General features: G+C 46.8%; 2 protein-coding genes and 1 long non-coding RNA gene across 11 annotated transcripts in view; all 3 read left to right on the top strand.

The window, feature by feature from the left end:
• LOC140418613 (uncharacterized) overlaps window positions 1-781 on the top strand; it is a 1,308-nt gene extending 527 nt beyond the window's left edge. Inside the window, exons 1-2 of the long non-coding RNA XR_011945167.1 lie at window positions 1-381; window positions 555-781. The exon at window positions 1-381 is cut by the window's left edge and continues 527 nt beyond it. This is a non-coding gene — a long non-coding RNA (uncharacterized lncRNA). The remainder of the gene's footprint in view (window positions 382-554) is intronic.
• Window positions 782-5,591: 4,810 nt separating this feature from the next.
• LOC140418606 (uncharacterized) lies at window positions 5,592-18,382 on the top strand. Of its 4 annotated transcripts, none has more exons than XM_072502138.1 (4): window positions 5,592-5,676; window positions 12,966-13,081; window positions 14,821-15,802; window positions 17,754-18,382. In XM_072502138.1, the coding sequence occupies exons 3-4, from the start codon at window positions 14,937-14,939 to the stop codon at window positions 17,791-17,793; spliced, it is 906 nt and encodes a 301-aa protein (XP_072358239.1). In that variant the 5' UTR covers window positions 5,592-5,676; window positions 12,966-13,081; window positions 14,821-14,936; the 3' UTR covers window positions 17,794-18,382. The 4 variants fall into 4 exon arrangements, 2 of the variants coding, with proteins under 2 accessions (XP_072358239.1, XP_072358238.1); XM_072502137.1 differs by lacking the exon at window positions 5,592-5,676 and adding an exon at window positions 9,531-9,592; XR_011945163.1 differs by lacking the exons at window positions 5,592-5,676; window positions 14,821-15,802 and adding an exon at window positions 9,531-9,592.
• A 23,578-nt stretch (window positions 18,383-41,960) lies between these two features.
• LOC140418600 (uncharacterized) lies at window positions 41,961-63,356 on the top strand. Of its 6 annotated transcripts, XM_072502124.1 has the most exons (5): window positions 41,974-42,004; window positions 43,800-43,907; window positions 54,113-54,217; window positions 57,413-57,518; window positions 60,140-63,356. In XM_072502124.1, the coding sequence occupies exon 5, from the start codon at window positions 60,567-60,569 to the stop codon at window positions 61,677-61,679; it is 1,113 nt and encodes a 370-aa protein (XP_072358225.1). In that variant the 5' UTR covers window positions 41,974-42,004; window positions 43,800-43,907; window positions 54,113-54,217; window positions 57,413-57,518; window positions 60,140-60,566; the 3' UTR covers window positions 61,680-63,356. The 6 variants fall into 6 exon arrangements, 4 of the variants coding, with proteins under 4 accessions (XP_072358225.1, XP_072358226.1, XP_072358227.1 ...); XR_011945161.1 differs by lacking the exons at window positions 54,113-54,217; window positions 57,413-57,518; window positions 60,140-63,356 and adding exons at window positions 44,397-45,451; window positions 51,847-54,067 and having other exon boundaries at window positions 41,961-42,004; XM_072502125.1 differs by lacking the exon at window positions 54,113-54,217 and having other exon boundaries at window positions 41,976-42,004.
• The last annotated feature ends 8,259 nt before the right edge of the window (window positions 63,357-71,615 follow it).

Raw genomic sequence — 71,615 nt, 5'->3', positions numbered from 1 at the left:
TAAAGATTCCATGAGATCCATTAGAATTCAGCAAAGGAGGACCAAGAAACTGATGAGAGCAAACTGGCGAGAAACATAAAAACCAACTGGAAAAGCTTCTGCAGGAATGTGAAAAGGAAAAGATTAGCAAAGACCAATGTGGGTCCATTCCAGGCAGAGACAGGAGAGTTTAGAATGGGGAATGAGGAAATGGCAGAGAAACTAAACAATGTGTGTCTGTCTTCACAGAGGAAGACACAGAAATTGTCCCCAAAACACCAGAGAACCAAGGGACTGGCAGAGATTAGTATTGGTGAAGAAGTCGTACTGGAGAAATTAATGGGATTGAAAGTGAATAAATCCCCAAAAGCTGATGATCTACATCCCAGCGTGTTCAACGAGGTGGCTGGAGAGATCTCTATTTCTCATTCTAAATTCTCCTGACTCTATCTGGAACAGACAAACCTTTGTCTGAGCCAAACGTTTCCTTTTTATGTACCCACAGAAGCTTTAACAGTCAATCTCTATGTATTTTGCCAATTCACATTCTATTCTATTCTCCCTTTGTTTCTTAGTGTCTTGGTTGAAGAACTGAAGTAAATCCTCGGGAATGGATTATCACTTTGGACAGGTTCTGAGACAATTAAATTTTGACTTCCAGGACAGAGTAACTATAATCGTGGAGTGTGATTGTCGGTTATGTAAAAGGGGAAAGTTCTATTTTATAGTTTATGTGTAGGTTTCCAAGTTAAAGTAGCTTCTAGTTTGTTTGTTTGTTGTATTAAAACTCATAAAACTTGAAGTCCCGTCGTGTGATCCTTTAATTTGTTGACTGGGGATTTGAATTTTTTATAAGAAGTTGCTGAACTTTATGGGGGTCCAAATCCACAAGTTTTGTCTTCCTATTTGAGCCTTGGGCACCTTTCAGTCTCTATTGCTCGTGTCAATGACAGCCAGTTGATGGAGCTGAGGGCTGAATTTAGCTGAGAATTACGGGACCTGTGCCACATTGGGAAACTGCCATGGGCGTCGCTAATAGAGACAGGAAGGTGCTGGAGGACTGGCTGGGAACTGCACCACCAACCAATCGGGGTTCAGGGGCGAGAGTGACCGGTGCTGATGGTGATGTTACCCCCAGGGTTCAGTGCCCCCTTGTCCAAAGCGGGGAGTCATGGGAACAGGGTACAGAGGAGCCGAAGGGAAACCATTTGGGACCAGAACATTGTGAACATTCTGTTACTCTGGTTATCTTTGATCCTCAAGTAATTTTCTGTTAGTTTTTTTTAACCATGTTCTGTTTCGTCAATAATCTTTTAACAGGAAAATATTTGAATTTGTTGGACGTTTCCTGATTAAATCTGTTCACTTTCAGGAAAGTGGGTGAGAGGTTGACAGGCTCTTTAACAGAAAATGAGTCCCTCTAAGGTAATTGGCAAAGGAGCCAGAGGGGTAGAGGGGATTTGAATTTTCTTTTGACACAGTGTTTGAAAATGGGTTCAGGGAATCAATCGTGACTGACTAATTTATCAAGGTTCTCTGAGGAAGTAACAAGGGATGTCAATAAAGGGGAACCTGTAGATGTGCTTTGTCTGGATTTGCAGAAGGTATTTCCCAAGGTGCCACATCAAAGATTATTACACAAAATAAGAGCTCGTGGTTTGGGGGCAACATATCAGCATGGATAGAGGATTGGTTAGCGAACAGGAAGCAGCCAGTAGGTATAAATGGGTCATTTCTGGTTTGGTAAGATGTGACAAGCGGAATGTCACCAGGATCAGTGCTGGGCTCTCACCCATTTACAATCTGTATGAATGTGTTGGATGACGGGATTGAATGTCTGGTGGCTAAATTTTCTGATCCTTATAGACGGGTAGGAAAGTAATTTGTGAAGTGGATTTAATGAGTCTGCAAAGGACTACAAATAGGCTAAGTGAGTGGGCAAATGACAAATGGAGCATAACTTTGGAAAATGTGAATTGTCATCTTGTCAGGAAGTGTTAAGTAAAACTATTATTTAAATGGAGGGAGATTGCAGAACTCTGAGGTACAGAGGGATCCCGGTGCCCGATCCCAAGTTAGTCTGCAGGTGCAGCAAGTGATTCGGAAGGTCAGTGGAATATTTATTGCAAAGGAAATCTAATATAAATGTAGGGATGTTTTGCTGCAGTTGTATAGAGTCAGAGAGGTTTACAGCATGAAAACTGGCCCTTCGGGCCAACTTGTCCATGCCGCCCAGTTTTTACAACTGAGCTAGTCCAAATTGCCCGCATTTGGCCCATAACCCTCTATACCCAGCTTTCCCATAGAACTGTCTGATACTCGCAAGCCTCTGTGTGAAAAAAATTCCCCTCTGTACCCTTTTATATCTCTCCCCTCTCACCTTAAACCTATGCCCTCTAGTTCTAGACTCCTCTACCTTTGGGAAAAGATGTTGACTATCTACCTTATCTATGCCCCTCATTATTTTACAGACCTCTGTAAGATCACCCTTAAGCCTTCTATTCTCCAGGGAAAAAGGTCCTAGTCTATCCAGCCTCTCATAACTCAGACCATCAAGTCCTGGTCGCATCCGAGTAAATCTTTTCTGCGCTCTTTCCAGTTTAATAATATCCTTTCTATAATAGGACCAGAACTGTACACAGTACTCCAAATGTGGCCGTACCAATGTCTTGTACAAGTTCAGCCAGATGTCCCAACTCCTGTATTCAATGTTCTCACCAATGAAACCAAGTATGCCGAATGCCTTCTTCATCACCCTGTCCACCTCTGACTCCACTTTCAAGGAGTTATGAACCTGTACTCCTCGATCTCTTAGTTAATGGGAGGGAGTTGGGGAGAGTGAAAGAACAGAGTAGTTCCTGCCCCGATTCGATCAACCAAAATGTATCACCTCACATTTATCTAAATTTAATTCCCATCTGCCATTCATCGGCCCAATTGATCAAGTTCTGATGCAATCCTAAATAACATTCTTCACTGAATCTTGGTGTCATTTGCAAACTTACTAACCATGCCTCCTACATTCTCCTCCAAATCATTAATATAAATAACAAATAACAGTGGACCCAGCACTGATCCCTGAGGCACATCGCTGGTCACAGGCCTCCAGTTGGAAAAACAACCTTCTACAACTACCCTTTGGCTTCTGTCGCCAAGCCAATTTTGTATCCAATTGGCTACCTCATCCTGGATCCCGTGAGATTTAACCTTGTGCAACAACCTACCATGCAGTACCTTGTCAAAGGCCTTGATAAGGTCCGTGTGGACAAGGTCGACTGCACTGCTCTCATCTACCTTGTTGGATACCCCTTTAAAAAACTCAACCAAATTTGTGAGGCATGATTTTCCACTCACAAAGCCATGCTGGCTGTCCCTAATCAGTCCTTGCCTCTCTAAATGCCGGTTGATCCTGTCTCTCTGAATACCTTCCAACAACTTACCCACCACAGACGTGAGGCTCACCAGTCTGTAGTTCCCAGGCTTTTCCCTCTGGCCTTTCTTAAACAAAGGCACAACATTTGCTCCCCTCCAATCTTCAGGCGCCTCACCTGTGGCTGTCGACAATTCAAATATCTCTGCTAGGGAACCCGCAATTCCCCCCCTAGCCTCCCACAACGTCCTGGGATACATTTAATCAGTTTCCAGGGATTTACCTACCTGGATGTGCTTTAAGCTTGATCTAACCCCATTCCCCCACTCCACTTTGTGGGTAATCTGCGATCCCAAAACCAAATTTTAACAGTCCCAGCTCGCCATACCTTCCATACTGTCACTCCTAGCCTTGGCATCCAGGAATGGTTTTGAAAATGAAATGAAAATCGCTTATTGTCATGAGTAGGCTTCAATGAAGTTACTGTGAAAAGCCCCTAGTCGCCACATTCCGGCACCTGTTCGGGGAGGCTGGTACGGTAATTGAGCCTTGCTGCTGGCCCGCCTTGGTCTGCTTTAAAAGCCAGCGATTTAGCCCAGCGTGCTAAACCAGCCCCTTGGTTTTGCTAACCTGCCTGTGTATCTACACCTGAGGGGAACTGGATCTTTACTCCGTATCTAACCTCGTGTTGTACCTGTCCTGGGAGTGGTTGATGGGGTCAGTGGAGAGGCAGCTTTACTCTGTATCTAACTCTGTGTTGTACCTGTGCTGGGAGTTTTTGATGGGGTCAGTCTATAAGGAGATTTTTTTCTGAATCTAACCTCGTGCTGCACCTGGCCTGGGAGTGTTTGATGATAGAGTGTAACTGGAGCATTACTCTGTATCTAACTCTGTGTTGTACCTGTCCTGGGAGTGTTTGGTGGGGACAGTGCAGAGGAGGATATACATTGTATCTAACCTTGTGTTATACCTATTGCGGGAGTGTTTGATGGGGACAGCATTGAGGGAGATTTACTCTGTATCTAACACCATTTTGTGTCTGCCTTGGGAGTGTTTCATGGGGCAATGTAGAGGGAGCTGTGCTGTAACTGATTGGAGAATGGTTCAAGCTGGCACTTGGTACTCAGGTTTTCCAGTACAGACACCCTTCACTTTAAAAATAACATTTCATTCAGAGATAAGAGAAACCATCACCGGTACGTCCACTGTCGTCGTCCCCGTCCCCCCCCCCCCGTCCCGTCCCACCCGTCCCACAAACACACACACCCCGCAGGCCCAGAGGGACAGTGAGGGTCTTGAACATTGTTGTACAGTCTGATTGATATTTCATATGAGCCTTTTTCAGTTCCATAGAATCACTATGGTGCAGAAGGAGGCCATTTGGCCCATCAAGTCTGCACCAACCCTCCAATGCGGCACCCCACTCGGGACCACTCCTCCACCCTATCCCCGTAACCCCACCTAACCTTTGGCCACTCAGGGGAAATCTTTTAGAATGGCCAATCCACCTAACCTGTGCATCGTTGGACTGTGGAAGGAAACCGGAGCACCCGGAAGGAACCCACGCAGACACGGGGAGGAAATGCAAACTCTACACAGTCACCCAAGGCCGGAATCGAACCCCCCTCCCTCTGATCTCCAGTCAGCCTCTGTTCAAATGAAAAGAGCCCCAGTTTCTCTAATCTCTCCTGGTAACTAAAGCCTCTCTTCCCTGGGATCATCTCAGTGAATCTCTTCTACACCCTCTCCATGGCCTTGACATCCTTCCTGGTGTAAGATCCCCAAAACCTGATCTAATATTCCAACTGCAGCCTCACCAATGATTTGTCCAGGTTTATATGACCTCTGTCCTTTTGAACCCCACACCCAGAATTATAAAACCTTGGATCCCATGTGTTTTTTACACACTTTATCAACTTGTCCTCCCACATTTAAAAGTTTGTGTATCTGAAACTCCTTTTAGGGTTTTGGAGACATTAACATAACATGGCTGAAATACATTGACATCCAATGTCTGATATAATGTGTGTTATGGGAGAGAGAAGTTTAGTCTGAATTATAAACTCAAGCAGGCGCTTCACTGCAGACAGGTCACCGTGGAAACGCTGATAAGACATTCCTTCACTGCAGACAGGTCACCGTGGAAACGCTGATAAGACATTCCTTCACTGCAGAAAGGTCACCGTGGAAACGCTGATGAGACATTCCTTCACTGCAGACAGGTCACCGTGGAAACGCTGATGAGACATTCCATTCCACAGAATCGACTCATTGGAAACTAATCGGATCGGGGAGAGGACAGAGTTTGTCTGTTATCAAGTCTAAAGGTAACAGGGGCGTGGATGAGGTTTCAGCAGCAGTTGGGGTGGGAGTGGACACAGGTGACATTATGGAGATTGAAATATCTGGTATTAGTGATGGTGTGGATATGGGGTCAGAATCTCAACTTGGGGTCAGATCTGACACGGAGATTGTGCAGAGTGTGGTTCAGCCTCAGACAGTTCCCAGGGAGAGGGATGGACTCGGGAGTTAGGAAACGGAATTTGTAATGGTGACTGAAGACAATGGCTTTGATCTTCCCAATTTTTAATTGGAGGAAATTTCTGCTCATCCAGTACTGGATGTGGGATAAGCAGTTTGATAATTGAGTGACAGTGGAGGAATGGAGAGGGATGGGGGTGAGGTAGAGCTGGGTGTTGTCAGTGTACATGTGAAAACTAACACGGTGCTTTTGGATGATGTCACCTACTGGAAGCGTGTTGATGAGAAAATGGAGGGGCCGAGGATAGATCCTTGGGGGACACCGAGTACATGGAGTTGGAGAGGAAAGGGAGGTTTTGATGTGGTAGTTGCAATGATGGTGGGGTTAAATATTGTTTTAGGATGGGTGATGATGGTGCATTTAAAGATGAGCGACAGGACGAAGAGGGAGAACTATGAATAATATCACACAACATGCAGAAGGTGAATGGTCAGCAGTTTTGTGAGAATGTGGTTAAATAGTAATAATCAAACAATCTTTATTAGTGTCACAAGTAGGCTCACATTAACACTGCAATGAAGTTACTGTGAAAAGCCCCTAGTCACCACACTCCGGCGCCTGTTCGGGTACACAGAGGGAGAATTCAGAATGTCCAATTCACCTAACAAACACGTCTTTCGGGACTTGTGGGAGGAAACAGGAACAGCCTGGGAGCAGACACGGGGAGAACGTGCAGACTCTGCACAGACAGTGACCCAAGCCGGGAATTGAACCCAGGACCCTGGCGCAGGAGGCAGGTCTAACGGAGAAGATGAGCTCTGATGAAGATAGATGGTAGGAGAGAAACTGGAGAAAGAGGAGTTCAGAGCTCAGACCAGGTGGAACTTTCGAGACAGTTTGGCCCATTGGTAGAGAGGAAAGCAGCAGAGGCAGCTCATCAGATTGTCTCAATCTCAGTGAGAAAGAAGCTTCATGAACTCCACACACTTGAGGTGAGGATGGAGGAGACAGGGGAGAGGGAGAGACCTTCAAACAGAACTAACTTGTGATGGGATGTTAAAAGATTCAACACACTTGTGTTAAATAATTGACTTTTATCCAGAATATTATCCCTTATAACTGGGTTAGCGTTTATAAATATGAGTCCAACCCGAGTCCAATGAACATGCTTCAGTCCTGGATGTGATTAACAGCAAAATCCAATCACATCAGTTACTTGTGAACCCACTGGTGTCTCAGCAGGTTGCCTGAGTGAATGAATCCCTTTCCACACTGGGAGCAGGTGAATGGCCTCTCCCCAGTGTGAATCCGCTGGTGTAGAGTGAGTTGAGATAATCGTCTGAACCAAGTCCCACAGTCGGAGCACCTGAATAGTTTCTCGTCAGTGTGGACATGTTGACGGGACACCAGTTCCCGAAAACGTTTAAAGCACTTCCCGCATTTTCTGCATTTAAAAGGTCTCTCATCATTGTGAATCGGCTGTTGTGTCAGCAGTTGGGATGACTGAGTGAATCCATGCCCACACTCTGGACAAGTGAAAGGCTTCTCCCCAGTGTGAACTCACTGGTGCATCAACAGGCTGTATGACTGAATGAATCCACACCCACACTCGGGGCAGGTGACAGGCTTCTCCCCAGTGTGAATGTGTCGATGGATTGCCAGGTCAGATGGGTAATTGAACGCCTTGCCCCAGTCCCCATATTACCATGGTTTCTCCCTGCTGTGACTGCACTTGTGTTTTGACAGACCAGATGATCGGCTGAAGCTTCGTCCACACACAAAACACGTGTACGGTTTCTCCCGACTGTGAACTGTGCTTTTTCCTTCCATTTTCAAAATCTGATGATATTTAGGTTACGATCAGTTACACGACTGTCAGATTTTGATGTGGTGTTTGGTTGGAGTTTCCCAATTGCACATCCTTCCCTGCTGATACCCTGTGAAATTGAGTTAAAACAAACAAAAGGGAGAGAGAGATCCCACAAAAACACAAAGGCAGGTTGTGAAATGGAGCTGAATGAATCTGGTAACTTGTGGGGCCGGCACTGGGAAAGTGACTACGAAAACTGTTGAACCTTTTGTGAAAAGTGAACTAGTTTGTTAATGTCCTTCAGGGAAGGGAACCTGCCACCCGGTCTGAGCCCACACAAGATTCGGGCCTCTGCAAGAACACAAGAAATAGGAGCAGAAGTAGACCATTCGGCCCTTCGAACCTGCTCTGCCATTGAACACATTTGTGGCTGATCTCAGTCTTCAATTCCACTTTCCCGTTAGCTCTCCATGTCCTTTGACTTCCTGAGAGACCAAAAATCTCACCATCTCAGCCTTCAATATGTTCAGTGATGGTCACAGTAACTTCATTGCAATGTTAATGTAAGCTTACTTGTGACAATAATGATTATTATTAACATCCACAACCCTCTGGGCTAGAGAATTTAATATGAGAAACAGAGTGAGAGAAAGAGAGCGAGTAGTGGGGGAGAGAGAAAATCAAAAAGATTGATGGAAAGGGAGAGAGTGAGAAAGGAGTGAGGGTAACAGCAAGCAATGGCCCAACAACTGAATCACAATTTGACAGAATCTCCTGAACCCTTAACCTCCACCACCTGGATTGAGCAGGACAGCAGATGTATGTGAACATCACCACCTGCAAGTTCCTTTCCAAGACACACACTGTTGAACTTGTCTGACATCCAGTGCTGGATGAGCAGAACTTTCCTCCATTTAAATATTGACAAGACTGAACCCATTCCCTTTCATCCCTGCTACAAACTCCACTCCCTTGCCACCAATTCCATCCCTGTCCAATGTCTGAGGCTGAAGCGGACTGTTCACAACCATGGTGAAATATTTCACCACTAGATGAGCTCTTGACCACATATCCACACTGTCACCAAGATTGCCAATTTTCACCTCAGGAACACAGCTCGACTCCACCTTTGTCTCTGTTCATCTGCTGCAGAAACCATCATCCATTCTTCTGTTACCACTTAACCAAATTATTCCAACGCACTCGCAGCCGGACTGCAACATTAAACAACCCCCTCCATCCCATCCCAAACTCTGCTACCCATGTGCTTGCTCACACCAGCCCCTGTGCCCACTGATCTGCAAATGCTTCCTTTTAAAAGGCACACAGAAGTTTAAATTTCTCATTCTTTTACTCCATGGTAATGATCACCCTGATCACTGTAATCTCCTCCACACACACCCCTTTGAGATCGCTGCACTCATTTAATTCCAGCCACTTGAGAATTCCTGATTTTAATCTCTTCACCATTACTGAGTTGCCAAGGCCTCAATTTCAGGAATTTCCTCCTTAAAACTCTCCGACTCTCTGACTCAATTTCCTCCATTAAGATTCTCCTTAAAATCTAATATCTCCTCATGCGGCTCAGTGTCAATTGTTATTTTGTAACGTTTCTCTGAAAGTCTTAAGTTATATTCTGTTCAAGTCACAATATAAATTCGAATTATTGTCACTGCCCTCGGCATATATTCTGCCCCATAAATAAGAATTTGTAACTCAGAGGGAAAGTCTGTCATGAAGACACATTTCAAAAATGTTGCCCCCAACAATGATGGCGACTGAGCCTGCGCTCTGCTGCTCGTGCCCCAATAAATATGGTGGGTGCGCGTGCGCACTACTGCCAGTGAACCAAATAACGAGGGCGCATGCGCACCGCTGCCAGTCCCAAATAAAGATGGCGGGTGCACAGGCTCGTCTGTAACAAACCTGCAGCCTCCGCTTAGATCCCCAGGTACCGGTGGTTTATTTTGTCAGATGTTCAGTTTATATAACATGTTTACGAAGCGTGCCTAACAACCCGCATGATCCAGCTCTCCCTCCGTCCCGCCATTCCCACCTTCACGGATTGTGGATCCGAGAAAGAACTTTTTCTACGTCGCCATTAATCACAGTGCGCATGCTTCACTCGGCCCAGTCCCGCCCCTGATTCACTCCGATTGGCTGGAGGACTGGTCACTTCCGCCCCCCCCTCCAGGACCCGTCCACTCTTCTATTGATCGCGCGATGCTGTCAACCATTGTCCGGGCATTATGAGGGGTCAGGTGAGAGGTCAGTGTTGGGGGCGGGGTTTACAAATCCCGAGTGCGGCCCCAGAGCTGAACAATGAACATTCTCCACTCTCACTGTCCGCCACTTCCGGCTTCTCCACAAACAACCTCACAGAGACCAGGGGGGAGATACTGACCCAGTGACAATGTCACTTCATTAGTCACCCAGAGAGACAGGAAAATGTTCTGGGGACATTACATTAATAAAATCTGGAATTTAAAGTTAGTCTCAGTGATGGTGACTGAGGGTCCCTGAGAAAATCTCCAATGTCATTGGATTAGGTCAAAAAGGCAGAAAGTAGGAAACTAGTTAGTTTAAAGCCTGTTGTTGGGAAACTGTTGGAATCCATTATTGAGGAAGTAATAACTGGACATTTGGAGAGTCAAACTGCAATCCATCAGAGTCAGCGTGGTTTTGTGAAGGGTATATCGTGTTTGACTCATTTCTTGCAGTTCTTGGAAGATGTAACAAGCCAAGTGGATAATGGGGTCCTGTCGATGTATTTTGACTCCCAGAATACATTTGATAAAGTGTCACATAGAAGGTAATAATAAAGGTAAAATCCCACGGGGTTGAGAGATATTAGCTTGGATAGAGGATTGGCTAACCAACAGACAACAGAGAGTGGGGTTAGATTTATTGACACATGTACTGAAGAAAAATGTTTTTACCCAGAGGGTGGTGAGGGTCTGGAATGCACTACCTAGGAGGGTGGTAGAGACGGTTGTCTCACATCCTCTAAAAAAGCACCTGGATGAAGACTGGCACATCATAACATTAAAGGCTATGAGCCAAGTGCTGGCAAATGGGATTAGGTAGGTGGGTCAAGTTTATCATGTGTTAGTGCAAACTTGATGGACCGAAGGGCCTCTCCTGCACTGTGAAATAAATGAAATGAAAATTGCTTATTGTCACAAGTAGGCTTCAAATGAAGTTACTGTGAAAAGACCCTAGTCGCCACATTCTGGCGCTTGTTCGGGGAGGCTGGTACGGAAATTGAACCGTGCTGCTGGCCTGCTCAGTGTGCTAAACCGGCCCCTCTGTGTTGCTGATGATACAAAGTTCGGTGGCATCACAGACAGCATAGATGATTGCATTATATTGCAAGAAGATATTGACAGACAAGGTCAATGGGCAAGATTGTGGTAATGTAAACATGTGTGAGGTTATCTGTTTGGAACCAAAAAAGGATAGAACTGAGTACTTTCTAAATGGAAAGATGTTAAGTATAGTGGATGTCCAAAGAGATTTGGGGTTCATAGAATCTATGGCACGGAGACCGGCCCTTCAGCCCAAACCGGTCCATGCCAACCAAAAAGCTCATCTAGGTCAATCCCATTTGCCTGCATTTGGCCCATATCCCTCTGAACCTTTCCGAACCATGTATCTGTCCAAATGCCTTTACAATCTTGTCAATGTCCCTGCCTCAACTACTTCCTCCGGCAGCTCATTCCGTACCATCCTCTGTGTAAAACCATTGCTCCTTAGGTTCCCATTAATTCTTTCCCCTCTGAACTTAAACCAAAGCCCTCTAGTTCTCGATTCCCCAACCCTGAGAAAAAGACTGAGTGTATTCACCCTGTCCACGCCTCTCATGATCTTATACATCTCGATAAGATCACCCCTCAGTCTCCTACGCTCCAAAGATAAAGGTCCTGGCCTGTCCAATCTCTCCCTATAACTCAGTCCCTTGAGTCCTGGCAACATCCTTGTAAATCTCTTCTTCACTCTCTCCAGTTTAATAACATCTTTCCCATAGCAAAGCAGCCAAAACTGAACACAATACTCCAGGTGCGACCTCACCAACGTCCTGTACAACTGCAACATAACTTCCCAACTTTTATACTCAGTGCCCTGACTGATGAAGGTCAGCACGCCAAAAGCCTTCTTCAGAGAATTTATAGTGCAGAAGGAGGCTATTCGGCCCATCTAGCCTGCACCGGCCCTTACAAAAAGCACCCTACTCAAGCCCACTTATCTACCCTATCCCCGTAACCCAGTAACTCCCACTTAACCTTTTTTTTTGGACACTAAGGGCAATTTAGCAAGGCCAGTCCACCGAACCCGCACATCTTTAGACTGTGGGAGGAAACCAGGGAACACACGCAGACACGGGGAGAACGTGCGTACTCCGCACAGACAGTGAACCAGCTGGGAATCGAACGGGGGTCCCTGGAGCTGTGAAGCAACTGTGCTAACCACTGTGCTACCGTGCTGCCCTATCTACCTGTGACTCCACCTTTAGAGAACCGTGCAACTGAACTCCAAGATCCTTCTGTTCCATGATACACCCTCAGGCCTTACCATTCACTGTGAAAGTCCGACCTTGATTTCTGAAATGCAACTCCTCACACTGATCTGTATTGAATTCCATTTGCCATTTCTCGGCCCACTTCCCCAGCTGATCAAGTGCCTGCTGCAATTTTTGATAACCTTCCTCACTGCCGCCAAGACCACCTATTTTAGTGTCATCTGCAAACTTACTGATCATGTCTTGTACACTCTCATCCAAATCGTTGATTATAGATATAAACAGCAATCTCCTAGTTACTGATCTCCGAGTTACTCCCTATTTAGTTAATTACTCAAGTTTGTCAAATTTAGAACAGATTCCCAATCAGCCAATCAGCTTTACTCTGAGGTAAGTTATTTATATTTACTGTTCAAAGCTTCTCCTCCCCGGATTCGGGCCAAATCCGCTCCCTGCCGAATAGGCCGTGAATCCCTGAGGTAAGTTATTTATATTTACTGTTCCGAAGCTGCTCCTGCCTGAGTTCGCACCAACTCCACTCCCTGCGTTGGTGAGATTCATACCTGGGTGTCTGGAAAATCGTTAGGACAGTAACTGTCCTGTAAGGTAATGAGTCATTTTGCTTCCCAATTGGCCGAGGAAGGCAGTGTGTCACAAGGATGGATGTGTTGACCGATTAATGGCTGGAGGATGGGGGCAGGTCATGTGATCAAACCTCCAGGAATACATTTAATCAAAGTTGGCGAGGAGAGAATGTTGTGAATTTCTATCCTAAACTGACAGTGAGGTTTCTGTAAATTTACAGGATACTGGAAGTAGAGGTTTAACAGACGGGAACTGCAAACCAAACGTCACATCGCGATCTGACAGAGTCACTTGATTCATTAGAAACTGAATTTCAGCAGCATCTGGGTGTGGAAGGTAAAAGGTTTGTCTGTTCTGTCTGTGAGGGAAGATTTCAGGTCTCAGTGTGACTGGAAAAGCCCCGAGATTCAGAAACCCTGGTTCGACGAAACCTGGAGAACTGTGTTCAGTTCTGGGCAATAAACCTGAGGAAGGATAGAATGGCCTCGGGGGGAGTGTAGCTCAGATTTACCTGAGTGATATCTGAACCCCCTGGGGTTAAATTACAAAACTAGATTACACAAAGGAGTCAGAGACATGATGGCACAGAGAAGGGCATTCGGCCCATTGAGTCCATGCTAGCTCTCTGGAGCAATCCAGTCAGTGCCATTCTCCTGCTCTATCCCTGTATCCTCGCAGGTTTATTTCCCTCAGATGTCTATCCAATTTCCTTTTGAAATCAAATCGTTCATTGTGTCTATTTTCAAACTCCCTCATAGGCAGCAAGTTTCAGGTCATTGCCACTCGCTGTGTAAAAACATAAATCTCATATCACCTCATATCTCCCGTACCTTTGACATACAATCTAAGAACAGGCCACTCGGCCCCTCGAGCCTGCTCAGCATTGATTAAGATTGCAGCTGATCTCATTCTAACGTTAACTCCACATTCCTGTCTACCCCTGATGACCTTTCACCTCCTTGCTCATCAAGAATCTATCCAGCTCTGCCTTAAAAATATTCAAGGACTCTGCTTCCACTGCCTTTTAAGGACGCGAGTTCCAAAGTCTTCCAACCCTCAAGAGAATACAAAATCCTCATCTCCATCTGAAATGGGTGACCCCTTATTTTGCAACAGTGGTGCCCTCGTTCTCGATTCCCCCACAAGAGGAAACATCCTCTCCACATCCACCCTGTCAAAACCCCTCAGGATCTTATATAGTTCAATCCAGGTTTTACCCAAAACTTTACATCTTTGTCCCTAGTTCTTGGACGATCAGTGAATGGAAACAGAGTTTCTTTGTACACCTGATAGAAATCTGGCATAATCTTGAGTTCCTGAATCAAATCTCCCCTCAACTTCCTTTGCTGGAACCATTCTGGTAAATCTCCTCTGCACCTTCTCCAAGAACCTTCAGATCCTTGCTGAAAAGTGATGACCAGAGCTTTATAAAGATTCATCGAATAGAATTGGAATCATAGAATTCCTACAGTGCAGGAGGCCACTCAGCCCATCGAGTCTGCACTGATTCTCTGAAAGGGCACCCTGCCTCGGCCCACACTCCTACCCTGTCCCTGTAACCCCATAGCCCCACCTAACCTGCACATCCCTGGACACTAAGGAGCAATTTATCAAGGCCAATCCACCTAACTTTCCCTTCATTGGACTGTTAGAGGAAACCTGAGCACCGGGTGGAAACCCACGCAGACACTGGGAGGAAGTGCGGACCCCATACAGACAGTCACCAAGGCCGGAATTGAACCCGGGTCCCTGGCGCTGAGAGGCAGCAGTGCTAATCACCATGCCACCAGAAGCATAGTTTTGATGTCAATATTACTGTTTATGAAGCTCAAGGTCGAATTTGCGTTGTCAACTATTCTCTTTAGTATGACTTGTAGATATACAAAATCCCTCTTCACCTCTTTCTCTCTCCTCCCAAAGAGGCCAGTTAGGTTTTTATGACAATCCAGCAGTTTTCATGGTCACTTTTTCCCAGTGCCGGCCCCACAAATGACCAGATTCATTCAGCTCAATTTCACAACCTGCCTTTGTGTTTTTGTGGGTTCTCTCACTCCCTATTTTCTGTTTTGAATCAGTTTCACAGGGTGTTCGAAGGGGAGGCTTCAAAGTCCGGAAACTCAAACCAAGCATCACATCAGGATCTGACAGAATCCTCAATTTATCATATCCTGAATATCATCGTACTTTGAACATGGAAGGAAAAAGCATCGTTCACAGTGCGGGGAAACCGTACACGTGTTGTGTGTGTGGACGGGGATTCAGTCGATCATCAGACCTCACAAGCCACAAATGCAGTCACACAGAGGAGAAACCGTGGAAATGTGCGGACTGTGGGAAAGGATTCACTTACCCATCCCAGCTGGAAACTCATCGACGCAGTCACACTGGGGAGAGACCATTCACCTGCTCCAAGTGTGGGAAGGGATTCACTCGGTCATCCGCTCTGTCCAGACACCAGCAAATTCACACTGGGGAGAGACCATTCACCTGCCCCAAGTGTGGGAAGGGATTCACTCAGTCATCCGCTCTGTCCAGACACCAGCAAATTCACACTGGGGAGAGACCATTCACCTGCCCAGAGTGTGAGAAGGGATTCAGTGATTCATCCAACCTGCAGAATCACCAGCGAATTCACACTGGGAAGAGGCCGTTCACCTGCTCAGAGTGTGGGAAGGGATTTGCTATTTTAGCCCACTTGCTGAGACACCAGAAAGTTCACACTGATGAGAGACCGTTTAAATGTCCAGACTGCGGGACGTGCTATAAAAGTTCTGGGGATCTGATGAGCCATCAACGTGTTCACACTGACGAGAGACCGTTCAGGTGCTCTCACTGCGGGACTGGGTTCAGACGATCATATCACCTCACTGTACATCAGCGAATTCACACTGAGGAGAGGCCATTCACCTGCGCCGAGTGTGGGAAGGGATTCACTCAGTCATCCGCTCTGTCCACACACCAGCGAGTTCACACTGGGGAGAGACCATTCACCTGCTCAGAGTGTGGGAAGGGATTCACTACTTCACCCAACCTGCTGAGACACCAACGAGGCCACAAGTAACCACAGTGATTGGATTTTGCTGTTCCTCACATTCAGGACTGAACCATATTCATTTGGGTCTCTTTCTGCTGATAACAAACTCCAGCCCATTTATAGGGGCTAATATTCTGGCTGAAAGTCAAGTAAATTGACTGAAGACCATAAGACATAGGAGCGGAAGTAAGGCCATTCGGCCCATCGAGTCCACTCCACCATTCAATCATGGCTGATTTCAACTCCATTTACCTGCTCTCTCTCCATAGCCCTTAATTCCTTGAGAAATCAAGAATTTATCAACTTCTGTCTTAAAGACACTCAACGTCCCGGCCTCCACCGCCCTCTGTGGAAATGAATTCCACAGACCCACCACTCTCTGGCTGAAGAAATTTCTCCTCATCTCTGTTCTAAAGTGACTCCCTTTTATTCTAAGGCTGTGCCCCCGGGTCCTAGTCTCCCCTGCTAATGGAAACAACTTCCCTACATCCACCCTATCTAAGCCATTCATTATCTTGTAAGTTTCTATTAGATCTCCCCTCAACCTCTTAAACTCCAATGAATATAATCCCAGGATCCTCAGACGTTCATCGTATGTTAGACCTACCATTCCTGGGATCATCTGTGTGAATCTCCGCTGCACCCGCTCCAGTGCCAGTATGTCCTTCCTGAGGTGTGGGGCCCAAAATTGCTCACAGTATTCTAAATGGGGCCTAACTAATGCTTTATAAAGCTTCAGAAGTACATCCCTGCCTTTATATTCCAAGCCTCTTGAGATAAATGACAACATTCCTTGCCCAGTGAAGCAGTAGAGGCTCCTTCATTAAATGTTTTTAAGATAAAGATAGATAGTTTTTTGAAGAATAAAGGGATTAAGGGTTATGGTGTTCGGGCCGGAAAGTGGAGCTGAGTCCACAAAAGATCAGCCATGATCTCATTGAATGGTGGAGCAGGCTCGAGGGGCCAGATGGCCTACTCCTGCTCCTAGTTCTTATGTTCTTAAAACCCTGCTGATATTAGATCCGAGGGTGTCCAACAACCCAAATGGGTAAATTGGAACTCCGGGTAACTTGAAAGTGCCTTGGGAATGTATGCTGGCACAGTCTACAGCCGCGTAACTCTGTATTTAAACCGATGCTGTGCCTGCACCGTAAGCGTTTGACTGCGACAGTGTACAGGCAGTTTCAATTTTCCAATTTCCGTTCTGTATAGTGCTGCAATGGATCAGAGTGTTGCTCTTTACAAGAACCTGCCATGTGAATTTGACGAATAATCATATGAGAGAGTTCAGAGAGGTTCTTCTGGCTGTGTGGTCATTCTGCCTCTGCATTTTCTGATAAAATCATGTGAAAGTGATGGGCCGCCATGATCCAGCAGTGTGTGTGTGCGCGAGGGAGGGAGGCGGGGGGGGGGGGGGGGCGCTTTACTAGGGAAACTAGAGAGCTGGGGAGGAACCGTAGGAAAAGAAATACAAAGAATTTGAAGTTAATTAATGTAACACTTTATTGCCAAATTCATACAGAGTATGTTCGGGAGAACGTCTGTTTCAAACTTTCACAAAGAGGATACAACAGCTTAGAAAGTAATTGAGAAATGAACACATGGGCTCTGAGCGGCCAGCACTATCTACACCTGTAACATACCAGGGAGCACATATAACTGCGACATAAAAAGAAGAAACATCTGAGCACAGGAGTGAGAACAGCTATTTATTAGCACATTAACTGAAACTAAAGTGAAAATCTAAGTTACGTTAACGGTATAACGATAACTCCCTCCCCAATACCAAAGTGGGTGAATCTGCACCCCATGGACTGTTAACGGATCAAGAAGATGGTTCACCACCACCTTCTCAAGGGCAATTATGGTTGGGCAACAAATGGTGGCCTTGCCAGCAAAACCGACATGCCGTAAAAATGAACAACAAAACAAAATCACGCAAGAGGTCCAATTCATGATTCTTTTCAACTACAGATTACGAATCCAAACAGTCGCTTGGTCACACCGGACTTGAATATTGCTGAAAACACAGGTATGATTCCGAATATTCTGGATGTGCAAAATGGAAAACTTCAGCAGGATGTTTCTCTCTTCACAAAAAAACCTGGCATCATAAAATAAAAACCGCTTTCTTTAAGAGTGATCAAGAGAATATGTTTATTATTGTAATCCAGAGGTGCCTATAAACACTGAGGAAAATGAACGGCGGCCGAACGTCAACTGATCACTCAATCTGTATGAAAAATAATAGAATGAAGCAGATATTTAATGATCCGTTGCAGTTATCTAATTTCTTTTTAAATGAAACTTGTAGAAATGTGGACAGATGGTAGAGTGAATGGATTGAACCTTCTCACCTTCACCAGAGTGACTGCTGTGCTATAGCATATGCTGAAGACAAACAGGGTGATGAATGTGGAAGCGGTTGTCCCGATATTACCATTATCATCCCCGTCGTCTTCAATCCAGATGTGGCCTGTAATGTCTACGGAGATGGGAAAGTGGAAATGTATTTCAGTCGGTTATAATCCAAATGTTGTTCTACTTCCTCTTTTAGTTTCCTTAAGATGCAATTTGTTCTATAATTAAACTTTCAAACGGTATCAACATGCTAAGTTAATCTCTCTTATCAATACATACCTAATACTTAACACCGCTGTATTCTATAAATATGTTCTGTTATGATCCTAGATCAGACCACCAGGGTTTTGGTATGATTCGGTTTAAAGTTTGCAAAGTTTCTTATCCCATGTACACCCCAAGCCATAAAAACCCACAGTCTTTGCACAAACAAATTAAGCATCACTCCACAAAGTCAAAGAAGTGTGGTTATTTGCAATACCTATCTTAATCAAAAACATTCAGAATCAACACATGGCACATTTGAATTAACAGGTAATCTGCAGTCGAACACATAAAATTGCACAATGCATGGTCGGTGCGACGAACATAGATTCCACAGAACCCTGCACAACACAGCCAGGCGGCCTTATTAATTATGTGTTACACAATACTGGTTCACAATACTGGTTCACACTATCTCCCCTCAAGAGGGAAATCGAGCATTCTCTTCCAAATATCGAACCTCTGAATTGCCTTTAAAAATCGCTCCTTCTAATGATAGTAATCTTTATTATTGGCACAAGTAGGCTCGCATTAACACTGCAATGAAGTTACTGTGTAAATCCCTCGGACTGCTTCCACGACTTCTCACCTGACAGGTTTTCAATCGCACTTCTTGCGACAACGTTCCCCTGGATTCCTGAGGCTAAACTCCAGCACCAACTCTCAGCCAGATATAGAAGATCGCCATGTTTCCAAAGGGTAACCGTTGGCTTCTCGACGCGCATCAGGAAGCCACCACACATCTGCTGCCTTTTCAGCTCTCCAGGTCTTCTCCCGAGCTATGCATCCTGGGAACTGGCGGAGGTCCCTCAACATCGACCACCTGCTCGGCCATTAAATGAGATCATGGTCGATCTGACTCTATCCTCACCCCCATATTCCTGCCTCATCCAATAAACGTATTACTCCTTGCTTCTCAAGAATCTATCTATCTTTGTATCAAAGACATTCAAAGACTACGTTTCTATCGGCTTTTGAGGCAGTGAGTACCAAAGACTCACGATTTTCTGAGAGACAAAACAATCCCCCTCACCTCTACCTGAAATTGGCGACCTCTTATATCTGAACAGTGACCTTCATTCCCGATTGTCCCAGAAGAGTAAATATCCTTTCCACATCGACCATGTCAAGCCACCTCAGGATTATATGTGTTTCAATTAACTTGTTTCTTATGCTTTTAATCTCCAGTGCATATAACATTAGCGTATATAAACTTTCATCATAAAATGACCGGTGGTATTCATGGTAGTCTCTGGCAAACATTGCTTCTATAGAACTTACATCCTTCCTTCAGCAAGGAGCGGGGTTGGCATAGTCGTATTGTCACTGGGCTAGGAAACCAGGAATGTGATCTGCGGTCCCAGGTTCGAATCCCACCATGACAGGTGGTGAAATTTGAATTGAATAAAAATATGAAATTAAAAGTCTAGTTATGACCATGAACCGATTCTAGGGAAGGATAACTCCCGTCCTTATACAAAGGATTGTGCGCAATTGATCTCACAAATGCTCTGTAAAACTGATGCTTCGCCTCGCTACTTTTCTATTCAATTACCCACATGATATTATATTTGTTTTTTTCCGATTACTCGCTGTAACTGCATACTAACAGTTTGCATTTCATACTCGAAGAAAAACAGAAATCTCTGTTGTGAGAAATCTCTCACACTTTCGATAATATGCTTATTTTTAATTTGTTCCTCAAATATTTGACAATTTCCCAATTACCATTATATTCTCTGGTCGTAACGACAGTCGCTTAACCTATCTATAGCCTCCTGTTCCTCTGTATATCCTACTCACAACTTATATTCCGACTTAGAATCCAAAGATGTGGAGGTTCGGCGCGTGCTCTAACATATATTAAGTCCACTTGCCTGTGGTTCTGCCTTCCTAGTTTTGAGCCTGTCAACTCAGCTTCTCGTGATTTACAGCAGCAGTTTATGTGCATGGAACCTATTATCCTGTTGCAGATTTTCTGGATTCGTTCGTGGGATGTAGGTGTCGCTGGCTGGGTCAGCATTTGTTGCCCATCCCAGAGGGAATTTAAGAGTCAACCACATTTCAGTGGGTCTGGAGTCATATGTAGACCCACGTAAGGATGATAGATTTCCTTCCCTGAAGGACAATAGTGAACCAGGTGGGGTTTTTGCAACAATCAACAATTGTTTCATGGTCGTTATTAGTATTTTAATTTCAGATTATTATTCAATTCATTTTCCACCATCTGCTCTGGTGGCATTCCAACCCACGTCCCCAGAGCATTACCCTGGGTTTCTGGATTGCTAGTCCAGTGACAATACCGCGACGCCTCTGCCTCCCTTGCACGGATCTTCACTGACCCTTGAACTGATCTGGGTGACCCATCAAAACGCTGCAATGAGTCCCGCTCTTGTTGCTGCTGGATCAAATGTAGCACATATAGGAACATCCTGTAACCTTGCATCTTCCAATATCTACAGGCGCTGGCTCACAAAACAAGCAGTAACAGCAAACAATGATATATCTGTGTTCGAACATGTATTTTTTCTTCACCTTCAGGTGCAACTTCATTGTGAATCAATTGTTAAATGCTCTATCATCAGGGAATATTATGGTGAGATACAGAAGAAGGTTTACACATTGATAATGGTCACCGTAATGATAGTTTCAGATCACTACTTAAGACAAGACAGTGAATAGAGCTATTCGAACAGAGTTTTACGCATGCTTTTTTGTGTGATGGAAATGGTATATCATTAAATAAAATCAGTTATCTGTTATCTGGGTTTTGCGCATCAGTGTCATTTAACGCCAATTGCTGTCGAATGTTGCTGTGAAAAATGTCCGTCAGAATTCTGATATTGCCCTTTGTCTTTCTCTCTCTCTCTCTCTTTCTCTCTCTCTCTCTCTCTCTCTCTCTATCTCTCTCTCTAATATGCATCAGTATCGTTTCATTTGCATTATTCTGCACTTGTGTTTGTATGAGTTCTAATGAGTGTCGGAAACATTCTAATGAGGATTGATGGATATATTCATGCATCTGTGTGTGCGCATTGTGGTAGCCTATCAATGAACATGTATAATTTGAATTATGTGTTTCTCGTTACTGTGTTTCTGTGCTGATATATGTTTACAAATTGATCTTTGCATTTACCTCTGTTTATGTGTCTGGATTTGCAATAATGACTTTTTGTACGCATTTGAGTTTCCATTTGTGTGTATGTTAATATTTTTGACCGTATGATCCTGTTAAATTGTTTATTCATAGAAGCCCGAAAGGGCTGAAGGAGGCCATTCGGTCCATCGAGTCTGCACCGAACATCCGAAAGACCACCCGACCTAAGCCGATTAACCTGTCCAATCCCTGTAACCCCACCTAACCTGCACATCTTTGGACACTAATGGGCAAAGTAAGCATGGTCAATCCACCCAATCAGCGCATCTATGGGCTGTGGGAGGAAACCGGAGAACACGGAGGAAACTCACACAGACAAGGAGAGAATGTGCAAACTCCCACAGACAGTCATGCAAGGCCATAGCCCTGGCGCTGTGAGGCAGCAATGCTAACCACTGTGGCAATTTGTGCTGCCCCTTGGACTTATGTGGTAACGTCTGTTTTTGCCATATATATTTGTGTGCTTCTGCATGTCTGTTAACATTTGCGCCTATGTGTGTCACTGTGAATTTGTTAATGTTAGTTTATCGATTAAATGTATGTCGCTGTGTGTGCCTCTTCGTGTCCATGCATCTGTGTCCACATATATGTGTTCATTTCCCAAGATAGTATTTGTCTTCATGTCTACATTATTGTGTTCGTTCGGGTTTGCAAGTGCATTTGTTAATGTTTACTTTTGTGGGTCCCTGCATGCGTGCATGCTTGTGATGGCATATTATCTGCGGTCGTGTTTGTGCGTGTGTTTGCATGTGCGTGTTTTTGATTTTTGCTACAAGTTTCACCAACAGCTATGCCTGGTCCTGGTGGCGTGCATTGTAGGGAATAGTATTCACAGCTCTGTGCAAAAGTGCGTTATTTGAGAGATGCAATATGACATCTGCTGAAATATCCCAAAATAATCACAGGACTAGCTTTGGAAACAAATCACAGAACTGTGAAAAGGCCCTGGAGGATAGACTATTGGAGTTCAACCGGTTGGAATATGATTATCTGTGATAAGATTTTTCAAAATTACTGGAATGTTTAAATATGAACATCTCTCCAACACAAGTGGAAAGGTTGGGATCGTCGGCCGCATAGTGAGCTAGAAGCCGATTATGTATCGAGGGAGTGTTTGTCTCCTTCAGTAATAATTGTCCTTTCCCCTCCCTCTGGTGCAGAATGCGAGTTAAGTGATTAACTCCTTCGTAGGGAATTCGAAAAACATTGTGTAAACATTTGCCCTTCTTCGTTACTCTGATGGAGAAATGTGATTACAATGGGTTGATAATTGCTGTCAACGCCCCTGACCCCGATCAAGGAAGTGTTAATGCACTGGGTTAATTTTCATAGAATTTACAGTGCAGAAGGAGACCATTCGGCCCATCGAGTCTGCACCGGCTCTTAGAAAGAGCACCCCACCCAAGGTCCACACCTCCATCCTAACCCAGTAACCACACCCAACACTAAGGGCAATTTTGGACACTAAGGGCAATTTATCATGGCCAATCCACATAATCTGCACATCTTTGGACTGTGGAAGGAAACCAGAGCACCCGGAGGAAACCCACGCACACACGGGTAGGATGTGCAGACTCCGCACAGACAGTGACCCAAGCCGGAATCGAACCTGGGGACCCTGGAGCTGTGAAGCAATTGTACTATCCACAATGCTACCGTGCTGCCCATTTCCAGCCGGGATGAAGAATTGTATCCTTTATTGCGTTCCTCACATTTCCATGGTTTCTCCATGGTGCCAGTTTCCTTGTATTTCTCCAGTTTGGACAATGAGTTGAAGCTTTGTCCACACACACAGAACACAATTACACTTTTTGCCCTCTGCGAATCGTGTAATGTTTTTTTACAGGCTGTTTAACTGGTTAAAGCTCTTTGTACAGTCCATGAACTGGAAACTCTCACTCCAGTGTGTGTCTTGATGGTTTTCCAGTCACAGATGTTTTAGATGGTGTCGTACAGGCAGAATACACAAACATTTCTCCTTCCTAATTCAATTACTGATGATATTCAGGCTGTGGTGACTCTGTCAGATAATGCTGTGATGTTCAGTTTGAGCTTCCTGTTCGTAAATCCACCATTCTAATGCCCTGGAAAAGGAGTTTACAAAACTTTAAAGAGAGGAGAGAAATTCTGAATGTCCAATTCTATTTTCCATTAAAAATATTTTCCTCATTTGTACCTGCAAAGCAGTAAATCCTAATCCCATGCACTCTCTTACCTCCCTGTGCTGGATGCAAATCCCACAGTGACTAACAGTCCTGTATTTTATAGGAATGTATTTGTGTCCACAATCCCAGGCTGCATGCCGCCTGGATGTTGTCTGTCACATAAATTGGACCTTTCTCAATGCACAGAACCATGTTCCTTACTGTTTCTGTGTTGCAACAGCTCTGGCAGACACTTACCCCAGGCGGCCTGGTCCCAGCTCTGGCAGAATGCCAGCCTTTCAGTGCAGGCTGCACCTTAATTTTCACCATGAGAGTTGGTCAGCCCGGCAAACCCTGCACACCACCTTCACAATTCTTTTCCTTACAGCTCACCCTCTCCCTCCCCTCTGACTGGGTTCAGTTCTCAAACCCCTCTGTGCAAAGTGAGAATAAAATCAATTAATCAATCATTTTTCCACCTGGTCACTGGGACCCTGAAGTCTCGCCCACTCTATGGCCCTTCACCAAGATGGCCGCACCTGAAGCCAACAATCCCCCCTGAAGCCAACAATCCCCCAAGAGCTGGAAACCCGGGACCTGCAGGTGGGGGTTTGGGGCCTCCAGCGAGTGTTTGTGAATCCTCCCCGCCCACCTGCCAGGGTTTCCTTCCTTGCCAGAGATCAGACTCCTCATTGATTTGAGAGCAAAGTGTAAGCTCTTATTTATTATCCCCCATCCTCCAGTGTCTGAAGCAGGATGGTGCCCGTTAACCTGGGCCTGTTCCCGGGAGGGAGGGAGAAGCCCCGCAGCTGCAAACCAGGGAGCTGACAATGATTGTGAAGGGTTTGCGGATCCACAAAGTGTTTCCAAATCCTCCCACCCACCGCCTGGTGCTGACTCCGCTTCTCCCTGACAAAACCCTCTCCCCAGGCCAACACTGGATTTGCGCATGCTCCAAACTCCGTCCGTGCGCCTGCGCAGTGGTGTCAACTACAGTTGCCGCACTGCGCATGCTCTGCATCACGCCCGGCTGACTGACGGAAGGTCAGGACCAATAGGAAGTGGGGGCGGGTCTGGGTGACCGAGCAGGAGCGGCTGGTCCTCCAACCAATCTGAGTGCATGAGGGGCGGGGCTGAGCCCGGATCTCCCTCTTGGCTGAAACTCTGCATCATTTTGAAAACTGATTTGTCTCAAACTCCAGGAGAAAACTGGACCTTTGTGTTTGTAGCTTTAATCAGATGTGGGTGTGGAGCAAACATTTCAACATTTGTTACTGAAATGTAGAAATCTGAAACTATGTTCACACAATTCAGGGGCTGGTTTAGCACACTGGGCTAAATCGCTGGCTTTTAAAACAGACCATGGCAGGCCAGCTGCACGGTTCGCTTCCCGTACCAGCCTCCCCGAACAGGCGCCGGAATGTGGCGACTAGGGGCGTTTCACGGTAACTTCATTTGAAGCCTACTTGTGACAATAAGCGATTTTCATTTCACTTTCATTTCAAAAAGGAACAGAGCAGAGAAGAAGTACAACAGTGTCTTGTTTTTGGGTTACTGTGCATCAGATGGCTCTCACTATCTGTTACTTGATTAAAGGCATGTTTTGAATCACTCCTTCCTTCCATTCACCTGAGGAAGGAGCAGTGCTCCGAAAGCTAGTGATTTGAAACAAACCTGTCGGACTTTAACCTGGTGTTGTAAGATTTCTTGCTGTGCTCACCCCAGTCCAACGCCTACATCTCCACATCTTGTTTAAAGGTGTAGAAGGAGCTCAGGAGCTTTTAAAGAATGAGACACAGTGGGCGGGATTGTCTGTTCCTGAGACTAAGTGTTCACTCCGGGGAAGAATTCGTGGACTCCCATGACAGCAAAGCTGGCACTGAACCTGGACTGATTCAGTGACTTTGGAGGGGCTAGCACTGCCACCACATGAAACACAATCGATTCCAATGAAAAACGGTGTGGGATTCACCGGGTCTGTGAGTGACTCTCAGGAGGCTGAAAAGCTGCAGCCGCATATGCACATTACACTCCCCACACACATTCATCCCAGATAACAAGATGGCACTGGTTGTGCTGGAGCACTCCCATCCCACTGATGGGTCAGCTGAGGCCAGAGGTCACCTAGCGGAATGCCCGAGGGGACACACATATGATCTGTGGCTCTAATTTCACAGCAGGCAGTCTCCTCCGTGCGCAGCTGCATGGCTGCCTTGCAGTCTGCAGCAATAGTGCTCTGTGCCCATCCATGCTGACCCCACAGCCCACCTCCTGGCCATACCCCACTACTCCCCCGAACTTGGCAGAATTCCCCCCGGCCAGCGGCACAACTGTCAGCAAACTATGGCGATGTTGGACACTTTCTGAACCCCTTCTCACTCATCAGCCATGATGCCTGTTTCAAGATTTTTAACAACACAAGCGAACCTCGCCATCGGGATTTTGGCCCATCGAAGGCGGAGAATTGCAGAGGCCCCGGAGAATACTGGGTCGGGCCCGCCAATGATATTCAAATGCCGTTTACTGTATGTGCATTTTAGAACGCCGCTGTCAAGGCAATGGAGAATTGTGATATGGCATGAAATTGGTGCCCATCGCGATTTCGGAGTTGGAACTGATTCGCCACCCAATCGCGTTTCGCGATTCCGGCATCGGTCGATGGAGAATCCCACCCAGTAACTATCACCCTGTTCAAAATGAAATAAAACTAACTGGTTGTCTTTACCAAGGAGGTAGAACAATAGAACATTTCAGCGCAGGACAGGCCCGTCGGCCCTCGATGTTGCGCCGACCTGTGAAACCACTCTAAAGCCCATCTACACTATTCCCTTATCGTCCATATGTCTATCGAATGACCATTTAAATGCCCTTAATGTTGGCGAGTCCACTACTGTTGCAGGCAGGGCATTCCACTCCCCTACTACTCTCTGAGTAAAAAACCTATCTCTGCCATCTGTCTATAGTTACCGGGGTTGTCTCTACTCGCCTTCTTGAACAAGAGGACAACATTTGCTATTCTCCAGTCTTCTGGCACTATTCCTGTACACAATGACGACATAAAGATCAAAGCCAAAGGCTCTGCAATGTCCTCCCTAGCTTCCCAGAGAATCCTTGGATAAATCCCATCCGGCCCAGGGGTCTTATCTATTTTCACACTTTCCAGAATTACTCACACCTACTCCTTATGAACCTCAAACCAGTCTAGTCTAGTAGCCTGTATCTCAGTATTCTCCTTGACAACTTTGTCTTTTTCCTGTGTGAATACTGATGAAAAAATCGTGAAACTCGATTGGGTGGCGAATCAGTTCCAACTCCGAAATCGCGATGGGCACCAATTTCATGCCATATCACAATTCTCCATTGCCTTGACAGCGGCGTTCCGGAATGCACATACAGTAAACGGCATTTGAATATCATTGGCGGGCCCGACCCGGTATTTAGCACCTCTCCTATCTCCTCGGACTCCACGCACAACTTCCCACTACTGTCCTTGAATGGCCCTACTCTTACCCTCGTCATTCTTTTATTCCTGAAATGCCTCTAGAAAGCTTTAGGGTTTTCCTTGATCCTGCCTGCCAAGGACGTCTCATGTCCCCTCCTGGCTCTTCTTGGCTCTCTCTTTAGGTCCTTCCTAGCTAACTTGTAACTCTCAAGTGCCCTAACTGAACCTTTATGTTTCATCTTTACATAAGCCTCCTCCTACCTCTTGACAAGTGATTCAACTACCTGTTACTTTTGCTCCTATCCAGAATCATCTTTGCAATCCTTTCCTCTACATCTCTGGAACTTTTCGGAGGCCTATAGAAAACTCCCAACAGGGTGACCTCTCCTTTCCTGTTTCTAACCTCAGCACCCCATACTACCTCAGTCGACGAATCCTCATCAGACGACCTTTCTGCCACCGTAATACTGTCCTTGACTAACAATGCTACACCTCCCCCTCTTTTACCACCTTCCCTGAGCTTACTGAAACATCTAAAGCCTGGAACCTGCAACAACCATTCCTGTCCCTTCTCTCTCCATATCTCCGAAATGGCCACAGCATTGAAGTCCCAGGTACCAACCCATGCTGCAAGTTCACCTACCTTATTCTGGATGCTCCTGGCGTTGAAGTAGACACACTTCGAACCACCTTCCTGCCTGCCGGTACAGTCCTGCGACCTTGAAACCTTACTCATGACCTCACTACTCTCAATCTCCTGCACACTGGAGCGACAATTCAGGTTCCCATCCCCCTGTTAAATTAGTTTAAACCCTCATGAAGAGCATTAGCAAATTTCCCCCCCAGGATATTGGTACCCCTCTGGTTCAAATGTAGACCATCCCGTTTGTAGAGGTCCCACCTACCCCAGAATGAGCCCCAATTATCCAGGAATCTGAATCCCTCCTTCCTGCACCATCCCTGTAGCCACGTGTTCAACTGTTCTCTCTCCCTATTCCTCATCTCGCAAGCACGTGGCACAGGTAACAACCCAGAGATAATAACTCTGTTCTAGCTCTAAGATTCCACCCTAGCTCCCTGAATACCTGCCTTACATCCCCATTCATTTTCGTGCCTATGTCGTTGGTGCCTATGTGGACCACGACTTGGGGCTGCTCCCCCTCCCCCTTAAGGATCCTGAAAACACGATCTGAGACATCACGGACCCTGGCAGCTGGGAGGCAACACACCAACCGTGAGTCTCCCTCATTCCCACAGAATCTCCTATCTGTCCCCCTAACTATGGAGTCTCCAATGACTAATGCTCTACTCCTCTCCCCCCTTTCCTTCTGAGCAACAGGGACAGACTCTGTGCCAGAGACCTGTACCCCATGGCTTACCCCGGTAAGTTGTTCCCCCCACCAGTATCCAAAGCGGTATACTTGTTTCTAAGGGGAACCACCCCAGGGGATCCCTGTACTGACTGCTTCCTCCCAGCCCCTCACACCGTCACCCATCTATCTTCATTCTTCGGAGTAACTACATCCTTGAAGCTTCTATCTATGACCACCTCTGCCTCCCGAATGATCCGAAGTTCATCCAGCTCCAGCTCCAGTTCCCTAACGCGGTTTTTGAGGAGCTGGAGATGGGTGCACTTCCCACAGGTGAAATCAGCAGGGTCACTGACAATGTCCCACACCTCAAACGTTCTGCAGGAGGAACATTGCACTGCCTTCCCTGCCATCCCCTCTAGATCCCTTGTGGATAAAACAAGAAAAAGAAAGAAAGAGCTCACCTGATATTCACTCAACCCCTTCGGTTAGATACTACCGAGGCCATGTAGACAGGCTAGTAAGCCTTGTTCCTACACATGTTCAAAATTGTTAAGAATGAAGGGTTGAACTGAAAATGTAAATTATAGCGGCACTGGAAATGAGCTCTCAGTCTTTCCTGGAGGTGCCAGACTGGAGAATTCCAAATCTTATGCCTTTATACAAAGTGGGTTGTAAGGATAACCCCAGCAATTACAGACCAGCTAGTTTAACACCAGTTGTTAGGCATGCTTCAAGAACCAATTATTCCAGATAGAACTGATAGGCACATGGAAAAATTAGGGCTTATTTGGAAGAACCAAAGGGGAAATCATGATTCATTAATTTGCTGGAGCTTTTTAGGAACATAGAACATTACAGCGCAGTACAGGCCCTTCGGCCCTCGATGTTGTGCCGACCTGTGTAACCACTCTAAAGCCCATCTACATTATTCCCTTATCATCCATATGTTTATCCAATGACTATTTAAATGCCCTTAATGTTGGCGAGACCACTACTGTTGCAGGTAGGGCATTCCACGCCCTTACTACTCTCTGAGTAAAGATCCTACCTCTGACATCTGTCCTACGTCTATCTCCCCTCAATTTAAAGGTATGTCCCCTCGTGCTAGACATCACCGTCCGAGGAAAAAGGCTCTCACTGTCCACCCTATCTAATCCTCTGATCATCTTGTATGCCTCAATTAAGTCACCTCTTAACCTTCTCTCTAACGAAAACAGCCTCAAGTCCCTCAGCCTTCCCTCATAAGATCTTCCCCCCCATACCAGGCAACATTCTGGTAAATCTCCTCTGCACCCTTTCCATTGCTTCCACATCCTTCCTATAATGCGGCAACCAGAATTGCACGCAATACTCCAAATGCAGCCACACCAGAGTTTTGTACAGCTGCAACATGACCTCATGGCTCCGAAACTCAATCTCTCTATTAATAAAAACTAACACACCGTACGCCTTCTTAACAACCCTCTCAACCTGGGTGGCAACTTTCAGGGATCTATGTACATGGACACCGAGATCTCTCTGCTCATACACACTACCAAGAATCTTACCATTAGCCCAGTACTCTGTCTTCCTGTTATTCCTTCCAAAATGAATCACCTCACACTTTTCTGCATTAAACTCCATTTGCCACCTCTCAGCCCAGCTCTGCAGCTTATCCATGTCCCTCTGTAACTTGTAACATCCTTCCGCACTGTTCACAACTCCACCGACTTTAGTGTTATCTGCAAATTTACTCACCCATCCTTCTACGCCCTCCTCCAGGTCATTTATAGAAATGACAAAGAGCAGTGGCCTCAAAACAGATCCTTGAGGTACACCACTAGTAACTGGACTCCAAGCTGAACATTTCTCATCAACCACCACCCTTTGTCTTCTTCCAGCCAGCCAATTTCTGATCCAAACCGCTAAATCACCCTGAATCCCATGCCTCCGTATTTTCTGCAATAGCAACCGTGGGGAACCTTATCAAACACTTTACTGAAATCCATGTACACCACATCAGCTGCTTTACCGTCTTCCACCTGTTTGGTCACCTTCTCAAAGAACTCAATAAAGTTTGTAAGGCATGACCTACCCTTCACAAAACCGTGTTGACTTTCTCTAATCAAATTATTCCTTTCCAGATGATTATACATCCTTTCTCTTATAAACCTTTCCAAGACATTGCCCACAACAGAAGTAAGGCTCACTGGTCCATAGTTACCGGGGTTGTCTCTACTCTGCTTCTTGGACAAGGGGACAACATTTGCTATCCTCCAGTCTTCTGGCACTGTTCCTGTAGACAATGATGCCATAAAGATCAAAGCCAAAGACTCCGCAATCTCCTCCCCAGCTTCCCAGAGAATCCTAGGATAAATCCCATCCGGCCCAGGGGACTTATCTATTTTCACACTTTCCAGAATTGCTAACACCTCCTCTTTATGAACCTCCAGCCCTTCTAGTCTAGTAGCCTGTATCTCTGTACCAGAAAGGATTGATGAGGGTAATGCTGCTAATGTCATGTCCATGGACTTTCAGTAGGCATTCAATACAATGCAACACAACAGACTAACAGTCAATGGATATTTTTCAGGCTGGAGAATGGTTTGTAATGGTGTTCCCCAGGGGTCGGTATTTGGACCCCTATTTTTCCTGGTGTATACTAATGATCTAGATCGTGGTCTGTGGGGGACAATTTCAAAGTTTGCAGATGACACAAAACTTGGAAGTATTACAAACTGTGAAGAATACAGTGTAGAGCTTGCAATTGGACATAGGTTGGTGGCGTGGGCAGATGGGTGACAGATTAAATTCAATGTGGAGAAGTGTGAGGTAATACATTTTGGGAGGAAGAGCATGGAGAAACAATATAAAATAATGGGTAAACTTCTTAAGGGAGTGCAGGAGCAGAGGAACCTGCGTGTATAGGTGCAGAAGACATTAAAGGTGGCAGGATAGGTGAAGTGAGCAGTTAAAGCATATAATATGAGCTTGATTAATAAGGGCATAGACTACAGGAACAAACTGGTTATGCCAAACTTGTACAAGAAAGGGCAGCATGGTGGCGCAGTGGTAGCACTGCAGTCTCCAAGGGACCACGGTCTATCCCGGCTCTGGGTCACTGTCCGTGTGGAGTTTGCACATTCTCCCAGTGTTTGCGTGGGTTTCGCCCCACAACCCAAAGATGTGCAAGGTAGGTGGATTGAACACGCTAAATTGCCCCTTAATTGGACAAAAATGAATTGGGTACTCTAAATTTATTTTTAAAAACTTGTACAAGACGCTAGTTAGACCGCAGCTTGGAATATTGTGTATAGTTCTGGGTGCATTACTTCTTCCAACTAACAACAGGAGACCCAGGGACAGGTAATAACAGTTTATTCATGATTCCAGCATGGCGAGAACTATCGCAGAGGAACGTCTTGAGCAGCACCTTCCCCTGATTCTGCTCTTTGTCTTTCCCACCTATATGTTTAATATCACCTGGCTGGAGCTCAGAAGAGTGGGTGGTGTAGGGGAGGGTGATGGTCATATGAGAAGAACAGAATTTCAACCTGGACACAGTCCACGAGCACAGTGACCATCAAGCATGGTATTTATTCTCAATCTAGTTATCAGACTTATTTTTATTTTGCCTCTCACACACTTATCACCATGGTAACACAGATACTGTACTTCCTTCCCTCATTTGTGAATAGCCAACAAAAGACTTGTTCCTCACAGTTTATCCAGATCATCATGTGGAACTTCCCAATTCGTCTTCCTGTTGCATGGCCAGATTAGTTTGGACACAGGTTCAAGTGGTGATGAACATCCTGGTGTTTCCTCAGCCACCAGTAGTAATTATGAACATATGGGGACAAGAAAGAGAAACACTCCCCCAATATGACCCCAAAACAAAATTAATTATTTTGCAAGACAGCAAGATGTAATGCAAGACAAATTAGAGCCATTTTGTAATAGAAAACCTCATCATGTAGGATGGGTGAGACCTTACTTGCTGTGAAGGATGAGAGAAAGTCTTTGCAATGGTGCACCACCTCTTTGACCACACTCACTTCAGGGTCAGGGTCCTGACAAGTTTTTAAATGAGTTTAACTGGAGTCTGACACACCAGTGCCAATGATTGTGCTTTATCTTTTGGGTGGATCGCATGGAGTCTCCTCTAAAGCAGCTTTCCTGGTGAGTCAGCCTGCCTGGTTATTACCATTCACCCTCTTCACCTAACTCCTGCTGCTGATGTACCTTCACCTTACAAATAACAATTTGTCCTGGATTTTACAACCATGGAGAGAACTATCGCAGAGGAACCTCTTGAGTAGCACCTTCCCCTGATTCTGCTCTTTGTCTTTCCCACCTACATGTTTAATATTACCTGGCTGGAGCTCAGAAGAGTGGATGAGGTAGAGGAGGGTGGTGATCATATGAGCTTCTAAAGTCTCCCTCTGTGTACCCGAACAGGCGCTGGAATGTGGCGACTAGGGGATTTTCACATTAAATTCATTGCAATGTTAATGTAAGCCTACTTGTGGCAATAAAGATTATTATCATCCCAAATCATTCAGAGTTTGGAGTGGAGGGTGAGTACATAGAACATAGAATTTACAGTGCAGAAGGAGGCCATTCGACCCATCGAGCCTGCCCGGCCCTTGGAAAGAGCACCCTACCTAAGCCCACAACACCACCCCATACCCGTAACCCAGCAACCCCACCCAACCCCTGTGGGCACAAAGGGCAATTTATCATGGCCAATCCACCTAACCTGCACGTCTTTGGACTGTAGGAGGAAACCGGAGCACCCGGAGGAAACCCACGCACACATGGGGAGAACGTGCAGACTCCACACAGACAGTGACCCAAGCCGGGAATCGAACCTGGGACCCTGGAGCTGTGAAGCAATAATGCTAACCACTGTGCTACCGTGCCGCCCTCCGCCAGGAAGTAGTTTCCTTCCTGCTGTGCAGAGGCTGTATGTGAAATGAAAATGAAAATCGCTTATTGTCACAAGTAGGCTTCAAATGAAGTTACTGTGAAAAGCCCCTAGTCGCCACATTCCGGCGCCTGTTCAGGGAGGCTGGTACAGGAATTGAACCATGCTGCTGGCCTGCCTTGGTCTGATTTCACAGCCAGCGATTTAGCCATGTGCTAAACCAGCCCTGTGTATTTTTTTGCCAGAGAAGTATGTTTTCAGCGAGGGTGTTACAACTAATGGAGCTTTCAGAATAGTTGTAATTTTATCAGGAACAATTTCAAGGGCTGTGATTATTATGATGTCCTGAAGTTTCTGGGCTAAATACCATGGTGGGTGTTTAATGAGGATACTACAGCTGTTATTGGGAATCAAAGGCACAGCACCAGACTGATACGGACCTTTTTCATAAAACCCAGATTCATTCACAAATCACAGTACAGTCTAAGAGTGATGTGGGTCTATTAGAATTGGCTTGTTTCGACTTCTGGGTGCGGCGATGACCAGCTAAGTCGCACGTTTCGGCAGCTCCTGGTGGAAAGGACTTTTGGGCTCTTAATAGGAGCCCCAACGGCAATTTTAACGGCTAAAAACACTGCGGTAAACCAGGAGGGAATCCCCCTGGACACGGATGGAAAAAGGAGAGGAAAGTGGCCGGATTGAGGTGGATCCTCTAGAGCAGCGGCCAGGAAGGCAGGCACAAAGCAAGATGGCGTCGGAAGGAGGCAGTTTAATATGGGGCCCTGACCAACAAGAGTTCCTGCGGCGTTGCGTGGAAGAACTTAAAAAGGAGATGAAGAAGGAGCTGTTGGCCCCGATATTACAGGCGATTGAAGGGCTAACGGAGGAGCAGAAGACCCAGGAGCAGGAGCTTCGGGTCGTGAAGGCAAAGGCTGCTGAGAATGAGGACAACATACAGGGCCTGGTGGTGAAGACAGAGATGCACGAGGCACAACACAAAAGGTGTGTGGAAAGGCTGGAGGTGCTGGAGAATAATGCGAGGAGGAAGAATTTAAGGATTCTTGGTCTTCCCGAAGGCGCAGAAGGGGCGGGCGTCGGGGCATATGTGAGCACGATGCTGCACTCGTTAATGGGATCGGAGGCCCCGACGGGCCCGCTGGAGGTGGAGGGAGCTACCGAGTTATGGCGCGAAGACCAAGGGTTGGAGAAATTCCTCGAGCCATAGTGGTGAGATTTCTCCGATATATGGACAGAGAGATGGTCCTCAGATGGGCAAAGAAAACTCGGAGCAGTAGGTGGGAGAACGCGGTGATCCGCGTATATCAAGATTGGAGTGCGGAGGTGGCGAGAAGGAGGGCAAGCTTTAATCGGGCCAAGGCGGTGCTGCACAAAAGGAAGGTTAAATTTGGAATGCTGCAGCCGGCAAGACTGTGGGTCACACATCAAGGGAAACACCACTACTTTGAAACGGCAGAAGAGGCGTGGACATTTATCGTCGAGGAGAAACTGGAATAAGCGGGCTAGCAAAAGAACGTTTGGGACAAAGTGGTGGGGTGAATATGTGGGGTGAAGGGGGGAAAAAGGGGGAAGAGATGATTTCCCAAGTTGTTAATCCTGCGACCCTGTAACTTTTCTCTCTTCCCCATGTCCTGGGGGAGGAGGGGAGGGAGGATGAGGAGCTGGGGGTGCCGGCCATTGGGGGCGGGGCCAAATGGGAAGCGCTGGCTTTGTTCCCGCGCTATGGCAATCATGGCGGGAACAGGGAGGCAGGAATGAGGGGGCCTCGCACAGTGGGAGCCGAGGTCACGGGGGGAAGCCGAGGTCGGCCAGAGTTTGCTGACTTCTGGGAGCAACATAGAACATAGAACATAGAAAATACAGCACAGAACAGGCCCTTCGGCCCACAATGTTGTGCCAAACCTTTGTCCTAGATTAATCATAGATTATCATTGAATTTACAGTGCAGAAGGAGGCCATTCGGCCCCCTGAGTCTGCACCGGCTCTTGGAAAGAGCACCCCACCCAAACTCAACACCTCCACCCAACACCAAGGACAATTTTGGACACTAAGGGCAATTTATCATGGCCAATCCACCTACCCTGCACATCTTTGGACTGTGGGAGGAAACCGGAGCACCCGGAGGAAACCCACGCAGACACGGGGAGGACGTGCAGACTCCGCACAGACAGTGACCCAAGCCGGAATCGAACCTGGGACCCTGGAGCTGTGAAGCAATTGTGCTATCCACAATGCTACCGTGCTGCCCTACATGGGGGGTGCAATTACGCTAGTGAGGGATCTAGCAGGGGGGAGGTTAACTGGGTTGCTGCTGCTGGGGAGAAGGGGAGTTGGTATGGGGTGGGGTGGTCGGGGCGGGAGGGCGCCGTTGGGGGGAGATACGGCTACGTGGGAACCGGGTGAGGAGCTGGATTGAAAAAGGAGATGGCTAGTCGACAAGGGGGGGGGGGTGGTAAAGAGCACCCCAACCCGGCTGATCACGTGGAATGTGAGAGGGCTGAACGGGCCAATTAAGAGGGCACGGGTACTCGCACACCTAAAGAAACTTAAGGCAGATGTGGTTATGCTGCAGGAGACGCATCTGAAACTGATAGACCAGGTCAGACTATGCAAAGGATGGGTGGGTAGGTGTTTCATTCGGGGCTAGACGCAAAAAACAGGGGGGTGGCTATACTAGTGGGGAAGCGGGTAATGTTTGAGGCAAAGACCATAGTGGCGGATAGTGGGGGCAGATACGTGATGGTGAGTGGCAAATTGCAAGGGGAGGCGGTGGTCTTAGTGAACGTATATGCCCCGAACTGGGATGATGCCAACTTTATGAGGCGTATGTTAGGACGTATCCCGGGCCTAGAGGTGGGGAAGTTGGTAATGGGTGGAGATTTTAATACGGTGGTGGGCCCAGGGCTGGACAGATCGAGGTCCAGGACCGGAAGGAGGCCGGCTGCAGCTAGGGTGCTTAAGGACTTTATGGAGCAGATGGGATGAGTCGACCCCTGGAGATTCAGTAGACCTAGGAGTAAGGAGTTTTCGTTTTTCTCCTATGTCCACAAAGTTTATTCACAAATAGACTTTTTTGTTTTGGGAAGGGCACTGATCCCGAAGGTGACGGGGATGGAGTACACGGCTATAGCTATTTCGGATCACGCTGCACATTGGGTGGACCTGGAGATAGGGGAGGAAAAACAACAGCGTCCACACTGGAGAATGGACATGGGATTATTGGCAGATGAGGGTGTGTGTTTAAGGTTGAGGGGGTGTATTGAAAGGTACTTGGGACTCAATGATAATGGGGAGGTTCAGGTGGGAGTTGTCTGGGAGGCGCTGAAGGCAGTGGTTAGAGGGGAGCTGATATCTATTAGGGCACATAAAGGAAAGCAGGAGAGTAGGGAAAGGGAGTGGTTGTTGAAAGACCTTCTGAGGGTGGACAGACAATATGCGGAGGCACCGGAGGAGGGACTGTACAGGGAAAGGCAAAGGCTACATGTAGAATTTGACTTGTTGACTACGGGTAATGCAGAGGCACAATGGAGGAAGGCACAGGGTGTACAGTACGAATATGGGGAGAAGGCGAGCAGGTTGCTGGCCCACCAACTGAGGAAAACGGGAGCAGCGAGGGAGATAGGGGGGGTGAGAGACGAGGAGAGAGAGATGGAGCGGGGAGCAGAGAGAGTGAATGGAGTGTTCAAGGCATTTTATGAAAGATTATATGAAGCTCAGCCCCCGGATGGGAAGGAGAGAATGATATGCTTTCTGGATCAGCTGGAATTTCCTAAGGTGGAGGAGCAGGCGAGGGCGGGACTGGGAGCACAGATTGAGACGGAGGAAGTAGTGAAAGGGATTGGGAGCATGCAGGCGGGGAAGGCCCCGGGACAAGACGGATTCCCAGTTGAATTCTATAGGAAATATATGGACTTGCTGGCCCCGCTACTGATGAGAACCTTCAATGAGGCGAGGGAAAGGGGGCAGCTGCCCCCGACTATGTCAGAGGCAACGATATCGCTCCTCCTAAAGAAGGAAAAAGACCCGCTGCAATGCGGGTCCTACAGGCCCATTTCCCTCCTGAATGTGGACGCTAAGATTCTGGCCAAGGTAATGGCAATGAGGATAGAGGATTGTGTCCCGGGGGTGGTTCATGAGGACCAAACTGGGTTTGTGAAGGGGAGACAGCTGAATACAAATATACGGAGGCTGCTAGGGGTAATGATGATGCCCCCACCAGAGGGGGAAGCGGAGATAGTGGTGGCGATGGATGCCGAGAAAACATTTGATAGAGTGGAGTGGGATTATTTGTGGGAGGTGCTGAGGAGATTTGGCTTTGGAGATGGGTATTTCAGATGGGTACAGATGCTGTATAGGGCCCCGATGGCGAGCGTGGTCACGAATGGACGGGGGCTCTGATTATTTTCGGCTCCATAGAGGGACGAGGCAGGGATATCCTCTGTCCCCGTTATTGTTTGCACTGGCGATTGAACCCCTGGCCATAGCATTGAGGGGTTCCAGGAAGTGGAGGGGAGTACTCAGGGGAGGAGAAGAACACCGGGTACCTCTGTATGCGGATGATTTGTTGCAGTATGTGGCGGACCCGGCGGAGGGGATGCCAGAGATAATGCGGACACTTGGGGAGTTTGGGGATTTTTCAGGGTATAAACTGAATATGGGGAAAAGAGAGTTGTTTGTGGTGCATCCAGGGGAGCAGAGCAGAGAAATAGAGGATTTACCATTGAGGAAGGTAACAAGGGACTTCTGGTATTTGGGGATCCAGATAGCCAAGAATTGGGGTACACTACATAGGCTTAATTTAACGCGGTTGGTGGAACAGATGGAGGAGGACTTTAAGAGATGGGACACGGTGTCCCTGTCACTGGCAGGTAGGGTGCAGGCGGTTAAAATGGTGGTCCTCCCGAGATTCCTTTTTGTGTTTCAGTGCCTCCCGGTGGTGGTCACGAAGGCTTTTTTCAAAAGAATCGAGAAGAGTATTATGAGTTTTGTGTGGGCTGGGAAGACCCCGAGAGTGAGGAGGGGATTTTTGCAGCGTAGTAGGGACAGCGGGGGGGGGGGGGGCTGGCACTACCGAGCCTAAGTGAGTACTACTGGGCCGCCAATATTTCTATGGTGTGTCAGTGGATGGGAGAAGGGGAGGGAGCGGCGTGGAAGAGATTGGAGAGGGCGTCCTGCAGGGGGACTAGCCTACAAGCAATGGTGACGGCACCGTTGCCGTTCTTACCGAAGAAATACACCACAAGCCCGGTGGTGGTGGCTACATTGAAAATTTGGGGGCACTGGAGACGGCATAGGGGAAAGACAGGAGCCTCGGTGTGGTCCCCGATAGGAAATAACCATAGGTTTGTTCCGGGGAGAATGGATGGGGGATTTGGAGCATGGCAAAGAGCAGGGGTAGCACAATTGAGAGATCTGTTCATGGATGGGACGTTTGCGAGTCTGGGCGCGCTGACGGAAAAATATGGGTTGCCCCAAGGGAATGCATTTCGGTATATGCAATTGAGGGCTTTTGCGAGTCAACAGGTGAGGGAATTCCCGCAGCTCCCGACGCAGGAAGTGCAGGATAGAATGATCTCAGAGACATGGGTGGGGGATGGTAAGGTGTCGGACATATAAATGGAAATGAGGGACTAGGGGGAGATCATGGTAGATGAGCTGAAAGGGAAATGGGAAGAAGAGCTGGGGGAGGAGATTGAGGAGGGGCTGTGGGCTGATGCCCGACGTAGGGTAAACTCATCGTCCTCGTGTGCCAGGCTAAGCCTGATACAATTTAAGGTGTTACACAGGGCGCATATGACTGGAGCACGGCTTAGTAAATTTTTGGGGGTAGAGGATAGGTGTGCGAGATGCTCGAGAAGCCCAGCGAATCACACCCACATGTTCTGGTCATGCCCGGCGCTACAGGGGTTTTGGGTGGGGGTGGCAAAGGTGCTTTCGAAGGTGGTGGGGGCCCAGGTCGAACCAAGCTGGGGGTTGGCTATATTTGGGGTGGCAGAAGAGCCGGGAGTGCAGGAGGTGAGAGAGGCTGATGTTTTGGCCTTTGCGTTCCTAGTAGCCCAGCGCAGGATATTGTTAATGTGGAAGGAAGCCAAACCCCCGGGTGTGGAGACCTGGATAAACGACATGGCAGGGTTTATAAAGTTAGAACGGATTAAGTTCGTATTAAGGGGTTCGGCTCAAGGGTTCACCAAGCGGTGGCAACCGTTCGTCGACTACCTCACAGAAAGATAGAGGGAATGGAAAAGAAGAAGACAACAGCAGCAACCCAGGGGGAGGGGGGGTGGTGGGGGGGGAGGAATCGGACGGACTCTCAGGGATGTTATTGTATATGTATAGACATTTGTTATAGGTAATTGTATATTGAACTGTTGGATTGTATCTTTGGAGAGTATTTATTTTTGACAAGGCAGTTGCCATTTCGTTTTGTTTTTGTTTCTGTTCATATATTATTTATTTATTTGTTTAAAACTGGCCACTGTTATTTATATTGCTTTATTGTTGTGTAAAAGAAACACTATGTACTGTTATGTTTGGCAAAAAAATTTTGAATAAAATATATTAAAAAAAAAAGAATTGGCTTGTTTCCTCTGACAGGTTTGCGGTGCCCTTTCATATGGCAACATTTCAGCTGAGTGATAATGGGGGGCACGGTAGCACAGTGGTTAGCACTGTTTCTTCACAGCGTTCGGGACTCGGGTTCGATTCCCGGCTTGGGTCACTGTCTGTACGGAGTCTGCATATTCTTCCAGTGTCTGCATGTGTTTCCTCCAGGGTGCTCCGATTTCCTCCCACAAGTCCCAAAAGACATGCTTGTTAGGTGAATTGGGCATTCCAAATGTTCCCTTTGTGTACCCGAACAGGCGCTGTGATGTGGTGACTAGGGAATTTTCACAGTAACTTCGATTTTTTTTTTTGATTTGATTTGATTTATTGTCACATGTACTGAAGTACAGTGAAAAGTATTTTTCTGCGACCGTGGGAAGGTTCACAGTACATACATAATAGACAAAAAGAATAATCAACAGAGTACATTGACAAATGGTACATCGACAAACAGTGGTTGGTTACAGTGCGGGTCAAAGGGCCAAACAGAGCAAATACATGAGCAGAAGCAGCATAGGGCGTCGTGAATAGTGTTCTTACAGGACATCAAACCTGTAAGAAAACATAGAAGAACATTATTAGTAATTATATAAGAAGTGGAAAATACTTTTAGTAGGTCAGAATGGTGATAGGAGATAAAAGAAAAAGGTGTGGGGCGAGAGCTCGCAGAGAGTCGCCATGTTCTGGCGCCATCTTGGATCTTTACAGTGTTCATAGAGTGTCATAGAATTTACAGTGCAGAAGGAGGCCATTCGGCCCATCGAATCTGCACCAGCCCTTGGAAAGAGCATACCTAAGCCCATACCCCCGCCCTAGCCCCATAACGCAGTAACCCCACCCAACACAACCTTTTTGGACACCAAGGGAAAATTAACATGGCCTACACCTGACCTGCACATTTTTGGACTATGGGACAAAACCGGAGCACAGGGAGGAAAACCACGCAGACACGGGGAGAACATGCAAACTCCACACAGACAGTGACCCAGCCAGGAATCGAACCTGGACCTGTGAAGCAACTGTGCTAACCACTGTACTACCGTGCCCCCCACTGTACTGGGGTTAATGTCAGCCTACTTGTGACATATGATTCTGATATTGATTTTGACATTGCAGGATATTAATGCCTTTAATTTGTAACCCCATAATTCATCTGCTCTATCACACCAGGATACTCCCTTAACTTGACCCTTTATTAATAATGTCATTGTGGTTTGTGCAGTCTGTCAATTGTTGAATTAACTCAGTCAGGTGCTTTGTGTGCATAACTAATGGTGAGCACTTAATATCTGCTCAATAAATTGGACAATCAATTTTCCACCGGGGTGAATGCAACTGTGAACTATCCAACTGAAAACCTTTTCCATTAAACTCTCGATTAAAGCAGATATACATTGTTCTAACTCTGCCAGCTGGGCTGTGGGATTAATTGGAGAGATCTTCCAAAGAGCCAGGACAGGCATAATGAGCCGAATGACTTCTATTTCCGTAACAGCCTCCCCGAACAGGCGCCGGAATGTGGCGACTAGGGGCTTTTCACAGTAACTTCATTTGAAGCCTACTTGTGACAATAAGTGATTTTCATTTTTAAATTTAATTTGTGCAGTATTATTCTGTAAAATAGTGAATAGTCAGAATTAACGATGGAGAGGGAAACAGAGAGGCACCAGTGACTGTGATTGAACCCAGCCAGAGTCAGAGACATCAGATGAGGGATGAGAGAGAGGAAATAGTACAAAACGCTTTAAAAACTCTGCATGGTTGCACAGGAGAACTTTGAGAAATGAGGCATAGCAGATCACCAATTCACAATTCATCACATTTTTAAATGAATTCATCTCAAATGTTAAGAAAGTTATTTTGTTTTAATAGTTTGATGTTTAAATGGTGCATGTATTACCCAGCATGCCCCGCGGCAGTGAATGTGCCCTATTCGCTTCACAGGAACCCAGTGCGCAGGCGCAGTACCACTTTTTTCGGAGCCCTGCGAGTACGGGAGAGGCTTTTTGGGCGGGTGAGTCGGTGGGGCGGAGGGAGGAATGGAGTCGGGATAGGGAGAGAACGGAGGCTTTATAAACACCCGGTGCAGGTCCCCCGATCGGAATAAGACTCTGCAGGACCCGAGTTTGTAGCTGCGGGGCTTTTATCGGGAATCAGGCCCAGTTCCACCGCCGCCACCTTCCATCAGCGGAGAGCAGAGCGCATGCGCGGCCATCCTGGCTTCTTTGATCACAGAATCCCTGGAGTGTGGAATGAGGCCCATCGAGTCTGCACCAACCCTTTGAAAGAGCACCCTACCTAGGCCCACACTTCACCCTATCCCCACTTGACCTGTGGAAGGAAACCAGAGCAGCCGGAGGAAGCCCACGCAGAAACGGGGAGAATGTGCAAACTCCACAGTCACCCAAGGCCGGAATTCAACCCAGGTCCCTGGCGCTGTGAGACAGCAATGCTAACCACTCTGCCACCATGACGCCCAAGGGGCTTCAGGGTTCCAGTGACCAGGAGAGAAAATGTATGACTCATTGATTGAAAGGTCCAGTTTTGAGGGGGGACTTGCTTCATGGTAGCACAGCGATTAGCACAGTTGCTTCACAGCTTGAGGGTCCCAGGTTCGATTCCCTGTTTGAGTCACTGACTGTGCGGAGTCTGCACGTTCTCCCCATGTCTGCGTGGGTTTCCTCTAGATGCTCACGTTCCTCCCACAGTCCAAAGATGTGTGGGTTAGGTGGATTGGCCATGATAAATTGCCCTTGGTGTCCCAAAAAAAAGGTTAGGTAGGGTTACTGGGTTACGCGGAAAGGGTGCAGGTGTGAGCTTGGTAGGCTGCTCTTTCCAAAGGTCGATGCAGACTCGATGGGCTGAATGGCCTGCTTATGCACTGTAAATTCTATGTATGTATGTATTGAAAATGAAAATCGCTTATTGTCACGAGTAGGCTTCAATGAAGTTACTGTGAAAAGCCCCTAGTCGCCACATTCTGGCGCCTATTCGGGGAGGCTGGTACGGGAATCGAACCGTGCTGCTGGCCTGCCTTGGTCTGCATTAAAAGCCAGCGATTTAGCCCAGTGTGCTAAACCAGCTAAATCAGGGTGCATCTGATGCCATTTTAATAACAGAAGAATAAGATCATCAGAATTAGCAGCAGGAGAAGGCCATTCAAACCATTGAGGCTGCTCTGCCATTTAATAAACCCATGGTTTATCTGATCATTAACTCCATTTTCCTCCTGTCCCTAACAAGTAAAATGTTGTGTAACACAGCCTTGAATATACTCCATGGCCCAGCCTCCACTGTTTACTGGGGGAAAGAATTTCACCAGCTACTGGTTCTCTGAGAGAAGCAATTTATCCTGTTCTCCGTCTTAAGCCCTTATGTTTAAACTGTCCCTGCAGTTTTAGATTCCCTATTGAGGGCAAGCATCCTTCCAGCACTTCCCCTGTAAACTGCCCTCAAATACTTATATGCTTCAGTAAGATCGCCTCTCGTTTATCTAAAATCCGTTTCACACTTGGTCAACATTTCCTTATGAAACCAACTCCTTCTAGCCAGGAATCAGCTCAGTGAATGTTGTCTGAACTGCTTCCAATTAAGTATATCCCATCTTAAGTAATCCTACACCAGGAAACAGAAGGAGAGAATGTTATAAATTTGCATCCCTGACTGACGGACTTTGAAAACTCCTTAAACACCTTTTACAAGAGGTTAAAATGGGAGTAGTTACACAGCAATCTCAAATCAAGAAAAAATGTTTCTCTCTCAATTTGTAACCACAATTGCCACATGACTCTTTTAATCTCCTTTTCCAGGGAGTTAGAAGATTTGAAGACTGATTTTTCTCTGATTCCAGAGAATTCTTTCGAGCTGCTGCTCCAGCAGCAGGGTTTAAATTTGAAACCAGTGAAATTGTTCCAGAGGTGAGTATTGTTGAGCATTAATCTTTAATTTAGAGTTTTTAGTGTTGTGCTTTGTTATCTCTGCTCTGGTTCCAGGGCTCTGGGGCAGGTTTGGCTCCTTTACTGTGGATCTGAATCCATATTTCACCCATTGCTCTGTTATGCCTCTGCCCTCCCTGATCACCTCTCTGCCATTGTTTAACTTCTTCTGCCTCTAATAGTGGATTTATTTTATTTTATTAATTTTTCCATTAAGGGGCAATTTACGTGGCCAATCCAACTACCCTACACATCTTTGGGTTCTTCGGGTAAGACCCACGCATACACGGGGAGCAGTGACCCAGGGCTGGGTTCGAACCCGGGTCCTTGGCGCTGTGAAGTAGATAGTAGATTTATTTTAACCACGTTTGGTATTTTACCTGTTATTTCTTTCAATTTGTCTGAATGAAGATTTCATTGCTGCCCATCCCTCGGCTATGTGCTGCTGATTTACCATCTTTATCTTCCCAGTTTTTCCTGAACTGGAGATCATTTCTCTTCTGTTCATCAGTTGATATTAACCATCAAATTCTGCACCACAGTCCGGTTGCGGCAATGACCAGCTAAGCCGCACGTTTCGGTGGCTCCAGCTCCAACGGACCTTCGGGCTCTTTTAAGAGCCCCAACGGGAAATTTTCGCGCGACGAAACCCGGTGTGGGGTGAGTGAGTAGGGAGTCCCCCCCCCCAACGAAAGAGGAAAATATCAGCGGCTGCAGCGCGAGGAATCCTTGACGATAGGGACAGAAAGGTAGAAGACACAAGATGGCGGCGGAGAAAGCCCAGGCGACATGGGGGCCCGAGCAAGACGAATTCTTGAGACGATGTGTGGAGCTACTAAAGAGGGAGGTGCTGACCCCGATGCTACAGGCAATTGAGGGGCTCAAGGAGGCACAAAGGACCCAGGAGACAGAGCTCCACGTGGTGGAGCAGAAGGTGACGGATAATGAGGACGAGATCCTGGGCCTGGCGGTCAAAACACAGACGCACGAGGCGCTCCACAAAAAGTGCATTGAAAGGATTGAGGCCCGAGAAAACAGAGCGCGAAGGAAGAACCTTCGGATACTGGGTCTCTCTGAGGGAGTGGAAGGAGCGGATTGCGGGGCTTATGTAAGCACGATGCTAAGCTCGTTGATGGGAGCTGAGGCCCCTGCGGCGGGCCCCTTAGAGGTGGAGGGGGCCCATCGGATCCCGGCGAGAAGACCAAAAGCGGGAGAACCACCTAGGGCGACAATCATGCGATTTCACCGCCTTAAAGATAGAGAAGGGGTCCTGAGATGGGCTAAAAAATTACGGAGTAGCAGATGAGAGAATGCAGTGGTACGGGTGTACCAGGATTGGAGTGCGGAGGTGGCGAGAAGGAGGGCGAGTTTTAACCGAGCCAAGGAGGTGTTACACAAAAAGGTGAAGTTCGGGATGCTGCAGCCGGCACGACTATGGGTCACGTACCAGGAGAGACATCACTATTTCGAAACGGCGGAAGAAGCATGGACCTTTATTAAAGAGGAGAAATTGGATCGGAACTGAGGTACTGATACTGTAGGGAATGTTATTGTCGATGTAAATAGAGAAGTAAATTGGGAAGTGGGGAGACACTAAGAAATGTGGGCGCCGGTGAGGGGGGAAAGAAGGGACATAGGCGGAGAATGAGGAATGGGAGTGGGAGGGGAAAGGGAGCTGCACCACAAGAGGCGGGTCAGATATAGGGATGTTCCTGCGCCAGAAAGATAATGGCGGGAAGACAGGCGCAAGGCAGATGGGAGTTCCCCACACGGGGGGGGGGGGTCAGGGAGGGAGCAGGAGTAGCCGGGGTCAGTTGAAGTCAGCTGACTTGCGGAAGTAATATGGGGGGAGCAATCCCGCTAGAAGGGGATCTAGCGGGGGGGAGGGGGTTGGGGGGGGATAACTGGGTTGCTGCTGCGGAAATCAAAGAGGAACTGGCTAAAGAGTGGGTGGACGGAGATGGAATGCGACGCCTGGGGAGCGAGTGGGAGCACGGAGGCGGGACACGGGACTGGCCTAGAGAAGGTGATGGCTAGTCGACACGGGAAGGGGGCAGGTAGCCCTCTAGTGAGGCTGATCACGTGGAACGTGAGAGGCCTGAATGGACCGATTAAAAGGGCCCGAGTGCTTGCGCACTTGAAAGGACTAAGGGCAGGCGTGGCTATGCTCCAGGAGACGCACCTGAAGGTGGCGGACCAAGTTAGGTTAAGGAAAGGATGGGTGGGACAGGTGTTCCACTCAGGGCTAGATGCAAAGAATAGAGGGGTGGCCATATTGATGGGGAAACGGGTAGCATTTGAAGCAAGGAGCATTGTAGCAGATAGCGGAGGAAGATATGTAATGGTGAGTGGCAGGCTGGAGGGAATGGAGGTCGTGCTGGTTAACGTATATGCCCCGAATTGGGACGATGCGGGATTTATGAGACGGATGTTGGGTCGTATACCGGACCTGGAGGTAGGAAACTTGATATTGGGAGGGGACTTCAACACCGTGCTGGACCCAGGGTTAGATAGATCCAGATCTAAGACCGGAAGAAGGCCGGCAGCGGCCAAGGTGCTCAAGGGGTTTATGGACCAAATGGGGGGAGTGGATCCATGGCGATTTCTTAGACCGAGGGCCAGGGAGTTCTCCTTCTTCTCCCATGTCCATAAAGTGTACTCCCGGATAGATTTTATTGTTCTGGGAAGGTCGTTGATCTCAAGGGTGGAAGAAGCTGAGTATTCAGCCATAGCGGTTTCGGACCATGCCCCACACTGGGTGGACCTGGAACTAGGAGAGGAAAGGGAGCAGCGAGCACTCTGGCGATTAGATGTGGGATGGATGGCGGATGAGGGAGTGTGTGGAAGAGCGCGGGGATGTATTGAGAGGTACCTGGAGGCCAATGACGATGGGGAGGTCCGAGTGGGAGTGGTATGGGAAGCATTAAAAGCGGTGGTCAGAGGAGAGCTGATCTCCATTAGGGCCCACAAAGGGAAAACAGAGGCCAAGGAAAGGGAAAGATTACTGGGGGAGATTTTAAGGGTGGACAGGGAATTTGCAGAGACCCCGGAGGAGGGACTGTACAGGGAGAGAAGACGACTCCAGACGGAGTTCGACCTTTTGACCACAAGAAGGGCGGAGGTGCTGTGGAGGAAGGCACAGGGGAGGAGGTATGAATATGGGGAAAAGGCTAGTCGCCTGCTGGCCCATCAGCTGCAAAAGAGGACAGCGGCGAGGGAGATAGGGGGAATTAGAGACGAAAAGGGAGCTACGGTGCGGAGAGCAGGGAAGATAAACGAGGTGTTTAAGACCTTTTATGAAGGACTGTATAGGTCCCAACCCCCGGAGGGAGAGGAGGGGATGCGGCAGTTCCTGGATCAATTGAGGTTCCCGAGGGTGGAGGAGCAGGAGGTGGAAGGCCTGGGGGCGCCGATTGGGGTGGACGAGGTTGTTAAGGGGCTGGGGAATATGCAAGCAGGGAAGGCTCCGGGACCAGACGGGTTCCCGGTGGAATTTTATAGAAAATACGTGGACTTGTTGGCCCCGCTGTTGGTAAGGACGTTTAATGAGGCCAGGGAAGGAGGGACTTTACCCCCGACAATGTCGGAGGCGACGATATCGCTAATTCTGAAGCGGGATAAAGATCCGTTGCAGTGCGGGTCCTAGATACCTATTTTATTATTGAATGTGGACGCCAAATTGCTGGAAAGGTACTGGCATCGAGGATAGAGGACTGTGTCCCGGGGGTGGTGCACGAAGACCAGACAGGGTTCGTAAAGGGGAGACAACTGAATGTCAACGTGCGACGACTATTAGGGGTGATAATGATGCCCCCAGTGGAGGGGGAGGCCGAGATAGTGGCGGCAATGGATGCAGAGAAGGCATTTGATAGGGTGGAGTGGGAGTACTTATGGGAGGTGTTAAGGAGGTTTGGGTTCGGGAACGGGTTTATTAGCTGGGTCAACTCCTTTATGGGGCCCCAACGGCAAGTGTGGTCACGGGTCGGCAAAGATCGGAGTATTTCCGACTATATAGGGGAACAAGACAGGGATGCCCGCTATCTCCATTGTTGTTCGCGTTGGCAATTGAACCTCTGGCCATGGCGTTGAGAGACTCCAGGAAATGGAGAGGGGTGATTAGAGGGGGAGAAGAACACCGAGTGTCGCTATATGCAGATGACCTACTGTTGTATGTGACGGACCCAGTGGGAGGGGATGACAGAGGTCATGCAGATATTGAGGGAGTTCGGAGATTTCTCGGGATATAGGCTTAACATGGGGAAGAGTGAACTATTCGTGATACACCCTGGGGACCAGAGTAGAGAGATAGAAGGCCTGCCTCTAAGGAAAGTGGAAAGAAACTTCCGATACCTGGGGATTCAGATCGCTAGGAGCTGGGGAACCCTACACAGACGTAATCTGACACGATTGGTAGACCAAATGGAGGAGGACTTCAAGAGGTGGGACATGCAGCCTCTGTCGTTGGCGGGCAGAGTGCAGGCAATTAAGATGATGGTCCTCCCGAGGTTCTTATTTGTATTTCAATGTCTCCCTATACTACTCACTAAGACCTTTTTTTAAAAAATAGACAGGAGCATCACGAGCTTCGTGTGGGCAGGGAAAGTCCCGAGGGTAAGGAGGGGGTTCCTACAACGTAGCAGAGACAGAGGAGGATTGGCGCTACCGAATTTGGGCGACTACTATTGGGCCGCCAATGTGGCGATGATTCGTAAATGGATGATGGAGGGAGAGGGAGCGGCGTGGAAAAGATTGGAGAGAAAGTCCTGGAAAGGGACGTGCCTAGAGGCGCTGGTGACGGCGCCGCTACCGCTCTCACCAAAAAGGTTTACCACAAATCCAGTGGCGGCGGCAACATTGAATATTTGGGGACAATGGAGGCGACAGAGAGGTGCGCGGGGAGCCCTGGTGGGGTCCCCAATCAGAAACAACCACAGGTTTGCCCCAGGAAGGATGGATGGAGGATTTCAGAGCTGGCACCAGTTGGGAATTAGGAGGGTGGGAGATTTATTTATAGATGGGACGTTTGCGAGCTTGGGAGCATTGGAGGAAAAGTATAAGTTGCCCCGGGGAAACTTCCTTAGATATATGCAGGTGAGGGCGTTCACAAGACAACAGATGAGGGAATTTCCGCTGCTCCCGGCACAGGGGATCCAGGACAGAGTGCTTTCGGGGGGGTGGGTCGGGGAGGGCAAGGTGTCAGAGATTTACCGAGAGATGAGGGAAGAGGGGGAGGAGCTGGTGGGTGAATTAAAAGGAAAGTAGGAAGAAGAGCTAGGGGAGGAGATAGAGGAGGGTATGTGGGCTGATGCCCTAAGCAGGGTAAATTCCTCTTCCTCGTGCGCCAGGCTTAGCCTGATTCAATTCAAGGTGCTACATAGAGCACACATAACGGGAGCAAGGTTGAGCAGGTTCTTCGGAGTGGAGGACAAGTGTGGGAGGTGTGGCGGAAGCCCGGCAAACCACGCACACATGTTTTGGTCGTGCTTGGCACTGGAAGGGTATTGGAAGGGAGTGACGGGAGTGATTTCGAAGGTGGTGAAGGTCCGGGTCAAACCAGGCTGGGGACTAGCTTTATTTGGAGTTGCGGATGAGCCGGGAGTGCAGGAGGCGAAAGAGGCCGACGTTGTGGCCTTTGCGTCCCTAGTAGCCCGGCGTAGGACTTTACTCATGTGGAAGGAAGCGAAACCCCCCGGACTGGAGGCCTGGATAAATGATATGGCGGGGTTCATAAAACTGGAGCAGATGAAGTTTGCGCTGAGAGGATCGGCTCAAGGGTTCACCAGGCGGTGGCAGCCATTCCTCAACTACCTCGGGGAACGTTAGAGGGAAGACAGATGACCAGCAGCAGCAACCCAGGGGGGAGGGGGGGGTGGAAAGATTTAGTTTATGTTAAATGATTAGTTTACCATGTTGATTAGCCATTTGTTCACTGTTAAATTTTCTTTTTTGTTATGTTTGATGTGTAAGGGGAAAAAATTGTGATCGAAAAATCTTCAATAAAATATATATTTTTTAAAAATAAAAAAATTCTGCACCATATTTATTCCCTATAATTGAAGATTTGGAATTACTATCTGATCAGCCATGATCTTATTAAATGGTGGAGCAGGCTTGAGGGGCTGAATGGCTCCTGCTCCTTGTTCGTATTGATGCTGCACACTCTGAGATATTATCTGTTTCTCCTGCCACAATTACTTGCTGACATATTGAGTATTTTCTGCAACAACAGTATTTTGCTATTATTTTGTTGGAGGTGTTTCTCACAGAACCCAAGTTTAGAAGCAGAGATTAAGAACGGATTTGTATTGCGGAGGGTGTTGGTTGTGGAGGTTAGTCTCTGGCCTCCAGTTACAGTCCTTTTTCACAGAATGATTGAATGATTACAATACAGATGGAGGCCATTCAGCTCATCGTACCCATGCTGGCTCATCCCATTCCCCTGCCCTTTCTTCTCTTCCTTGCAGCATTTCTTCTTTCCAAGGTCTTATCCAATTCCCTTTGGTTTGTTGTAGCAATTTGGCTGGAGTGGCGATGCAGGAGAAGCTGCTGGGTTTAACCCCAAGGACTTTGTAACCCAGTATTGAGCAATATTTTCAGGTGCAAAGTTGTCAAGGGAGGTATGGGGAATGACACTAAGTCATCATCCTCGTTTGGAGAGTCGGTGCAGACACGATGGGCCTTCTGCACCCGAACAATTCAGTGATTGGGGTGATCTACGATAGTTTGCTCTCTGGTCAGCTCTAGCATGTGCTGCTCTAAGAAACTGTCCCAAAAAGACTCTGCGAGCTCATCTGCCTGGCTACCTTTACCAATCTGATTCGCCCAATCTATGTGTAGATTTAAATCACCCATGATTATTGCTGTACTTTTCTCACAAGCCATTGTCCCTCCCTGTATTCTCCGTCCGTCCTACAGTGTGGTTACTGTTCAGGGGCCTAGAAACTACTCCCACAAGTGACTTCCTACCTTTATCATTTCTTATCGATACCCAACCTGATTGTGCATCTTGATCTCCATAACTAAGGTCATCTCTCTCTATTGTACTAATGCCGTCCTTAATTAACAGAGCTGTCCCTCCGCATATTCCCAGCTTCCTGTCCTTCTGAAAAGTCACGCAGCCTTGAATATTCAGGTCCCAGCCCTTGTCATCTTGCAGCCATGTCTCTGTCATGACTGTCAGATCACAGTACCTGGAGTACGGTGCACACTTTTAGTCTCCTTAATTGAGGAGGGTGATTCTTGCATTGGGAGCAATTCAGAGAAGGATCAGCGGGCTGATTCCTGGGATGAAGGTGTTGTGTTATGAGGAAATGTTGGGTCTGTACTCATTGGAGTTTAGAGGTGACCATATTGAAACAGATAAGATTCTGAGGGAACATGATAGGGGAGATGAAGAGAGGATGTTTCCCTCCTGGGGGATTCTGGAACAAGTGGGTCCCCATTTCTGATGGAGATGAGGGGAAATGTCGTCCCTCAGAGGGTGGTTCGTCTTTGCAATTCTCTTCCCCAGAGAGCAGTGGAGGCTGCACCATTAAATATATTCAAGGCTCAGTTAGAGTTTTGATCAGAAATGGAGTCGAGGGTTACGGGTGACAGGAAGGAAACAAAGTTAAGGTCACAATCCGATCAGCTGTGATCTTATTAAACGGAAAAACAGGTTTGATGGGCCGAATGGCCTACTGCTGCTCTTATTTCTAAGGATATATGATCTCTTGGTCGAGAACAGGAAACGCTGTGTGTCGATCTGTCGATCAGCATGAATTACCACCTTCTGGAGAATAAGGAGTGTGTATCTTAGATACAGCAGAGTGAGAATGGAGGGAGAGAGAGAGGGAGAGAGTGTGTGACAGCAACTAGAATTGTCTGTTCTGAATTTGTGAGCTGTATTGACAGTGATGATATTTGTAAACTCCTTTAACAGGATATTCAAAGGGGAGGATTTGCAGCAAGAAATCTCAAACCCAACTTCACATCCCAAGATCTGACGGAGTCGGCCATCAGTCATTTTACCATCAGTGTGACTGGAAAAGCACCGAGACTCCCGCACCAGGGGGGGATCCGTGGAAACGTGGCAATTGTGGGAAGGGAATTACTTCCCCATCTCATTGACACACTCACACCGGGGAGAGACCATTCACCTGCTCTCAGTGTGGGAAAGGACTTACTGCTTCATCCAACCTGCTGACACACCAGTGAGGTCACAGCGGGGTCACACTGTTCACCTGCTTCGTGGGGGAAGGGAGTTACTACTTCTTCCAGTCTACGCAAACACCAGCAAGTGCACACTGGGGAGAGACCATTTACCTGCTCGCTGTGTGGGAAGGGATTCGTCCATTCATTCAGTCTGCTTACACATTGGCGACTTCACACTGAAATGCCGTTTATCTGCTCCGTGTGTGGGAAGGGATTCGGAGATTCATTCAAACTGCTCACACACTTTCGAATTCACACTGGGGAGAGGCCTTTTATCTGTTCTGTGTGTGGGAAGGGATTCGCTCAGTTATGCAGCCAACTGAGACACCAGCGAATTCACACTGGGGAGATGCCGTTTATCTGCTCCGTGTGTGGGAAGGGATTCGGAGATTCATCCAACCTGCACACACACTCCCGAGTTCACACGGGAGAGAGGCCATACACCTGTTCTGACTGTGGGAAGGGATTCACTCAGTTGTCCAGCCTGCTAACACACCAGCGAGTTCACTCTGGGGAGAGACCATTCACCTGCTCCGTGTGTCGGAAGGAATTTGGAGATCCATCCAGCCTGAGCAGACCAGCGAATTCACACTGGGGAGAAGCCGTATACTTGTTCAGTTTGTGGAAACAGATTTATTGATTCAATCCACCTGCAGAGACACCAGCGAGTTCACACTGGGGAGAAGCCATTCACCTGCTCAGTGTGTGGGAAGGGATTCGCTCAGTTATCCAACCTGCAGACACACCAGCGAGTTCACACGGGTGAGACCGTTCACCTGCTCAGTGTGTGGGAAGAGATTTGTTAATTCATCCAACTTGCTAACACACCAGCGACTTCACACTGATGTGAAGCCGTTTATCTGTTCCGTGTGTGGGAAAGGATTCAGAAGTACAGCCCACTTGCAGAAACACCAGCGAGTTCACAAGTCATTACAGGGGTTGGATTCTGCTGTTATTGCTACTATTCGTCACATCCAGGACTGAACCCTGTTCATTTTGACAGTTGATGAAGTGGGAGCGTCTGCACTGGCCGGTGTCCCAATTTTCATTTCTGTCGGCTGAATCTCTGAGCAAGGGCACATTTCCACTGAAATGATCCACAGAAGCAGATGTAATACATTAATTTTATCCTGAACAGTTGATGAATGTAGGAATTTATTATATATATTGTATTATATATATCTGTTGCAGTGATATTTTAAAAAATCCATGTTTAACATCTAGGCAGGTGGTGTGTCTGCAAGATATGCAATGAAGATGTTGTAAAAGTCGGATAATCATTGATTTAAAAAAAATAAATTCAGAGTACCCAATTATTTTTTTCCCCAACTAAGGGGAAATCCACCTAGCCTGCACAGCTTTTGGGTTGTGGGGGTGAAACCCACGCAGACACGGGGAGAATATGCAAACTCCAGACCGACAGTGACCTAGAGCTGCGATTCGAATCCCTGTCCTCAGCGCCGTAGTCCCAGTGTTAACCACTGCCCCACCTTGCTGCCCAGGGGATAATTATTGATGCTAACCATTTAATTGTTTAAACTATATTGTGCTAATGGAAATTTCTTCATAGAAAAAGGTTCCCTGGGGTTAAGTTAATTGAGGGATTGTGTTTAGTCTTATTAAGATGGACATGAGACTGTTCGTGGAAAGAGATGTATTTAATGGGTGGAGCCAGGTCTGCAGCAAGCAGTTTAACTTTTAGTCTGCCAAAGACAGAACGACTTGCAGGTTGTGCCTGAATGGATGTCTCACATTTGCTGAGAGCAACTCTCTACACAGGATAGTAAGTAACGCTGGGTTTGCTAACTTTATTTACAAGTGGCTTTTGACCTGTAATAGGCTTTGCTTAATTGGAGATAGAGAAGGTATAAGTTAGTAGTTAAATTGTTTAATTTTATTGTAAAGAATTGTTTAACTGTTAATTGTAAGCTACTTTCTGTGATAACAATGTAGTTGGAACTGTGTTAATAATAAAGTTTGTTTCAAAATAAAAGATCCCTATTGGCCAGTGGAATAATTCCGTGGGTTGGCAGCGCTCCAAAGACTTGGAGACTTGGGCGGAGAGATGGCAGATGGAGTTTAATCCGGACAAATGTGAGGTAATGCATTTTGGAAGGTCTAATGCAGGTAGGGAATATACAGTGAATGGTAGAACCCTCAAGAGTATTGAAAGTCAGAGAGATCTAGGTGTACAGGTCCACAGGTCACTGAAAGAGGCAACACAGGTGGAGAAGGTAGTCAAGAAGGCATACGGCATGCTTGCCTTCATTGGCCGGGGCATTGAGTATAAGAATTGACAAGTCATGTTGCAGCTGTATAGAACCTTAGTGAAATGAAAAAAAATTGCTTATTGTCACAAGTAGGCTTCAAATGAAGTTACTGTGAAAAGCCCCTAGTCGCCACATTCCGGCGCCTGTTCGGGGAGGCTGGTACGGGAATTGAACCGTGCTGCTGGCCTGTCTTGGTCTGCTTTCAAAACCAGTGATTTAGCCCAGTGTGCTAAACCAGCCTAAGTAGTTAGGCCACACTTGGAGAAGGTGTTCGATTCTGGTCGCCACACTACCAGAAGGATGTGGAGGCTTTAGAGAGGGTGCAGAAGAGATTTACCAGGATGTTGCCTGATATGGAGGGCATTAGCTATGAGGAGCGGTTGAATAAACTCGGTTTGTTCTCTCTGGAACGACGGAGGTTGAGGGGCGACCTGATAGAGGTCTACAAAATTATGAGGGGCATAGACAGAGTGGATAGTCAGAGATTTTCCCCAGGGTAGAGGGATCAATTACTAGGGGCATAGGTTTAAGGGGCAAGGTTTAGAGGAGATGTATGAGGCAAGTTTTTTGCACAGAGGGTAGTGGGTGCCTGGAACTCGCTGCCGGAGGAGGTGGTGGAAGCAGGGACGATTGTGACATTTAAGGTGCATCTTGACAAATACATGAATAGGATGGGAATAGAGGGATACAGACCCAGGAGGTGTAGAAGATTTTAGTTTAGTCGGGCAGCATGGTTGGCACGGGCTTGGAGGGCCGAAGGGCCTGTTCCTGTGCTGTACTTTTCTTTGTTCTTTGAATCTCCACTGATTTAGAATTAATACATTTAATTAAATTAATATATATTAGATTTTGGTGGGTTAGGTTTATGCACGTTAGGGAAAGTTGCGGAGAGGGGTTGACAGGCTCTTTAACAGAAAGTGGGTCCCTCTGAGGTCATTGGCAGAGCTGGAAATGCGATTTTAGTGAGTTTTTCTGATCTGTCTGAAAGCAGATTCAATAGTATCTTCCAAAGGTTAAAATACTTAAAAGGGAAGAATTTGCAGGGCTGTTAAAAAGAGCAGAGCAGTTGGATGAATCAGGTTCCTTTCAAACAAATAGCAGAGGAATGTTGGGCTGAATGGACTCCAGCAGTCTGTGAAATTGTGCCTCCTACTTTGTGCAGATTAAAAAGGACAGATTTCATTGCAGCCTCTTCCCTGTATATGTATTTAAAGAGAAGGGTTTCCATTCGCTCCGAGTGATGACATAACAATGTCTTCACTCTTCTGTGTATTTTAAACATTGAAGTCTTGCACGGCCGAATATAGTCAACAGCCTTCCTGTAGCTCTCTCTGGACACAGCAAGAAAGCGTTTGACTGCTTAACAAGAGCAGGTTCCACTGAATATGATCTAACCACAACAACAAAAACAACATCCATTTGTATAGTACCTTTAAACTTCCCAGAGATCTTCACAGATGTGAATACCAAACAGAATTTGACACTGAGCCACATAAAGAGATATTGGTTCAGTTAACCAGTCGCTCGGTCAAAGAGGAAGGTTTTAAGGAATATCCTAAAGAAACAAAAAGATTGAGGGGCAGAGAGGTTTATGGAGGGAATTCCAAAACCTAGGGTGCAGGCAGCTGAAGACAAGATCCCCAGTGGTTGTACAATTGAAACCGGGGATATTGAAGAGGGCAGTATTAGTGGAGTACAGATATCTCGGAGGGAGGGCAGCACGATGGCGCAGTGGATAGCACTGCTGCCTCACAGCGCCGAGGTCCCAGGTTTGGCTCTGGGTCACTGTCCGTGTGGAGTTTGCACATTCTCCCCGTGTTTGCGTGAGTTTCGCACCCACAACCCAAAGATGTGCAGGCGAGGTGGATTGGCCACACTAAATTGCTCCTTAATTGAAAAAAATGAATTGGATACTCTTTTTAAAAAAAAAAATTAAAAAAAAAAAGATAGCTCCGAGGGTTGTCGAATTGGAGAAGACTACAGGGATGGGAGTGGGGAATTTGTGACCATATGGTGATTTGAAAATAAAAGACGCTGTGGAGGTTTTGAAAAGAATGGACCTGATTTTTTTTTTAGTTTTTTAATTTAGAGTACCCAATTAATTTTTCCAATTAAGGGGCAATTTAGCATGGCCAATCCACCTACCCTGCACATCTTTGGGTTGTGGGGCGAAACCCACGCAAACACGGGGAGAATGTGCAAACTCCACACGGACAGTGACCCAGAGCCGGGATCGAACCTGGGACCTCGGCGCCGTAAGGCTGCAGGGCTAACCCACTGCGCCACCCTGCTGCCCTATGGACCTGATTTTAACTGACCCAAATTCGCAGTCACTTGTACAGAGGTAAAATCAGGCCGAAGGAGAATTTTAAAACTGAGGTGTTAATTGAACGGACAGGCACGGTAGCACAGTTGCTTCACAGCGCCAGGGTCCCAGGTTCGATTCCCGGCTTGGGTCACTGTCTGTGCAGAGTCTGCACATTCTCCCCGTGTCTGCGTTGGTTTCCTCCGAGTGCTCCGGTTTCCTCCCACAGTCCAAAGATGTGCAGGTTTGGTGGATTGGCTATGCTAAATTGCCCCTGGTGTCCAAAAAAGGTTGGGTGGTGTTACGGGTGGGCTTGTGTGGGGTGCTCTTTCCGGGGGCCGGTGAGGACTCGATGGGGCGAGTGGCCTCCTTCTGCACTGTAAATTCTATGATGTAGATCAGGGAGCGCAGGGGGTGATCGGTGAATGGGACTCGGTGTGAGTTGGGACAGTGGCAGAAAAGTTTCTCTCTTGAAGAAAACAACTGGGACAGTTCTGTACATTTCCCATCACACTGCTTATGTCTAAAGTCAAGCTGACATCACCGTGTTCCTTTGGGAGTGTGGAATCCACTGATGTCATCACATTCTATTGCGGTGATGTCATAAGATGACAGGGGAGAAAGAGAGAGACCTTCAAAGGGAACTAACTTGTTTCTGAAATGTTAGAAAAGATTTAACTGTGTTCAACACAAAGCTGTTTTATTTAAATTTTATTCAGAATATTAGCCCATGCAACTGGGTTGAAATTTATTAACATCAGCAGAAACATACCCCAATGAAGATGGATCGGTCTTGGATGTGCTTCAAAGAAGAATCCACTCACTGTAACTACTTTTACATTTTTAACATTTAGAATCATAGAATTTACAGTGCAGAAGGAGGCCATTTGGCCCATCAAGTCTGCACCAGCCCTTGGAAAGAGCACCCCACCCTAGCCCATACCTCCACCCTATCCCCGTAACCCAGTAACCCAACCTAACTGGACATTAAGGGCAATTTAGCATGGCAAACCCACCTAACCTGCGCATCATTTATTTCCAAAGATGGCATCTGGAGCATGGCGACTCTCTGCGAGCTCCCTCCCTCTGTCCCTTTTCTTTTATCTCCTATCAGCATTCTGACCTACTAAAACTATTTTCCTCTTATATAATTCCGCACTGTAACCAATCACTGTTTTGTCGATGTACCATTTGTCATTGTTCCCTGTTGATTATTCTTGTGTCTACTATGTACGTGCTGTGTACTTTCCTCGGCCGCAGAAAAATACTTTTCACTGTACTTCGGTACAAGTGACAATAAATCATATCAAATCCAAATCATATATCTACGATGGAAATTTCAGGAGGGTCAATAATATGGAATAGATATTCCAGCCATTAAATTGTTTTCCCCACTATCCAGTGTTGCCATTTTGGATGCAGATGGAAAACCAGTTACATAGATGTTTGTCAGCCAAAATTGTAAATGGATAAAGTCTATATCCGGACTAGTTGAGCAAAAATCTGCACTGTACAGGATCAGTATTAGCTGCCTTATATTAGTATGGTATTCAAACATTTGATTAAGTTGTCAACATAACTGCTACTTTGCGACGGTTTCTTTAGTTAATTCTCCGAATGGTTCAAACCACTACTTTATTAACGCTGAAATTATGGCACAAAAGAAAGGGTGCAATAGGTCCATATCTACCTTATTTAGAGGCTTGAGATTTTACATATTTAAACAGTAATGGGAATACTTAGATTCTGCTGGCCTGTAAGTTTTAACTAGCGCGGTATCAGTGTCTATCCTATACCCAAACTTCCTCCAGTAGCAATATAAAAAGCTGACAAAAACCATCTATGGATGGCACCAAATCAATTAAAGGAGCATTTACGCATCCTGTGTTTGTAAAATTAAAAGAACATTCAGCATGGAATAGTTTTATTTCCATCTACTTGACTTCAATTTTACAAAACCAGAGAAGAACAACAGCTCCAAATGCATCACTTTCATCTTGTGAGTTCGCTGGTGTACAGTGAGGTCAGATGATGTCTTGAACCCAGTCCCACAGTAAGAGCACCTGCTCATAAAACCATCCCCTGCAGGTTCCACTCCAAGGGACGCACTGTCTGAACTTGTCCGACATCCAGTACTGGAGGAGCAGAAATTTCCTCTTTAAATATTAAGATTCCGTCCCCTCTGCAAATTCCACTCCCTCGCCACTAACTCCATCCTTGTCCCTGCCAAATGTCTGAGGCAAAAGCAGCCTGTTCACAACCCTCGTGAAATATTTCACCCCTGTTGAGCTTCCAAACACACATCCACATCATCACCAAGATCACCTATTTCCACCTCAGCAACACTGCCTGACTCCGCCTTAGTGTCTTTTTATCTGCTACAGAAACCATCATTCATTCTTTTACCTCTCGACCAAATTTTTCTAACACACTCCCAGTCAGCCTCCAATGTTAAACAACCCCCTCCATCCCATCCAAAACTCTGCTGCCCATGTGTTAACTCACAAGTCTTGTTTCCCCATCCCCTGTGCTCACTGATCTACAAATGATTCCCTTTCAGAAGCACCGAAAGTTGAAATTTCTCATTCTTCTATTGTAATAGTTGTGATCATCCTGATCTCTGTAATCTCCCCCCCCCCCCCCCCCCCCCATCACCACCTCTTGGAGATCTCTGCCCTCATTAATTCCGGCCAGTACAGCATTCCTTATTTTTCTGACGCTGCACCATTACTGGTCTTTTATCATTTGGCTGGGCCGCATTCTCTGAAATTTCCTCTTTAAAACTCTGCGACTCCCTGACTCACTTTCCTCTATTAAGATTCTCCTCAAAGCTAATATCTCCTGTGGCTCAGTGTCAATTGTTATTTTGTACCGTTTCTCTGAAAAGTCTGAAAGTTTTATTCTGGTCAAGGCACAATACAAATACGAATTATTGTCATTATATCATTGTTCTGCCTTATAAATACTCAGAGTGGAACAGTTTGATGGTCATTCTGACACGAAGAAACATTTTTAAAGATTTGCCCCCATCAATGATGGCGACTGCGCCTGCGCTCTGCTGCTACTGCCCCAATAAAGATGGCGGGTGCGCATGTGCACTGCTGCGAGTACCCAATGTAAAAGGCGAGTGCGCATGCGCATTGCTGCCAGTGCGCAACTAAGATGGCGGCCGCTGAGTCCTGTCAGAAATCTGCAGCCCCCGCTCAGGTCACCGGGTCCCGGTAGGTTATTTCTCCGGGTTTCGTGATGAATTATAGTTGTGTGGTGCCAGAACCTGCAGAGAAGCAGCTGCTTCCGTGTCACGTGGTCTCGCCCCGCCCAATAGATCTCTGATTAATGAGGATGTCCAGAGTTATGGGGAACTGGCAGATAAATGGAGAGAAAGCTGAGATGAGGCGTTTCTGTCCTGTACTGACTGTGATAAAATTTGTTCAATGTTTTCACAGGATACTAGATGAGGAGGAATTACAGACAGAAATCTCAAACGTCACGTCTCGCTCTGACAGTCACTGGTTTCCTTGGAACCTGAATATCATCGGCCTTTGAATCTAGAAGGAGAAATATTTGCCTGAACTCTCAGCTTCTAAAGATTTCAAACATCAGTGTGACTGGAGAAGCACGGAGATACGCACACCCGAGTGAGAGTGTTCCAGTGAACTGACTGTGGAAACATCAGTGTGACTGGAGAAGCACCGAGATACACACAACACACCCGAGTGAGAGTGTTCTAGAGTGACTGGAAAGTTCTTTAACCAGTTACACAGCCTGAATAAGCATAACATTCACAGCAGGGAGAGACCATACCTGTGTTGTGTCTGTGGACGAGGCTTCAACTGATTGTCCAGCCTGCAGAAACACTGGGAGACCCAAAACATGGAGAAACCATGGAAATGTGGGGACTGTGGGAAGGGATTCCGAGCCCCATCAGAGCTGGAAACCCATCGACGCAGTCACACTGGGGAGAGGCCGTTCTCCTGCTCCCAGTGTGGGAAAGGATTTACTGAAGGATACAGCCTGCAGTCACACCAGCGAGTTCACACTGGGGAGAGGCCATTCACCTGCTCTCAGTGTGGGAAAGGATTTTGTGATTCATCTAGCCTTTTGAGACACCAGCGAATTCACACTGGGGAGAGGCCATTCACTTGCTCTCAGTGTGGGAAAGGATTCAATCAATTATCCACCCTACAGAAACACCAGCGAGTTCACACCGGGGAGAGGCCGTTCTCCTGCTCCCAGTGTGGGAAAGGATTTACTGAAGTATACAGCTTGCAGTCACACCAGCGAGTTCACACCGGGGAGAGGCCATTCACCTGCTCTCAGTGTGGGAAAGGATTTTGTGACTCATCCCGCCTATTGAGACACCAGCGAATTCACACTGGGGAGAGGCCATTTGCCTGCTCTCAGTGTGGGAAAGGATTTACTCAATTATCCCACCTGCGGAAACACCAGCGAGTTCACACTGGGGAGAGGCCATTCACCTGCTCTCAGTGTGGGAAGGGATTCACTCAGTTATCTCACCTGCAGTCACACCAGCGAGTTCACACCGGAGAGAGGCCATTCACCTGCTCCCAGTGTGGAAAAGGATTTTGTGATTCATCTCGTCTATTGAGACACCAGCTAATTCACACCGGGGAGAGGCCGTTCATCTGCTCTCAGTGTGGGAAAGGATTTACTGAACTATGCAGTTTGCAGAAACACCAGCGAGTTCACACTGGCGAGAGGCCATTCACCTGCTCTCAGTGTGGGACGGGATTCACTCAATTATCTCACCTTCAGAGACACCAGCGGGTTCACACTGGGGAGAGGCCATTCAGCTGCTCTCAGTGTGGGAAGGGATTTACTCGGTTATCTCACCTGCGGAGACACCAGCGAGTTCACACTGGGGAGAGGCTGCTCTCAGTGTGGGAAGGGATTCCCTCGGTTATCCACCCTTCGGAGACACCAGCGAGTTCACACTGGGGAGATGCCATCCACCTCTCAATGTGAGACAGGATTGCATGATTCATCGCACCAGCTGTGACACCAACAATTTCACAATTGATTACAGGGGTTGGATTCTGCTGTTATTGTTTCTGCTCTACACCCAGGACTGCATTTTGTTCATTCTGACAGGTGGTCAGTGGGGATGGTCAGAGGGTTTCTTTCTGCTGGACTGACCGGTCTCACCACTTTGCCTCCTGATGCACTTTGAGCCTTGTTGCTAATACTTGGCTTCAAATTGCACAAGGATCACAGAGTGAAAGGGTATTTGGAAGTTTGAAGATATTTAGTTTCCATTTCTGTTTCAAACCCCTCAAAGCATGCCATGTTGCCATGGAGATGGGCCCTGATGGTTACAAAGTTCTTTTGTTTAATTTATCTGGGTGTTCCTCACAGAAGAAACCTATCAGGATATGAGGGGCAAGTTGTTTGAGATGGACTGGGAAACTGATTGGTCCAGGGAACACCTAATATTTAAGGAATTATTACATATTTACGAGAGGGTCGGTTAGCTCAGTTGGCTGTACGACTGGTTCGTGATGCAGAGCAAGGCCAACAGTGAGGATTCAACTCCCGTACTGGCTGGGGTTATTCATGAAGGCCTCACCTTCTCAAACAGGCCCCTTGCCTGAGGTGTGCTGACCCTCAGGTTAAATCACCTCCAGTCAGCTCTCTCTCTGTCAAAGGGGAGAGCAGCCTATGGTCCTCTGGGATTTTTGCGACTTTTATTTCACATTATTATGGGCCAGGGTTTAGAGAATACCAAAGTTTGTTTTTCCTCTGGAAGGTAACTCAACAATTTATCCCAATTTTTAAGAATATCCTCATTTTACAATTTAATTTGAGGGATGTCAAATTCAAAGTCATCTGGATTTGGTTTGTCACTTTGAGTTAGAATCATTAAAACCTCCTCCAGTTTCTCTCCTTCCGTTTCAAAGTACCTGTTAAGCATATTCACATGACACATTCGGTGAGTTTTCCTTTCTGGCATTTTTACCACATAATTCACCTCACTTAATTTCCTTGCAATCTCATAAGGTCCACAAAACTTTGCTTTTAAAGGTTCACCGACCATTGGTAACAATACTAAAACTTTGTCTCCACTGGCAAAACTACAAACCTTTGCTTTCTTGTCCGCTACTGTTTAATCACATTTTGTGCAACTTTTAAATGTTGTCTCGCCAATTCCCCTGCTCTATTTAATCATTCCCGAAAGTTTGACACGTAATCCAATAATGTAAGTTCCGACTGCTCAATCACCAATTTTTCCTCAATCACTTTAAGTGGTCCTTTTACCTCATGACCAAAAATTAGTTCAAAAGGACTGAATTTGGTTGACTCATTAGGTGCATCCTTAATTGGAAACAGTACGAATGGAATTCCTTTATCCTAATCCTCTGGATAATCGTGACAATAAGGCCTCAACATTGTCTTTAACGTCTGATGCCACCTTTCTAACGCTCCCGTGATTCTGGATGGTATGCAGTTGATTTAAATTGTTTTATTCCTAAGCTATCCATAACTTCTTTAGGTAAAATTTGGTCCTTGATTCGATTGTATTTCTGTGGGTAGTCCATATCTAGTAAAGAATTTAAGTAACTCCTCCACAATCTTTCTAGCTGTAATATTTCTGTTGTAACTCCACCAATTTTCCTGAAATAAAAATATCCGCCTCAACCTCCACCTGTTCTTGTTCTTTTCCAACCATCTGATCAAAAGTCGTTTCTGATAATTGAACTTTGACTTTATCTTCACTCTTTGATGTCTCCCCTTGTCTTAACCTGTGACTTTGCGACCTCGTTACTACACAATCCTGAAAAATCCCAGGATATTCGTCCTTCAATACTTCAGTTGTCTGATTTTCCACTGGCTTATTAACCACAGTGGGCATCACTTCCACATGCGATCCAGCTATATCATTACCCAAGATAAACTGTATTCCTGGACAAGATAGTTTCTCTGTTGCTCTTACTACCACTTCACCACTCTTCACTGGACTTTCCAACCTTACCTTATATAATGGAACACTACTCCTCTCACCCTGAATTCCACATATTACCACCTTTTCTGGCAGTATTCTTCCCAAACTACATAACTCCTCATCTCTTACCATTAAAGATTGACTAGCTCCCGTATCTCTCAAAATTGTGACTTCTTTACCTGCTCCTCCTGATGCACATGAGCAAACTTTACCCATACAAGTAAATTCTTTAAAGAGATCTGGCACCTTCTTATCAATCAACTCTTGATCAGCCTGTACAATCTTTTGCACCTCCTTCGCTTCACTTGGGCTTTCCTTTACCACTTTAAGAAACCCCACTGTCTTATCCTGTTTTACCACATCAGCTTTTCTTCAACCACCAACACTGTGACTTTACATGGCCTAGTTTATTACAGTGAAAACATTTGAAACTTTTCATTTCTCTTCCACCCTCTTGGATTTCTTTTTTATTCTGAGGTACACTCTCATTATCTCCAATCAGATCTCCTTTCCCTCTACCACTTGAGTATTTCTTTTTCCCCCAGTTTCTGTCCCTCACAGGCTGAAACTAATGTTGGAAACCAAGCTTTGATTTATGAACTAATTCATAATCATCTGCCATTTCTGCTGCTAACCTCACAGTTTTAACCCTCTGCTCTTCCACATGAGTTCTCACTACATCAGGAATTGGATTTTTAAACTCTTCCAAAACTATAATTTCTCTGAAGCTTCATACGTTTGGTCTATTTTCATCCACCTATCAAAATTACTCTGTTTGATTCTTTCAAATTCCACGTACGTTTGACCAGGTTCTTTCCTTAAATTTCTAATCCTATGTCTGTAGGCTTTAGGCACTAGTTCATATGGACCTAAGATGGATGTTTTCACCTCCTCATACGTCCCAGATATCTCCTCTGATAGTGATGCAAACACTTCACTAGCCCAACCTACCAGCTTTGTTTGAATCAGTAATAACCACATCTCCTGAGGCCATTTCATTTGTTTAGCCATGTTCTCAGATGAAATAGGCTTCTACCTCCTTCTCATCAAATATTGGCAATGCTTGGACATATCTAAATAGTTCCCCACCAAGCCTTTGACTACGATGCTCTTTCTCTTTATCCTCATCCCTATCCTCCAACTGTATGTTTCCCTTTATATCCGTCAATTTTAACTGACTGTCATGTTTCATGGCCATTTTCTGAAGTCCAAAGTCCCTCTCTTTTTCCCTTTCCTCTCTCTCTTTTTCTTTTTGTTTTTGTTCTGCTGGGGCTATTCTTTCTCTGTTTTTTTTTCTTCTCTCTCCTTTTCTTTTTCCTTGATCTGTGTCTCCCTTTCTCTCTCTTTTTCTCTCATTTTGTATTCAAGCTGCTTTAATTCTTTTTCATGTTCAAGTTGCTTGATTTGTAACTGAATTTTTGCCATTTCTACTGAGACTGGATCTCAGGCAATTGTAAATGCTCACCTAGCACCGTAAGTACCTCTTCTTTCCGTGTGCTGTCAGGTAACGCTAACCAATGTTTTTGCCAAATCTAAAAATCTTTTTTTTAGTCTCTGTTCGAAACGTATTGTGTGTGACCTTCTCCAGCCCCAACAATGTCCGACCCTCTGAAAGAGTTATTGTCCGCAACACACTCCCTACTTAAACTGGAGTTCCACACCAGAAAAGCAAGCACAAATATGCTCACCCCTCACTATCTTTGAGTTCACTAAGCCAACCCAATCACGAAAGATAGACTTTTATCCCGGACTAACCTCCAATTTATTATGGGCCAGGGTTTAGAGAACACCAAAGTATACCATGGAGTTCACCTGACCCACAACTTTAAATAGATTTTGGTTATGGGGAGCACAAGGGCCCACTTTACAGGTGTGATGCAACAGAAAGCTAAAGTATGTTTGAAACAAAACAATGTTTATTCTATGAATCCAGTTAACATTTTATAAACACACAGTAAACAGTTTATCAACTACCAATCCTGATCCCCCCCAAAAAAAGATACAGTATTCTATAGATAACCCTTGATAACTTTTCAAACAACATCCACAAGTTAAACCCTTTTAAAATAAAGACAGCAGGTTTAAATTCTCTACAAAAACAGGTATTACTTTGAAATGAGCAAGTGATCTTTAGTTTGCAGAGAGAGATCATAACATCTTGGTGTGAATGCAGCTCTTCACCTCTGAAAACGAAACCAAAAACACACTGCAGCTGCCAGCTCAAAAACAAAAGTGAAAGACAGACAGCCCAGCTCCACCCACTCACTGACATCACTGCAGCTATTTGATAAACACCCATTTCTTAAAGGTACATCTACCTGACAACATGTATACAACAAATATAGATTCCTTTAAGGAACAAAAATCCAACAGGAAAAGTAATGTCACTGTGGAGAACAAGAAACGTTAATGATTCCATGAGATCCATTAGAATTCAGCAAAGAAGGACCAAGAAACTGATGAGAGCAAACTGGCGAGAGACATAAAAAACCGACTGGGAAAGCTTCTCCAGGAATGTGAAAAGGAAAAGATTAGCAAAGACCAATGTGGGTCCATTCCAGGCAGAGACAGGAGAGTTTGTAATGGGGAGTAAGGAAATGGCAGAGAAACTGAACAATGTGTGTCTGTCTTCACAGAGGAAGATACAGAAATTGTCCCCAAAACACCAGAGAACCAAGGGACTGGCAGAGATTAGTATTGGTGAAAAAGTCGTACTGGAGAAATTAATGGGGTTGAAAGTTAATAAAACCCCAAAAGCTGATGATCTGCATCCCAGAGTGTTGAACGAGGTGGCTGTAGAGATCTCTATTCCTCATTATAAATTCTCCTGACTCTATCTGGAATGGACAAACCTTTGTCTGAGCCAAATGTTTACAATCCATTTTTATGTATTTTGCCAGTTCACATTCTATTCTGTGGCCACCTAAAATGGTGTCCAGAAAGGCATGCTGGGAAAGGTGGTCAAGTTTTATGGACAAGCAGGCTGCAGAACAGATCAAAAACGTTGCAACAAAAGGTTTTGCAGACTTCAAAATATTTTACAGGTTGATGCAAATAACATAAGCAAATGGCCATCTCCAGGCCATCCCAGGAACAATAGAATCGTCCTGTCATTCACACTTCTTTACCAGACACAGCGGCACAGTGGAAAGCCTACATGCCCCGAACACTTCCAGGCATGGTCACTGAGTGCCCACCCCAAAATTGACGCGGCAGCTCCTGATTGGATTTGATCGATCAGGCTAATTGATCCCTGATCAATTGATTGACAAACGACCAAGGGGTCCACCAACGGGGACGAAATTCAAGCAGCTTTAAAAGGTTCTGCACAACTTTAGAATCTCTGCAGCAGTAACCAACAACGGTGATTTCCGCTGGTCGACGGAGTAGACCATCACCCGACCACCTGAAGGAAGACCAGAGCCAGGGACAGACCAGACCAAGGACTGAACATTGAGGACTACAAGATTCGAGATACAGATAAAGGCCACTATCTGTCTGAGACTTGCCAGTCACTCTGAATTAAGTTCAGGTCTTGTGCATAATAGCTTTGCAGTTTGAATTACGTGTGTGTGTGATCGAATAACAGTAACAAATATGTGATAGTGAATAAATATTGAATCATTGTATGAAACATAGTCACAGGGATGCTGGAGGGGAGGCTAGTGGCGCTGGTAAGTGTATATGGTCCCATTGGGACGATGTAGGATTTGCAAAGAAGGTGTGTAGAGCCATCCCCAACTTGGATTCACACAAACGGATGGTGGGGGGGAGAAGGTGGACTGGAACCTGGAGCAGGAGCCAAGGTTGGACAGGTCACGCTGCGCTCGCAGGTTCCGTCAGTGGGGGGGGGGGGGGGGAGGTGCTGGCTGGGCTAATGGTGGAAATGGGAGGGGTGGACCCATGGAGGTTTCTGCACCGAGGGAGCGGGAGTACTTGTTTTTCTCAGCAGTTCATAATGTGTACTCGCGGATTACTTTTTCATGGTGGGGAAGGTGCTGCTGGCTGGGGTTAAGGGGTCGGAGTACTCCGCAATTGCAACATCAGATCATGCTCTGCATTGGGTGGATATGGTACTGGAGAAGGGGGTGGTACAGGAACCAGGGTGGAAGTTAGATGTGGGACTGTTGGGGGACAAAGGGGTCTGTGACAAAATTGAAAAAGTAATCGAGGAATATGTAGGTTTCAGTTGCATGGGTGAGGTGTCAAAGGTGGTTGTTTGGGAGGGTCTAAAGGCGGTGGGAGGGGTGAGGTGATCTCGTTCAAGGCTAGGCAAGACAAAGATGAGAGGTTGGAGCGTCAGAGGGTAATAGATATTCTGGAGGTAGATAGGTATGCAAAAGATAGAGATCCAGCGAAGTTGGAAAAGAGGAAGGAACTTCAGTCGAGCTTTGACCAACTAGCTACCAGCAAGGTGGTACGCCAATTGGGGCGAGCAAGGGATGCAGTTTACGAGCATGGCGCTTGTTGGTGGGTCAGCTCCGGAGGGAGGCTGGAGCAAGGGAAATTGTCCAGGTGTGGGACAGGGCAGGGAAGTTGGTGGTAGCTCCAAATCAGATTAACAAGGTCTCAGGAATTTTCTGAGAGGTTGTACAGGTCTTAGTCACCTGGGGGAGGCCAGGAGATGTAGAAATTTCTAGATGAGCTGGAGTACCCAAGGTTAGGGGAGGGGGACAGGGCGACATTAGAAGGGGCGATAGTGGAGCAGGAGATAAAAGATGCGATTGGGAGGATGCAGTCGGGGAGGTGACAGGGTCGAATTGGTTTCCGGTGGAATATTATTAAAAAATTCAAAGATAAGCTGGTACTACTGATGGTGCGGATGTTTGAGGAGGCGATGGGGAAGGGGGTGTTACCACAAACTTTTGGGCAGGCACTGACTTCCCTGTTGCTTAAAAGAGATAAGGATCCGACGGAGTGTGGGTCGTATAGGCCCATATCACTTTTAAACGTGGCGCAAAGATATTGGCGAAGGTACTGGCAGGTAGGCTGTAGGAGTGCCTCCCGAAGGTGATAGGTGAAGATCAGATGGGGTTTGTGAGGGGGAGGCAGCTCTTTTCGAACATTAGGAGGGTATTGAACGTGATTATGGCATCAAGGAATCAAAGATGGTTGTGGCAGTGGATGCCGAGAAAGCGTTTGACCGGGTAGAATGGGGGTACTTGATGGCAGTTCTGGAGTGGTTTGGGTTTGGACCAAGATTTGTGGACTGGGTAAAGCGACTGTATAAGGAGCCGAGGGCAAGTGTCCGCATAAATAACATCAGCTTAGAATACTTTTCTCTCCATCGTGGGACGAGGCAGGGATGTCTATGTCCCCCCTGCTTCTTGCATTCGCGATTGAGTCACTGGCCATCGCGTTAAGAGGTTTGAGGGTATTGACAGGGATAGTGCGGGGTGAGTGGGGGGGGGGGGGTGGGGGGGGGGGGGGGGGATATAGCATCGGGTGTTCTTATATGCCGATGACTTATATGTGTCAGAACCGAGTGTGCCAACAGGGGGAATATTGGAGCTGCTTCGGCTGTTTGGGTCTTTCTCGGGATACAAATTAAATCTAGACAAGAGTGAGTATTTTGTGGTGTCTCGGCCGGTCGGTTGGGGGGGGGGGGCTGCCATTCCATAAGGCAGGGACTCACTTTAGATACCTGGGGGTGCAGGTTGCTTAGGATTGGGGGAGGCACCATAGCTACAACATTTATAGTTTAGTGGGGAGGGTGAAAGCCGATCTGGCAAGGTGGGATGGTCTCCCTTTGTCACTGGCAGGTTGGGTACAGGTGGTTAAAATGAACGTGTTGCCACGATTTTTGTTTATTTTCCAATGCCTGCCGATTTTCCTCCCAAATGCATTTTTTAGAGAGATTGAAGGGATGATTACCTCGTTCATATGGGGACGAAAGGTGGCCAGAATTAGAAAGGTGCTATGACAGAGAGGAAGACAGGCAGGGGGTTTGGGTCTTCCGAACCTGATGAATTATGGAGAATATGGAGAAGGTACGGAGCTGGGTCAGAGGGGTTGACTCCCAGTGGGTCAGAATGGAGGAAAGTTTGTGTCAGGGGTCGAGATTGAAGGCGCAAGCAACAGCACCGCTCCCGACGGCCCCGGGGAAATACTCAGGGAGTCCGGTAGTAATAGCTTTGTTGAGAATTTGGAGGCAGTTTCGCCAGCACTTCGGGTTGGGGACAGGGTCAAGTGAAATGCCGATTCGGGGAACCATGGATTTGAGCCAGGAAAGTCTGCGTATCCTCAGCTCCCATTAGTTCCTTGTAGACATCTGAAACTCTACCCTCTCCCACCTCTCCCCTGTCCTGCCTCCCCTTCGGCGAGAGACGTGGGAAGGACGACACCAATCTGCGTACAAAATCCCACAACTGTATCTAAATTCGTTCCCCCTCGCCAGCCCAAACTTCTCCAGCGCCCTCATGCTCGGAAACTGCAGGTCTACCCAGTGCGGAGCATGGTCCGATATGGCAATTGTTGAATATTCTGCCCTCACCATTCCGGCCAGCAGGTCCCTACTCACAACAAAGTAGTCAATTCGTGGGACGTGGGAGTTGTATGAGAACTCCCTCGCCATCGGCCCGCTAAATCTCCATGGATCTGCTCCCTCCGTTTGCTCCATGAACCCTCTCAGTTCCTTCAGAATATCCAATTCACCTAACAGCACGTCTTTCGGGACATGTGGGAGGAAACCCACGCAGACACGGGGAGAACGTGCAGACTCCACACAGACAGTGACTCAGGCCGGGAATCGAACCTGGGACCCTGGCGCTATGAAGCAACTGTGCTAACCACTGTGCTACCATGAACGTGTCCAGGGAATGATGAAAAAATGAGCTTCACATCGGTAAATAGTCGAATCCTGAGTAAAGGAGAGAATTTTTAAAATCTGGAAACGATAAACATAACAATGAATAGTCAGTATGAATTTAAAATGGTAAAATCTTGTCTGACCAAAGTTATGTGTTTTGCTGCTTGTGCGAGTGCTCCTTACCATTAGGTGTCAGCAACCTTCCTCTTCAAGCAATGTGGTTCCTGACAATTCCATTGAGTGATTTGAATGGTACGATTAGAGTCAGACAGTTTTTCCAGGAGTGAAAGATGCGCTTTAACCCATTATAATATAATAATAATCGCTTATTGTCATGAGTAGGCTTCAAAGAAGTTACTGTGAAAAGCCCCTGGTCGCCACATTCCGGTGCCTGTTCGGGAGGCCGGTATGGGCCTCCATGTGTGTCCACATCAAGCACCTATTTACTCTAATCCCATTTTCCAGCACTTAGACCATAGCCTTCCATGCTACAGTATTTCAAGTGCTCATCTAAATACTTCTTAAAATGTTGTGAAGTTTACATTCTCTACCACACTTTCAGACAGTGAGTTCCAGATTCCCACCGACCTCTGTGTGAAAATGTTTTTCTTCGCATCTCCTGTAAACTTCCTGCCATTACCTGAAATCTATGCCCCTGCTTATTGACCCCTCCGGTAAGGGGAAAGTTTCCTTTCCCGGTCCACTGGTTATTGACCCCTCCGCTAAGCTAAGGGGAAAGTTTCCTTTCTAGGCCCACTGGTTATTTACCCCTCGGCTAAGGGGAAAGGTTCCATCCTGTCCACCCCATCTATTCACCACTAATTCACTCGATAATTTTATACACATCAATCAGGTCCCTCTCAGCCTTCTCTGCTCCTAGGAAAACTCCAGACTATCCAGTTTCTTTTGTTAGCTGAAATACTCCAGCCCAGGCCATCCTGGTGAATCTACTCTGCATCCTCTCGAGTGCAATCACTTCCTTCCAGAACTGCACACACTACTCCAGCTGTGGTCTAACCAGCATTTTATTCAGCTCCATCAGGGCGGCACGGTAGCACAGTGGTTAGCAGTCGCTTCGCAGCTCCAGGGTCCCAGGTTCGATTCCCGGCTTGGGTCACTGTCGGTGTGGAGTCTGCACGTTCTCCCCATGTCT

Source organism: Scyliorhinus torazame, chromosome 5, assembly GCF_047496885.1.
Source record: "Scyliorhinus torazame isolate Kashiwa2021f chromosome 5, sScyTor2.1, whole genome shotgun sequence".
NCBI classification, from domain to species: Eukaryota; Metazoa; Chordata; class Chondrichthyes; order Carcharhiniformes; family Scyliorhinidae; genus Scyliorhinus; species Scyliorhinus torazame.
The sequence above is the reverse complement of the archived record's forward strand: the minus strand, read 5'-3'. Positions and strand labels throughout refer to the sequence as shown.

Excerpts from the sequence above, each read along its gene's own strand:
- LOC140418606 (XM_072502138.1), top strand. The coding sequence starts at position 14,937 with ATGGAAGGAAAAAGCATCGTTCACAGTGCGGGGAAACCGTACACGTGT. Across the intron at positions 15,803-17,753 it reads AGACACCAACGAGGCCACAA|ATTACGAATCCAAACAGTCG; the intron begins GTAACCACAGTG and ends TTTCAACTACAG.
- LOC140418600 (XM_072502124.1), top strand. The coding sequence starts at position 60,567 with ATGGAGAAACCATGGAAATGTGGGGACTGTGGGAAGGGATTCCGAGCC.